We start from the raw sequence: 72089 nt of genomic DNA, 5'->3' as shown, positions 1-72089 counted from the left end.
GTCAGCGCTACAGGGCGGTAATCATTGAGACATGTCGCTGCTGACTTCTTCGGCACCGGAATGATGATGGTCTTTTTGAAGCTCGCAGGGACCACAGCCTGGCTCAGGGAAATGTTATAGATGTCTGTAAGAACACCTGTTAGCTGGTCAGCACAGTCCCTGAGCACTCTTCCTGGTATGTTATCCGGACCTGCGGCTTTGCGTGGGTCGACTCTGGACAGTGTCCTCCTCACGTCAGCTGGGTCCAGATGCAGCGCCTGCTCTTCAGGGGTGGGTATGGACTTGTGTGCCTGCATGCTGTTCATGGCTTCAAATCGTGCATAGAAGTTGTTTAACTTATCTGGAAAGTGGGCGTCATTGTTGTTGACCTGTGTTGTGACTTTGTAGTCTGTTAGGGCCTGGATACCCTGCCACATACGTCTGGAGTCCTTAGCGTCACAGAAGTGGTTGTGTATCTTCTGCGCATACATACGTTTCGCTTTCCTGATGGCCTTGGAGAGCTGAGCCCTTGCTGATCGGAGGAGCCTTCCATCTCCTGACCTGAAGGCAGCATCTCTTGCCCTAAGTAGGGCACGGGTCTCTGCTGTCAGCCACGGCTTCTGATTGGCGCGTGTAGTTACAGTCTTTTCAACAGTGACATCCTCGATACACTTCTCAATGTACCCAGTCACAGAGTCTGTGTATTCGTCCAAGCATGTTTGCTGATCGTAGGTGGCTGCTTCCTTAAACACGTCCCAATCTGTGCACTCGAAGCAGTCCTGCAGTGCTGCAACGGCTCCTTCCGGCCAGACTCTGATGGTCTTTTGTTCTGGTCTGGAGCGTTTCAGCACTGGCCTGTACGCTGGAACGAGCAGTACACAGAGATGGTCTGAGTATCCTAGATGGGGGCGAGGGCTGGCTTTGTATGAGTCTCGGATGTTGGTGTAACATAAGTCCAGCATGTTTTTACCTCTCGTGGCAAAGTTCACATGTTGATAAAACTTTGGGGCTACAGTTTTCAGGTTGGCATGATTGAAATCCCCAGCAACAATAAAAAAAACGTCGGGGTGGGCCGTTTGTTGCCCACTGATGGTGTCATATAGCTCACGCAGCGCCTCATTAACATTCGCACTGGGAGGGATATACACCGCCACTACCATAATAGCAGTGAATTCCCTTGGTAAATAAAACGGCCGGCATTTCACCACTAAAAACTCTAGCTGTGGTGAGCAGTGGGTAGCGACTACAGAGGCATTTACACACCAGTCGTTATTAATATAAACACAGAGCCCACCACCGCGGGTCTTACCGGAGGTCCCAGTGTTCCTGTCTGCACGGAACGATGTTCGCCCCTGTAGCTGGATAGCTGTGTCGGAAACGTTGCTATGCAGCCACGTTTCTGTGAAGATAAACACACTGCAGTTCCTTGTTTCAGGCTGAGTAATCAGTCGCAGTCTGAGATAATCCAGTTTATTGTCCAGAGAGCATACATTAGCCAGTAGCACTGACGGGAGGGCTGGACGGCTAGGGTTAGCTTTTAGCCTCCAGTGAACACCCGACCGCTTGCCTCGCTTCCGGGTCCTCTCGCACCGCTTCCGGTGCCTCACCTCCCGGACAGCTGAGTCAGGCAACGCCGTGGTGGGCCTGGTGGACCTTTGACTGCGTAGTAGTCCTAGCTCCTGTAGCTTCACTGTTAATAGTTCCGAAACTGGTGTTCCGTAGTTGCTATTTGAGCTCAAAGTCATAAGGGCTTTACGGCTATACTTAAAACAGTCACTACAACATACATTAACACAAACATTAACACCCTCTATCGGAGCTGTAGAGGCCGCTGCGACCGTGCGCGCCGCCATTTCGCCATGTTTCCATGTTTGCCTCTTTCATACATTTATATAGGTGGGTAAATGCATTTTTGTCTCAGTGCATGCATTGTTTTAGTTTGACAGGGTCTGCGCTAGCTTAGCTTAGCACAATGAATGGAATCCTTTGTTGCCAGCTAGCATGTCCTGAGTGAAAGTGATAAAAAAAAAAACCCACGTAATTACTGATTTACCAATCTAGCACAAATCGTATTGCTTGTGATAATCGGTCCATACTTATTATAACAGTCACTGTCGCTCACAAGTGAGATCATCTCCTCCTGCAGTATGCCAGTGGCATTGACACCTGTGACACAGATCAGAGGACACATTTTATGGCTTTTAAAAAACACTTCTAAGTAAATTGTTGAGGTTTACAGTATTGTTTGTTTTCAGTTAACTGGCAAGCTTCACATTTGTTCACTCACCAGTGCCCCATCCAGTGCCCCAGCTCTCTGTACCTATAGAAAATACACTACCAGCCGCCGCCAGACAGACAGGCTTAATGTAATCAGAGAAAGTCACAGAAGAGGAGAGCTGGACCAGTGCTATGTCGTTGGCAACTAAGGAAAAGTTATAGTTGGGATGGCTGATGATTTGACTCGCTGTCCTGGATGTCTCATAAGGGTTTGAGCCGAACTGGCTCAGACGCCCGAAGTACATCACAATGTAAGATTCATTCAATCTGTAAACAGAGAAAGAATGCTTTAATCCCACTATTATCAATCTACAAATGTATCTTAAGTGTTAAACCTCATACTGTACCCCAGGAAGCATTGAGCTGCAGATAAAACCCAGTCTTTGGTGATTAGAGTCCCGCCACAGTGATGGCCCATGCCGATGATATGAATGCTGACTTGCCACGGCCAAGCCCCCGCCGTCGCATTCTCTCCTCCGACAACCCTGTTATTGAGTGGGGCTCGACCACATACTGTAGAGAGAGAGCAAGAAATGAGACTTCCTTGTTAAAATGCTTCACAGACATAGAAGACACATCCTGTGAGTTTTATGGTCATTATTACAACTTACCATCTAACTGGCAGAGGGAACCTGTGTGGGTAGACAAAGACAAAGTAAGTACCATTGGACAGAGCTGAGAAACTGGTTTGTGTAGCCCACAATATCTGTTTCTGTTAAGGAAACAATGGTATCCAAAAGCAAATGCAATCAATGAGAGTCATAAAAGTACTAAATAAACTCAGAAACACTGCAGAGAGACGGTCAGATGTTGGGACTGCTGGCGGTAGCTGACGGGCTTTGGCAGCGAGGAACGGACTGCAGTGGACAAGTGGCTCAAACTGCTGATCGGTAATTCCAGCAGGTGATCCAACATGAACCAGAGACAAAACTGGAACAGGAACTACACACACGACAGCAAGAGCCAAACAACGACCTGACAAAGACTGACGGCAACACACAGCAACACAATGAGTGTCAGGTGAGGTTGGCCTGATTAATTCTTCAGCGTAATGAGTTGCCCAGCAACGCTGATCGACAATCAGACCAGAGACAGAAACACAAGATGAACACACAGACCCATGAACCGTGACGGTTTTGCCTTTTACATCAGCACTGACACATATTGCCACGAAAACAAGATCAAATATTTCACCTGAATAAGGGCGTTTATAGCCTGACTACGTCAGACTTCTTACTTCCGCTCAATTTCATTTCGCTTCTGTACTCAGTCTGAGACAGTGTAATAGCTTTCCGTTTTCCTCCGGCTTGAAAACAGCCGGGCCAATCAATGAACAGAGGGCGGGCTGAGAGCCATGACGTAGATGCTGATTGTACCGTGGATGCGTAGATTTTTACTTCACATAATCTGCAAAAGTCGTTCACAGCCATGTTCACTCCGGTATTTCGCTCGATGGTTTAGTTTTTGCATCATACATGTGTTTACAGTGGAAGTTAGATGCGGCTGAGCATGCGCATAACACACGCCATAACCAAACGTCATGTGATTGGCTTACGGGTAACCAATGATTTTAAACTTCAGACAAGCGACCCCCCGCGAGAGAGAAAACACTTCTCTATTATGCCATTCCAGACTCTGTCTACGAAGCAAAGCGAAGTAGCAGAGTTTGGTATTACCAGGCTAGGGCGTTTATGGATTTAAACCCAAAAAACTGTATATTAATTTCATGACTATGAAATAATTTAAGTAATTAACCTAAAGTTGTTCAGTTTCAAAAGCAGTGCAGATGTGAATTAGACACTTGTGGCTTTCTGTAGGGTTATTTCTGAGTTTTTAAAATGGCCATATTATTACTTGGTAAAAGCGGATTAGAGAATGGATGGAACAGGACCCAAACCCCAAAATGTAGCTATATTTAAACAACCTAAATCATCTGTATTTATCATCTGTAGTTACTGAATATAAAATAACTGTGTGCCTATCTTCTTATGCGTTTTCAAAAAATGCACGAGTAGTTTATGCTGTATATTACAAATATTACAGTATACTTACAATATTTTTACAGTATATTTACTGTATTTTACCGTATATATCAAATAAATGTGCTTCATAAAAGTTTGGACACTATTAATTCTTTATTATTTTCCACATTTTAGTGAATTAAACCAGAATAATTTCAAAGTAACCAAATCTATAAATAACATAATAGTATGGAATTTATGTAGAGAACACAATATGAAACAAATCAAAACTATCTTTTAGCTTCTTCAAAGTCACCCAACTGCATCCTAATTCTTGTGACCCTTGAATTTACGTGAAATAAACCCATTTATTAAAATACATAAATTATGCATTTGTAAAGAAATTCATATTAAAGGAATCTGTGTTTATCTACAGAACCAATTTCAAGCATTCAACCCTAAGTCTTCAAATCCAAAGGTTTTTACAATCATGAGAAACATAAATTGGCAAGTGAGATTACAAATGTTCTCAGGAATTAAATGGCTTGTTGTCAGTTATTAAACAATTGAAACAAACATTATTAAATTTACATCTAATTTTGTCATGTTATAGACTTTTTTGTAAGATCTTACCTGCTATGCAGAGAAGTATGATACCAGCAACACTCAACGCTGTGTTAAACTTCATATTTCTGTTCTGGTCTGTTATCTGACTGCTGTTTCCTCGACTGTCAGCTTTCTAGTGGAATGCAAAGCAAGTACCGCCACATTTATAGGAAGAGTTCTCTGCCCCACCCCATCTCTGACTCATATTTTGTCAATAAAAAAAAAAACTTTCCATGTGGGTGAAACATGAAGGTAATTGAAGAACAGTTAATCATCTTTAAATATTCTTCTGTTGACAGTATTTCAGGCAGGAGATATGCAGAGCCATAAGCGACACTGAACTACTACATTATACGATTACGATAACTACATTATGACCCTTTAAAAAAATATGACGTATGAAACTGGAATTATTAAGTGGATGCTCGCTGGTTTCTGCACAGTCACACGACAGGTAAAACCAGACGACCTTCTGCAGAAACAGCAGTTTACTGTTAGTCACATTATGAATTATACCATGATGTTCTATCAATATACAAACTATGAGGATATTTGAGTCTAGAAAAGCTCCACTCTTCCCACAGCGCTATCTAAGTGTAATTGAAATGGTTCTAAATACCAAGATAATTGAACATTAAATGCACTCAAGACTCATCTAGCCCCAAATCACATACCTGTAAAATAATACTCAATTTCAACATATTTCCCCATTAAGTCCAATGCAAAGCACAATGGCAACTACAATTTTTATAAAGTCAAGAGCAAAAAAAAATTTAAAAAAAAATGTCAAGTGCTGTTTAACAGACTTAATTAGTTCATATTCACCCTATATAATTTAATCTAGTAGCTACACTGTAAATATTAGATGTAAGTTTTGAAGAGAAACAGTTCTGTTGTGTAGATGACAAATAATGTGAGTAAATCAGACAATATGTGTTTTCCTTTTATTTAATTTATTTCCAGTGTGCATTTATGAAATGCAGATTATACATTTATAAGGTAAAGTTCACCCCGGTATAATGTGACATACTGGAAACTTCTGTTGTTGTATAAATCTGTTTGTGTGACTGTCATTCACTTTCAAATTACTATTTCATTCTTCAAATTCTCTCAAAGTGTCATAACTATTTAGATGACTCCACACACCTTAGGGCCCAGAAACTGGTTAGCCATGTCAGCACAGGATTCCAAACGTTTACCATTTATGAAAGAAACATTCAAAGACCATCAACTGAAGTCACATGTTTAGACTGCAAAAGGAAAAATCAAGCTGACCATAAACTACAATAACACGCTTAAATTGCAAATTAACAGTGAAATACTGGCAGCAGAGGTGACAGCCATTTAATGTTAATTTTACGTTCTCTTATTGTAATATATTTAACAGTATGGTACACTAGTAATACTGTGAATGTATTTCATTGGAGTCCACTAATAAAGAATATTGATTCATATAAAAATAAACTACAAAACCATAATCAAATAAAAATCAACTTAACTTTTTATCTCAAGCTAACCATTAGTAATAGCACACATACAGGATTGAATCACCGCATTGGCTAATACACTGATATTGTCATGAAACCACAAAACCTATTTGGAGATGTGAACAGATATGTACGTTACCAGCAAGTTACCAGCAAGTGGAAATCATACTAAATTAATTTCTTTTGAACTGAACTGAAAAAAAGCGAGCTGGTATCGCCGCCGATACCGTCGACCCCAGGGGGTTAATCCGGAGGTACGGCCTAGCATGTCCCGTGATACCAACTCTAGCAGTCAGTGTCATCTTCAAACCACACTGGAGCAAACACTGAGACTCAAATTGTGGATCAAGGAATGAAGGGAGTGGAAGGATTGTGCATGTTTTTCCTCACTTTCTGACTGAACTGTGTTGCTCAGAACTTAGTTGCGGAAGAAGGATCTCATGCAAGCAGCATTAAACTGGAAGATAGATAGATAGGTAGATAGGTAGATAGATAGATAGATAGATAGATAGATAGATAGATAGATATACACTCACCTAAAGGATTATGAGGAACACCTGTTAAATGTATCATTAATGCAATTATCTAATCAACCAATCACATGGCAGTTGCTTCAATGCATTTAGGGGTGTGGTCCTGGTAAAGACAATCTCCTGAACTCCAAACTGAATGTCAGAATGGGAAAGAAAGGTGATTTAAGCAATTTTGAGTGTGGCATGGTTGTTGGTGCCAGATGGGCCGGTCTGAGTATTTCACAATCTGCTCAGTTACTGGGATTTTCAAACACTACCATTTCTAGGGTTTACAAAGAATGGTGTGAAAAGGGTAAAACATCCAGTATGCGGCAGTCCTGTGGGCGAAAATGCCTTGTTGATGCTAGAGGTCAGAGGAGAACGGGCCGACTGATTCAAGCTGATAGAAGAGCAACTTTGACTGAAATAACCACTCGTTACAACCGAGGTATGCAGCAAAGCATTTGTGAAGCCACAACACGCACAACCTTGAGGCGGATGGGCTACAACAGCAGAAGACCCCACCGGGTACCACTCATCTCCACTACAAATAGGAAAAAGAGGCAACAATTTGCACGAGCTCACCAAAATTGGACAGTTGAAGACTGGAAAAATGTTGCCTGGTCTAATGAGTCTCGATTTCTGTTGAGACATTCAGATGGTAGAGTCAGAATTTGGCGTAAACAGAATGAGAACATGGATCCATCATGCCTTGTTACCACTGTGCAGGCTGGTGGTGGTGGTGTAATGGTGTGGGGGATGTTTTCTTGGCACACTTTAGGCCCCTTAGTGCCAATTGGGCATCGTTTAAATGCCACGGCCTACCTGAGCATTGTTTCTGAGCATGTCCATCCCTTTATGACCACCATGTACCCATCCTCTGATGGCTACTTCCAGCAGGATAATGCACCAAGTCACAAATCATTTCAAATTGGTTTCTTGAACATGACAATGAGTTCATTGTACTAAAATGGCCCCCACAGTCACCAGATCTTAACCCAATAGAGCATCTTTGGGATGTGGTGGAACGGGAGCTTCGTGCCCTGGATGTGCATCCCACAAACCTCCATCAACTGCAAGACGATATCCTATCAATATGGGCCAACATTTCTAAAGAATGCTTTCAGCACCTTGTTGAATCAATGCCACGTAGAATTAAGGCAGTTCTGAAGGCGAAAGGTGGTCAAACACAGTATTAGAATGGTGTTCCTAATAATCCTTTAGGTGAGTGTATGTATGTATGTATACATACATACATACATGCATGTATGTATTTTTTTCCTGGTACCAGAAAAAAAAAATATATATATATAATTTATTTTTTATTTTTCTGGAGAACTTGAATAAAAAGGGTTGTCATTTGGAAGTATTCTCTACATCAAATAAGCCAATTAGAAACAATGTGAATAAATAAGTAAAAATAAATTGTATACACATTAAGAGAGTAAGGGTCAATTAACTTTATTTGGTCTAAATAGGTCACAAAAAAGAGAGAAACAATTAATAATAGTTAATAACTAAATAGGAAATAACGCAGCCAGTGTTGTCACCATTTTCTTCTCCCCTTGTTGTTGACACCGTCTCTTGAGCGAGTCGAATCTTCGGGTTACTGGTCCAAATCTAGAAACGGTGCGGTCCCGTCACGCTCATTTGTGTATTTCACTGTTTGAGAGTGAGGGTTGTGCTCGCGACACGCGTTATGAATAACCATAACAATAATGCAAAAAAATCTTAATCTCTTATAATGTCAATAATAGAGTTTAAGAATAGTACGTTTTTAAAAAGATAAAGACTAAATTATAAAAATAACAATACAACTGCTCTTTTCTCATATTTAAGAGAGTATGTACAGCACAAATGTCCACTTCATCAAAGAGCCCTGATAATTATTCTTCATACAATATTTAGGAAGCGAGATAGACGGAGAATGTGAAAGGAATGATGGAGAATGTGAGAGAAAGGGAAAATAAGAGGAGGTTGAGTACGCTTCTGAAGTTGGAGTTGGATGTTAGCTTTTCAACGTTGAATTCGACAAATCCAGGTGGGTTGCTGCCCATGTAAGACTTGATCCAGTCCTGGTACTGAGAAACTCGGATGTATATACCAGGATATTTGGGGTCACATCCTCTACTTTGACTCACAATGCCGAACTCAATCCACAGGGAGCCGTTCCTACTGACCATTGGACCTCCAGAGTCGGTCTGTATTGACAAACATTCAGCATTTATATCTCTGACAGTATATAGTGAACAACTGTTACAGACACAAGTATGCAATAGTGTAGCCTGCATACAGAGAGGCCTTAAAACTTCTAGAGCTGCTTATTTTTCAACCCTATTAGAAGAAAATAAACAGAACCCTAGGTATTTGTTAGAAACAGTGTCTAAACTAACGAAGGCAATGCAAGGCAAGTAACGAAAAATAAAGCTTCAAGCCCAGAAGTTTCCAAGCAGCACATCAGTAATGACTTAATGAACATCTTCACTTACAAGATTGATAATATTAGAGAGAAAATTAGAACTATGCAATCATCAACTACAGTATCGCATCAGATGTTGTATTCTCCCTGAGGAAAATTTCCATTCATTCATTGCTATAAGAGAGGAAGAATTGTCTAAACTCGTTAAATCATCTAAATCAACAACATGTATGTTAGACCCTATACCGACTAAGCTACTGAAAGAGATGCCTCCAGAGGTCACAGATCCTCTTCTGAACCCCCTGGCTCGGTGGGCGCGCTTTTTTTCTTATCAGTGTTGATTCTGATCTTGCATATAAGTGTTATACATCATTCAAAACTGTTAAATGTCGTCTTTAATTTGTGTATGCTCATAATAAAATTTTTTTTTTTCATAAAATAAAAGAAATAAACATGGTGCACGATCTGCCGTCTCTCTCAATGTGAAGTTCATTCTGAAACGCGACAGAAAATGATCTGTAACTCAGCGAATGCTTGTCACACAGACTTTAGACATATGTCTTTACAAAGCTTGTGGAGTCTATATTTTTAAATGATGAAGTTTACGAGTTCATGATCAGTGGCGTGAACTGGGCTTAATTAAGCAACTAGGTTAACAGGTAAAGTTTGCAGATGACCAAAAATGGGTGAGTAGTGTTTTGTAAATTGCTTTGGAATAAAAAAGGTTGAAATGAATGACTAGTATCTTACCGAACATATTCTTTCCGCACCCTGATTTACCAGTCCAGCACAAATCGTATTGCTTGTGATAACCGGTCCATACTTATTATAACAGTCACTGTCGCTCACAAGTGAGATCATCTCCTCCTGCAGTATATCATAAAACTGGCCTGTGACACAGATCAGAGGACACATTTGTATGGCTTTTAAAAACCAATTCTAGGTAAATTGTTGAGGTTTACAGTATTGTTTGTTTTCAGTTAACTGGCAAGCTTCACATTTGTTCACTCACCGCCGGTGCCCCATCCAGTGCCCCAGCTCTCTGTACCTATAGAAAATACACTACCAGCCGCCGCCAGACAGACAGGCTTAATGTAATCAGAGAAAGTCACTGAAGAGGAGAGCTGGACCAGTGCTATGTTGCTGTCAACTATGGAAAAGTTATAGTTAGGATGTATGATGATTCGACTCGCTGTCCTGTGTGTCTCATAAGGGTTTGAGCCAAACTGGCTCAGACGCCCGAAGTACATCACAATTTGAGATTCACTCAATCTGTAAATAGATAAAGAATGCTTTAATACTAGTGTTGTCAAAAGTACCGACTTCGATACCAAGTCGGCACTGAAATTTAAAAAATGTGACGCTTTGAGCGCTGTTGAGCCTCATAAACACTTCTGATTGGCTATTGTGTTCACGAGTTTATCTGATATGTCTGTGATTGGCTACAATGATCAACGCACAGGAGCGGTTGAAAGTGTTTTGAAAGCAGGAGCGTTTGAAAGCCAAGCAGCGTTGATCCGCTGATAAGACGCCTGCTTTCAAACGCTCACGTGTGTGTGTGTGTGTGTGTGTGTGTGTGTGTGTGTAAGCGCTCGCTGAAGAGCATCATTGATGTATATTTACAACATGTTTTTTAAGCGCTGATCATTGTAGCCAAACAAAGACATATTCAATGAGCATGTGAACACAATGGCCAATCAGAGGTGTTTATGATTCCGCTCAACAGCGCTCAAAGCCTCACGTGTAATATTTCAGTATCGACGTGGTACAGAAGTCGGTACTTTTGACAACACTATTTAATACCAATATTAAAGGGTCATTTCACCCATTTGAACATTGTTTTTTATTTAAAGTGGGTCATATATGTAGTCGAAATGTAAAATAATTTTTGAATTTGGTGCCTTCGTGACCGAGAAAAGACAAAAAATAACTTCAGGACGCATTTGTATGAAAGACAACAACTCCCACAATGCACCACATTGCACAGCTCCGCAAGCCACTCCCACTAATCCAGAAAGCGCATATCTGCCTATAAGAGAAATCACTCTTCCGTCTACAAGGCTAGCTACCACCAGAGCTTGAAATTCATTTCACATTCACACAAAATGTCTAGTTAGTTGGCGAACTCATATAGTGCATTACTCCTCGTTTGTATTTCTTTCGAAAAGGTGAATTATTGCATGGTACCTGGATGTTCAGTCAGAACATATGCGGTGTGAAACTAGGATAGTTCTCAACACAAACGTCCGTGTCCTCGTCTGATTCAGAGATTTCGTCAAGGAGAAATTGTCATTGTTGAAATTCTTTGCCGCAGACGGACTCTATCTCTGTGTTCGTAGCGGTTCGTAGTTGCATAGTGAGATCACCGGCGCCACCGGTCCGCCCTAACTCGAGCCAGTCCGGGCTCCTCGTCCGCGGCAGGCAGGTCTTCTGCCTCGGCTGCTCTTCGCTATAATGCGGCTTGTAAAGGTAGCCACAAACACCTGATTCAAGCATCAGACTTCCGAAATCCTCTTCCTCTATATCATATTGAGCACTCTCCTCCGCTATTGTCATAACTGTACATCTGTCTCCACAGCGCCTGTTAGCTTAGCTTCAAACAAGATGGAGGATATTGCTTTCAGTTTCAGAGAGTAAAGTCCCACCCACTGATCTGTAATAGGTCTGTAGCGTGAGCGCGTCCCGCCCCCTGGGAAAGATGAGGAATTTGCTTGTAGTCTTAACAGAAATCCCCCCTTCTTACACTTCCTCCTACAATGACGCAAAATGACGATTTTTGCGTCATTGTAGGAGGAAGTGTAAGAGGTAAATAACGGATTTCTCCCGTCTCAGGGGAAAATGAGAGAGTGTTACACGACCATTCAATAGTATGACTGGGTTTCTAACAATGCAAAGCTTAATGCAAATGGGTGAAGTGTCCCTTTAACGATTTATACGTGTATCTAAAGTGTTAAACCTCATACCTCAGGAAGCAACGAGCTGCAGATAAAACCCAGTCTTTGGTGATTAGAGTCCCGCCACAGATATGGCGAAGGCCTAAGTTATGAATGCTGACTTGCCACGGCCAAGCCCCCGCCGTCGCATTCTCTCCTCCAACAACCCCGTTATTGAGGGGGGCTCTCCCACATACTGTAGAGAGAGAGCAAGAAATGAGACTTCCTTGTTAAAATGATTCACAGACATAGAAGACACATTCTGTGAGTTTTATGGTCATTATTACAACTTACCATCTAACTGGCAGAGGGAACCTGTGTGGGTAGACAAACACAAAGACAAAGTAAGTAGAGAACCATTTGGATAGAGGTGATAAACTGGTTTGTGTATCCCACAATATCTGTTTCTGTCAAGGAAACAATGGGATCCAAAAGCAAATGCAATCAATGAGAGTATTAAAAGTACAAAATAAACTCAGAAACACTGCAGAGAGACGGTCAGATGTTGGGACTGCTGGCGGTAGCTGACGGGCTTTGGCAGCGAGGAACGGACTGCAGTGGACAAGTGGCTCAAACTGCTGATCGGTAATTCCAGCAGGTGATCCAACATGAACCAGAGACAAAACTGGAACTGGAACTACACACACGACAGCAAGAGCCAAACAACGACCTGACAAAGACTGACGGCAACACAAGGGTACACTGTAAACAAATTCTAACCTCTCCAAGTCAAAATTTTCTAGTGACTGGTCACATCTAAATTTTTTAATTGGCCCAAGTGCAATTCTTGTTGCAATAGTCTGTTAACATTGGCTCAATGAGAAATAATACGTCAGACTAATTGAAAAATTTAGATGTGACCAGTCACTAGAAATTTTTGACTTGGGGATGTAATTTTTTTTACAGTGTAGATATAGCGAGAGATAATGAGTGTCAGGTGAGGTTGGCCTTAATTCTTCAGCTTAATGAGTTGCCCAGCAACGCTGATCAACAATCAGACCATAGACAGAAACACAAGATGAACACACAGACCCATGAACCGTGACGGTTTCGCCTTTTACATCAGCGTTGGCACATATTGCCACGGAAACAAGATCAAATATTTCACCTGAATAAGGGCGTTTATGGATTTAAGCCCCCAAAAAACTGTATATTAATTTCATGATTATGAAATCATTTAAGTAATTAACCTAAATTAGTTGAGTTTCAGAAGCAGTGCAGATGTGAATTAGACACTTGTGGGTTTCTGTAGGGTTATTTCTGAGTTTTTAAAATGGCCATATTATTACTTGGTAAAAGCGGATTAGAGAATCCTGGAACAGGACCCAAACCCCAAAATGTAGCTATATTTAAACAACTTAAATCATCTGTATGTATCATCTGTAGTTACTGAATATAAAATAACTGTGTGCCTGTCTTCTTATGCGTTTTCAAACAATGCGCGGGTAGTTTACAGCATATTACAAATATTACAGGATACTTAAAATATTTTACAGCATATTTACTGTATTTTACAGTATATATCAAATAAGTGTGCTTCATAAACGTTTGGACTATTCATTCTTTATTATTTTCCACATTTTAGTGAATTAAACCAGAATAATATCAAAGTAATAATAGTACGGAATTTATGCAGAGAACTAAATATGAAACAAATTGCTGCAACTGCATCCTAATTCTTGTGACCCTTGAATTTACGTGAATTAAACCCATCTATTAAAATACATAAATTATGCATTTGTAAAGAAATTCATATAAATGCAGAATTTGTGTTTATCTACAGAACCAATTTCAAGCATTCAACCCTAAGTCTTCAGATCCAAAGGTTTTTACAATCATGAGAAACATAAATTGGCAAGAGTGTTAACAAATGTTCTCAGGAATTAAATGCCTTGTTGTCAGTTATTAAATAATTGAAAAAAAAAAAATTCAATTTACATCTAATTTTGTCATGTTATAGACTTTTTTGTAAGATCCTACCTGCTATGTAGAGAAGTATGATTCCAGCAACACTCAACGCTGTGTTAAACTTCATACTTCTGCTCTGGTCTGTGATCTGACTGCTGTTTCCACGACTGTCAGCTTTCTAGTGGAATGTAAAGCACCCCACCCCACCTCTGTTCTCTGCCACCCCACCTCTGTTCTCTGCCCCACCCCACCTCTGACTCTTATTGTTTCAGAAAAAAGGTTCTTCTAAGCTTTTCATAGGCAGCTTTGGCAGCTTTGGGTTAAACATGAAGGTAATAGAAGAACAGTCAATCATCTTTAAATATTCTTCTGTTGACAGGATTTCAGGCTGGAGGTATGCAGAGCCATAACTTGAATTTGTACACACAACAGGAAAAACCAGACGGCCTTCTACAGAAACAGCAGTTTCCAGGGGAATTATACCATGATGTTAAATCAATATAACAACAATGAGGATATTCAAGTCTGTAAAAGCTCCACTCTTCCCACAGTGTTATCTAAGTGTAATTGAAATGGTTCTAAATACCAAGATAATTGAACATTAAATGCACTCAAGACTCATCTAGCCCCAAATCACATACCTGTAAAATACATATTTGAACATTTTATACTCTCCCCATTAAGTCCAATGCAAAGCACAATGGCAACTACAATTTCAATAAAGTCAAGAGCAAACAAAAAACATTTTCAACTGATGTTTAACAGACTTTATTAGTTCATATTCACCCTATATAATTTAATCTAGTAGACACCCTGTAAATTTTAGATTTACTGTAAATAAAAAGGAAATAAATTAACTTTTAAAGAGAAACACAGTTCTGTTGTGTAGCTGACAAATAATGTGAGTAAATCAGACAATCTGTGTTTTCCCTTTTATTTAATATATTTTCAGTGTGCATTTATGAAGAGCAGATTATACGTTTATAAGGTAAAGTTCACCCCGGTATAATGTGACATACTGGAAACTTCTGTTATTGTATAAAGCAGTCTCTGTTTGTGTGACTGTCATTCACTTTCAAATGCCCATTTCATTCTTCAAATTCTCTCAAAGGGTCATAACTATTTAGATGACTCTACACACCTTCGGGCCCAGAAACCATGTCAGCACAGGATTCCAAACGTTTATGTCACAGGTCGGGATGGGCCAAGCCAGACTGCGCCCACCCCTGAACCAGGACCACCTCGAGGCGCGTGTCAGAGGGAGGAGTCGGAGACAGAGAATAAATTCAACAAGTTTTATTTTGAAGTAAAAGTAATTTGAAAATCCTAATCTAAAATCTTCTTCCTTGTTGCCCTCAGGAATCGAAGGTGAACGGTGCAACAGCCAGGGTCTCTCCCGCCCTCTTCCTCAGCGCGGACCCTGCAGTGAATGGCGGCGAACAGGTGAGTGGTCAGGTAGGTCTTTCACAGGTGAGGATGCAGTTAACAAGCGAGCGGTCTGATAAGTCTCCTCTGGTAAGTAGATAATTCCAACCTTCCTTCCTTCTTTCACAGGTGCGGGACTTGAGGCAGACGAGTATCAGTCAGGTACGTATGCAGCCGGTACACGGTCTTGTGGTGGGGTGGCTGGGGAGTCCTCCTTGGGTAAGTAAGAGATTCCAACCTTCCTTCACAGGTACGAGATCTTCCTTCCTTCACAGGTACGGAATCGGGAGCAGATGGATATTCCAGACAGAGTATGCCAACCTCACGTTCGCGACAGGGGGGCAGGGCCACTTCTCCCAGCACAGGTGGCTACAAGGATGCGGCAGACTCGAGGTCGACAGACTGCACGGGACTCCTACTGAGACAGACAGAATGGATGCTACAGACAGGTCACATACGCTACAAGGGACGAACACTTTTCACAATGCAGATGAATCGCAGGGATACAGCAGACTCAGAGTCGACAGGCTGAACAGGGCTTCTTCTAACATAGAAGTGGATATTGCAGAGAGAGCGGGTCAACCTTACGTTCGTGGCAGAGGGACGGTCACTTCTCCCAGCACAGGAGGGCTACAAGGATACCACAGACTCGGAGTCGACAGGCTGCACAGGGCTGTTACTAGGACAGACAGAGGAAATACTTCAAACCAAGCATACAGTTCCCATGCATTGAAGAGGCGAACACTTCTCACGATACAGATGGTTTGCAGGAATACAGCAGACTCAAAGTCGACGGGCCGAACAGGACCTCTTCTGACATAGGCAGAGTGGATATTTCAGACAGGGCGGGTCAGCCTCACGTTCGTGGCAGAGGGACAGTCACTTCTCCCAACACAGGTGGGCTACAAGGATACCGCAGACTCGAAGTCAACAGGCTGCACAGGGCTTCTACTGAGACAGACAGAAGGAATACTTCAGACAAAACATACAGTTCACATGCGTTGGAGGGGCGAACACTTCTCACGATACAGATGGGTTGCAGGAATACAGCAGACTCGAAGTCAACGGGCTGAACGGGGCTTCTACTGAGACAGACAGAATGGATATTTCAGGCAGAGCATGCCAGCCTTACGTTCGTGACGGAGGAACAGTCACTTCTCCCAACACAGATGGGCTACAAGAATACAGCGGGCTCGAAGTCGACAGGCTGCACGAGGCTTTTACGGAGACAGACAGTGAACATTGCAACAGGGCATCTCCTCTCCTAGTAGCGCAAACAGAGGGGTTAATTCAAATCCCAGATGATAATTCTTCAACCTCCAAACAGTTAGAACAGATCAATGTCACAGAACTCTCACTATTGACAGTAGACCAGCGTAACACAGGGAGAGTGCATGGCAAAGGGAATGTATCTTACACACACACAGCAATTCCACTTCTAGCATATAATGTGAGGGAAACGTCAATCTTAGGCACTGCAAACTCACTTCACAAAGTGCAATTTAAAGCCAGCACTCACCCTTGGGTCTCTGTGCGAGGGGGGGGGGGGCGTGATCATCAATACTGCTGAGGATGCTTTGGGATATTTCTTCACATACACAAGCAGAGTTCACATCACCATTTTTAATGGAGAGAGAGATAAAAGACCAGTAATGAATCAATACAATCCACTCAGTGAGATTTATGATCGTGATCCAAACACTCCCAGCCACATCCAATTCAGTGTCAAACATGCAATTACGAGACTCAGTTCTCAGTTACTTAGCTCTTCTCCAATGCAAACGGGGAATTTCACTCTCCTTCTGTTGTCCTCAAGTCTCTCATCAAGCTCACACTCTCCTCTTCGTTCACCCGTACTCCAATAACTGCAACTGCCCAACAAAAACGACTTCTCACGGGGGAGAAAGAACCAACATCAACCACCTCTCTCTCCTGCTTTTTATCCTCTCAAATGCTGACGGGGCTTCATCCAGACTCTCTGGGTAAATTCCCCACACCTGTTGCCAATCTGTTCAGGTTCTCATGGCGACAGACGCACACACAGGCCTGTGGACGGAGTTTCACCCACAAGTGTCCCACCGGAAACACTGCCTCAGCGAAAATAGGTTCCATACGTTTTTTTTTTTTGGTCACATCGTGACATACCCCCCCGCCAAACCGTTCTAGTCCCGAGAACGGTCTCCAGACACCCAGTCTCCATACCTGGCTGGAGGCTGACCTCGATTCTCTCGCTGGGACCGTCGAGGTGGGGAAATGGGTGCTTCAGGTCGTGGCCCTAGGCCTAGGCCTCTTGGAATCACCGCCCATCCTACCAACGGGGGCATCCCGGACATCTCGACCGGTGGATTCTCTACAACACATTTTGGATAGTTTGGGCAAGGGCGGATCAAATTACGGTGTAACACCCGTTCGGGGCCTGCCTTTCCTTCTGGCCGCAATGCATATACGGGTTGGTCTGGGTGTGGCTGACGCTGGACGACAAACGGCTGAGCCTCCCACCGGTCACTCAATTTTCCCTTCCCTTGTCGGCGATTATCCCGCACCAGCACCCTCTCCCCGGGCAGTAGCGGTGCTTCTCGAGCCGTCCGGTCATAAAACCTCTTGTTCTTTAATGCTGCTCGGTTAATCTGGTCAGAGACTCGTTCGTACGCCGACTGGAGGCGTTGGTGGTGTCCCGTCACCCAATCTGTGAAACTACTTCCCTCTTCCCCTGCAGTGGTCTCCAGCAGCATATCCATCGGGAGTCTCACATGTCTACCGAACATCAGGTAAGTGGGGGCGTAACCGGTGGTACTGTGCACACTGTTGTTATAGGCCTGCACCATCGCCGGGAGCCTGTCAACCCAATGACCTTGCTGTTCCTCCTCTAAGGTTCCTAACAAACTCAGTAGGGTCTGATTAAACCTTTCACACCCCCCGTTCCCTTGGGGGTGGTAGGGAGTCGTATGGGTCTTTTTGCATCCATACAGTTGGCACAGCTCATGGATCACCCTGTACTCAAAGTTGGTTCCTTGGTCGGAGTGAAAAATTTCCGGGCATCCGAATGGTTGGATCACATACCTCCAGAGGGCGTTGGCAGTCGTGATGGCGGTTTGGTCCACAGTTGGGATGGCCCAAGCATACTTGGTAAACAAGTCGGTTACCACGAGGATGTTCTGGATCCGGTCCATTGGCCGTCCCAAAGTCAGATAATCCATGGCCATCATATGCAGTGGTGCCTTGGCCTGAATCGGAACCAGCGGTGCCCGTGCCTCCTTCTTGGTTTTAAACAACGTGCAGCGTGGGCACGCAAGTATGCAAGTATGCGTTTCCCCCAGTGAGGGGGAAACGCATACTCGCAGAGCATGCCAGCCTTACGTTCGTGACGGAGGAACAGTCACTTCTCCCAACACAGATGGGCTACAAGAATACAGCAGGCTCGAAGTCGACAGGCTGCACGAGGCTTTTACGGAGACAGACAGTGAACATTGCAACAGGACATCTCCTCTCCTAGTAGCGCAAACAGAGGGGTTAATTCAAATCCCAGATGATAATTCTTCAACCTCCAAACAGTTAGAACAGATCAATGGTCACAGAACTCTCACTATTGACAGTAGACCAGCGTAACACAGGGAGAGTGCATGGCAAAGGGAATGTATCTTCCACACACACAGCAATTCCACTTCTAGCATATAATGTGAGGGAAACGTTAATCTTAGGCACTGCAAACTCACTTCACAAAGTGATCATCAATACTGCTGAGGATACTTTGGGATATTTTTCTTCACATACACAAGCAGAGTTCACATCACCATTTTTAATGGAGAGAGAGATAAAAGACCGATAATGAATCAATACAATCCACTCAGTGATATTTATGATCGTGATCCAAACACTCCCAGCCACATCCAATTCAGTGTCAAACATGCAATTACGAGACTCAGTTCTCAGTTACTTAGCTCTTCTCCAATGCAAACGGGGAATTTCACTGTCCCTCTGTTGTCCTCAAGTCTCTCATCAAGCCCACACTCTCCTCTTCGTCCACCCGTACTCCAATAACTGCAACTGCCCAACAAAAACGACTTCTCACAGAGAGAAAGAACCAACCTCAAACACCTCTCTCTCCTGCTTTTTATCCTCTCAAATGCTGACGGGGCTTCATCCAGACTCTCTGGGTAAATTCCCCACACCTGTTGCCAATCTGTTCAGGTTGTCATGGCGACAGACGCACACACAGGCCTGTGGACGGAGTTTCACCCACAAGTGTCCCAACGGAAACACTGCTTCAGCGAAAATAGGTTCCTTTTTTTTTCTTTTTTTTTTTTGGTCACATCGTGACATTTACCATTTATGAAAGAAACATTCAAAGACCATCACATGTTTAAACATTCAAAGAGCTGAAGTCACATGTTTAGACTGCAACCGGAAAAAGGCAAGCTGACTATAAACTACAATAACACGCTTAAATTGCAAATTAACAGCGAAATACTGGCAGCAGAGGTGACTGCCATTTAATGTTAATTTTACATTTCTCTTATTGTAATATATATTTAACAGTATGGTACACTAGTAATACTGTGAATGTCTTTCATTGGAGTCCACTAATAAAGAATATTGATTAATATAAAATTAAACTACAAAACCATAATCAAATAAAATCAACTTAACTTTAATACCACAAGCTAACCATTAGCAATAGCACACATACATGAACGAATCACTGCACTGGCTAATACACTGATATTGTCATGAAACCACAAAACCTATTTGGAGATGTGAACAGATATGTACGTTACCAGCAATTTACGTTACCAGAGAAATTTTGTTCTTCTGCGTTGAAAATCAAAGTCGAAGAGTGTTTAATAAGTTAAATGAGTTTAACAACGCTCACCACATAGGAAAATACAGTTCATATACGGACCAGAGCGAGCGTGTTTCAAGTTTTTAATGGACATATTTAATATACTGTACTGCTCTAAACATGGACCAGCACCGTGTGTGGCTCGTCTTCTTAAAATTAAATATATGTGCAAATAAGGACACGGATACAGCCGTACATCTGATCATGAACGCAATGTCACAATGAATTATTCTGATACACAATGATGTAGATCGACATCAAAGACAATGATGTAGATCGACAATTCAAAGAACAATGGATGAAAAGCAACTATGCCTTTGTTCTGTCTGTGTCTTTTGTGCAGACACTGTAGTGATCGTTAATGTACTATTATTAGACCTTTTAAATGTTCGTTCATGTTTCTCCCCCATTCTTGGGAATTTGTCAGATAGCCCGTTTCAGCTAGCGCTGTTCTCGTTGTCTTTTGTCTTCCGGTTTGTATTTTCACTGCGATCTTGCATATTTATGAATGAACGGCTCATTTAAATCTTCCCGGTCTACTGATATTTGTTAAGACATCTGCTTTAAATATTACAATGCTCATGATAACTTACATTAACTCTACAAAAAGTAAATCCACTTCACCAGCTAATTACTCCTCGACAGCGATGCCATATAAATATACAGAGCTACCGCTAAAGTGGAAGATCAAAGACAATATTCTAAAGACGCTGTGCGCTTGTCTCTCTGCCTCATAAGGTCTATAGGGTTAGATTTTTAAAAGCCATCAAGGCGCCCTCATTGACTGCTGATTTCATATTCATGTGTCTGTAAAATTAGTGTTTCAGGTCTGTGTTTTATTGTTTGTTTTCTCCCCTCTTCCATCCTTGACTTTTTATTAGTTTTTCTTTAGTTTATTTATTTATTTATTTATTTATTTATTTATTTATTTATTTTTTAGTTTTTTAGAAGACCTAGCCTCCTCAGGGGGAGGTCAGGGGGTTAGCAGAGGTTTTGCAAATAGCCTCTTCAGACGTAAAATATAACCCACCATCGTGAAACACCATTATGTTAAAAATCTAGCTGTTACACGACACTGAAAACAAAGCAAAAGGAGATGTATTGGTGGGAGCGCTGACAGGGGATCACTGGACTTCAGTTAGCAATCACAGTTACCTTGTGGTTACGGCAAACATCATTGAATGTGAGTGGAAACTTCAGTCATTTGCATTAGCAATGCTAAAAACGGACACCAGACATGTAATTAGGCATTATTGCTGATTATTCATTGATTCATTTGAATTTAAATATTTAAAATACTTTCACAGCAAAAAGTATGTATGTGATTAATTTAGATAAATTAATCACAGACTATTTTTTTATTTGATTGACAGCCCTAATTTATATCCCCACCACTGTGATTTACAGCAAAAGAACAAGCAGTGCCACACAATCAGTTATGAAGGATTTCTAAACTCATCTTTCACAATCCAATTCACAATTGAGGTGAGAACACAGGAGGAAAACGGCTCTAAGCATAGGCTATCAAACCTATACGTTGGGTGTCACCCAGCCCGCAGCTCTACAGATATCTGTTAGTGAGGAACCATGTGCCAGCGCCCAGTGAGCCAACATCTGCTTGGAGACAGCCTTTCCCTGAAACGGGACAGAGAACAGCCAGGGCTGGGTCTGCCTCCTCCAGGGGCAGCGCTTGCAGGTTCACCACCTGGTTCCTGAAGGGACTGGTAGGAACCTTGGGCACATAGCCAGGCCGGGGTCTTAGGATAATGTGGCTGTCACCTGTCCTGAACTCTAGGCACGATTCGTCGACCGAAAATGCCTGCAGGTCCCCTACCTTCTTGATGGAGGCCAATGCAACAAAAGTACACAAACCAGCAACAAAGTCTTCATAACCAGAAGCTTTACGTATACTGACTGCAGAGGCTTGAAGGGAGCGTCCTGAAGTGCTCGTAGCATCAGGGAAAGGTCCCAAGAGGTTTAGAGGGGAGTCGAGGAGGATTTAATCGCCCCACTAAGGAACCTGACGGCCAGGTCATGCTTCCCAACTGACTTGCCTCCTATGTGGTCGTGATAAGCTGAAACAGAGGCAGCATGTACTTTGAGGGTGGAGGGAGACAGCCTTTGCTCCAACCCTTGCTGCAGGAAGGAAAGCATGGAGCCTATCGAACAACTTCGGGAGTCCTCTCGGTGAGAGGAGCACCACTTCAAGGCTTACGCACGTCTCGTAGACAGTGCCTGAAGCGCTGGTGTTAGTACCTCTGGGGGTAAGTCACCAAGAACCTCCACACATGGAGTTTCCAGAGGTCTGGACGCGGGTGCCATATGGGTGCCCCACCTCTGAGAAAGAACAAGGTCCTTCCTCAGAGGAATGCGCCAGGGAGGGTCTGTCACGAGTATATTAAATATGACATATATAATATACTCCTAATATACACAGATTTTGTGGCTCAGATAAGGTCCAGTTCTGGTTTATTTCTTTGCTCTTGGCTGACATGTGGCATTTAGGGCCCTATAATTTCCACGATCACAGAATCACAGACGGAATCGCGTAATTGGCAAATTAACGTGGAATCTGGTGTTAACGTGGAATTTCGCGTAATTTTACATATTTGGAATGAAATTCTGTTTTTGTGTGGGAGAAGAACGTATGTTTGGGGAAAATGCAGACTGGAGGAAGCAAATCTGGGCGACACAGCCCCTCCCGTCATTTCAGCTCCCCCTTCAGAACAATGAAGGCATGGCGAAGCGGCTCTCCACGTCTCTGCTTTCGTCGGCAAAAAAGTTAATGAACTCTACGGTAAGCCCGCAGTACCGAGCCGAGGAGTTCCCACATGACTTTTATGTGGCAGGTGAACTCTTGTTTTGTGTGTTTTGTCAACATTGACGTTGACTGGAAGCACAAAAATACAAGCGCTGACCACCTGTTATCCAAAAGACATGTGAAGAACAAGGATAAGTACAATGATAACGCTAGTGCATTACTGCTGCTGCATTCAACTTGGCTGTTACAAAAGTCAACTTTAATTTCTTAACTCAGGGAGTACTTGCTGTATTTTGCCTTGTTTTTGATGCACTTTAATGTACTGTATGGAAAGGATGACTCTTATAAGTAGGCTACTTTATGTATAACTCTGGATTTGATCTATTTATTTATTTTTGGTCCTATTTTTTTACTTGAAAGAAAAAGCTAATGGAACACTTTTATTTTAAAGTTATATAAACTAATATAATTTATTTTACAGGACAGTTTAAAGCTCATGACCATTAATATTTTGTTGTTACTTGAAGTACTTAGAGTGCAGTGTTATGTTGCATCATGCAGTATTTGTCCTGAAAAGTACTGAGTAAATGTGATGTTTGTTACCTCAATAAATTTAAGGTCATTCCTATTTTATTTGTGTACATTTTAATCATTAACATTAAAAGCACACTCTTTTTACGACTAAAATAACAGTAAAGTGTAAAAAAAAACTGAATTTCCACAAATTAAAATGAAAAAAAAAAAGGAATTTGCAAAAATTAAAATGGATAAAATGGAATTTGGGAAAAAATAAAACAAATTTTATAAGGCCCTAGGCATTGCTATGACCTGCTTGTGGCCCAGATCTTGCTAACAGATTGACAATATTATAATTTATTATAATAACAATATTGTTATTATATTTATTTGTATAATATTTCAATATAATATTTAAATATTTATAACATTTTATTTATTGTTATTTAATAATATTATAACATTATAAGGTAACACTTTATTTCGATAGTCCACTTTAGACATTCTACTAACTATAAGTAACTTTGCAACTACATGTCAACTATCTGTCATTAGAGTATTAGTAGACTGTCTGCTTAATATTTGCTAACACTCTGTTTTGTTGGTCCCCTAACAGACATTCTACTGACTATAAGTTACTTGGCAACTACAAGTCAACTTATTCTCCTAACCTGAATCCTAACATCTAAACTTAACCTACCAGTCTATTGACTGTCTACTACAGCCTACTAATACTCTAATGAGAGTTAGTTGACATGTAGTTGAAAAGTTATTTATAGTTAGTAGAATGTCTAAAGTGGACTATCGAAATTAAGTGTAACCCATTAGGGTATTAATTATTTATTAAACAGGAGCGATCTGCCCAAGGATTTGGGCCGACACAATGTTCCTATCTGGGGTAGGTGACAGTCAGTAACCTTTTTTTTTTATTTTTTTTATTATTATTATTATTATTATTATTATTTTTACAGTGTAGGGCTGATTAAAAAAAAAACACACAAAGAGTGTTGTGTTTACCCCAAATTTCAGCACAATTGCAAATGTAAGGTAAAACATTTTTTTTACTGTTAAATGTTCTGTCTTTCACACAAAATTACTGTTTTGTTCATTTAAGAATTGTCTGGTGACCCCTTGTGGAGACAAAAGTAATACCGGGTGTTGGGTGTCGCCCAGCCCGCAGCTCTACAGATATCTGTTATGAGGAACCGCGTGCCTCGTGTGGATATCTCACTTTCTGCCGAAATGTCTTTTATTTTAATTTGTATGTATCGTAAACCTTCAGAAAAGTTGGATTTTTATGACAAATTGAAAAAACTTCTTAACCACTGTGATTTGAAAAAGGAAGTTATTATCATGAGAGATTTTAATATTAATTGGAATGAAAGGAAGGAAAGAAAAAACTTAGATTTTTGACTATTTTAACTTTACTCAGCTGATAGAACAGCCTACTAACCGCTCATTCTTAAACTAGAATAGATCTATTGTTTACAAACAAACCTGAAAGAATTTTAAAGCATCTGATCATAATGTCATTTTTTTTTTCCAGAAAACTAACAAAGCAACATTTTTTTTTTAAACCACTGCTTATCGTCCCTAAAAATCAGCAACACAATCTTGAAATAGCTTTAAAAGAGATTGATTGGAGTGAAGTCCTGCAGAGTGAAAACATAGAGAGAGACTCAGTACTTTTTGGGAAAAGTTAAAGAAGTGTTTGAGTTGTTTACTAGAAGGGGGCGGTTAACAAAAATAAAAGGGAACACGTTGCCCTGGGTTAACAATGAATGTAGGAAATTGAAGGATAGAGATCAGCTCCTTAAAAAAAAAAAAAAAATAACTGAATTCTGGTCTTTTAACTGATCGATATAAATACACTTCTATGAGGAATAAAGTAATACAGACTTTACGAAAGGCTAAAGCCAGTTTTTTTATGAACATTATTGAGGGGTCAAAAGGGGATGGAAAAAAAAATCTGGCAAACCATTAATAAATTAGCAGGAAACCAAAAGAACATTGATAAAAGTTTTGAACTAACTTAAAATTAACAACATTTTAGTAAATGATTCTTTAAGTATAGCCACTAATTTTAATGCACATTTTATGAGTTCAGTTGATGTATTAACCCAGCTTTGTACCATAAAAAGACGTTACTTATAGACCTATTCAATTTGATCAACCAACTTTTTGAATAGATGAAATAACTGAGTTAGAAGTAGCACATATTATTGATGCTTTAAAAAGACGCCTATGGCCTTGATCCAACATTTTTAAAATCAAATAAAGATTCTTTAGTATGCCCAATAACACACATGGTAAACTTCAGGTGGCTACAGTTTACAAATCTGGAGATAAATCAAATTTGAAAAATTATAGGCCAATTAGTATCCTTCCGATTATATCTAAGGTACCAGAAAAATGGGTAGCTAATCTTTTGACTAATCATCTAAACAAGGGTTTTACTTCTTTATATCCAATGTAATTTGGTTTTCACAGTAATTATTCAACAGATTCAGCAAACTGTTTGTTTGTATCTAATAAGCATTTCACTTTCTCAGCAAACAAACAGTTTTGTTTACTGAGAAAGTGAAATGCTTATTAGATAAGAATGTGTGTGTTGGTGCTGTCTTTTTAGATCTAAAGAATGCATTTGCCACTGTTGACCATCAGGTGCTTTCATATAAACTAACAAATTTACATTTTTCAGAGGAAGCAATACTTTGGATAAAATCTTATCTTTTAAATAGGAAACAATGTGTATGTATTGATGGTATAAAATCTTCTTATATTGCTTGCCCCAAGGGGGTTCCACAAGGTTCTACTTTAGGACCAATTCTATTTTCACTTTATATCAGTGATTTACCTGGAGTATGTAAAGATGTAAATGTTCAGATGTATGCAGATGATGTAGTCATTTTTACCCATGCTAAGAATCTTGAAAAAGCCTCGATTACTTTGACTTCTGCTATGACCAATATACAGGATTGGCTTACCAGGACAGGTCTAGTACTGAACACAAATAAAACTGTGTATGATGTTTTCAAAACAGTTAGTAGAGATGACAGATTCAAATGTATTTCTGAGAGGGGAGGAGCTTGAAGTTGTTAAAGAGTTTACGTATCTTCGGGTTACCTTGGATTACTCTTACTTTTAAAAGCCATGTAAAAAAGTTGTCTAATATTGTAAAATTTAATTGTGAAGAATTTGAAGTACATTCGGCCATTCTTGACAGTTGGTGCTGCAAGGTTGTATTTATATTCAATGATTTTTCTCCACATATCCAGTATTGTTTCAATAGTTGGTCCTTCACAGGTGACACAACTCTAAAGTTTATAGAAACACTGTATGAGAAGGCGATAAAAGTGTTGGATAAAAACCCCCTCTCATTTCATCACTGTAAAATAAAAATAAAAACATAATTGAGTTTTGAAAATTTCACTGCGGACGTAATTAGCAATGTTGCTATAATTCGGCTTGTTTACATTGTGTATTTTGTGCAAATGTTCATTAACATGCTTTGTCCCTATCAAATAAAAACAAACTGAACTGAATAAGTGGGCCATTTGCCCTTTCACCTGTGAAACCACCGAGGCGTTAGACATACAACAGTTTAATATTGGCAGTTTTCTGTATTTTGTTGACAGAATAATTCTAAACAAAGCCACAGCAGAACTGTTTTGTGTCTCCTTTTGAACAAACTTAAATGAATGATTCAATTACTCATTTACATTTAATCATTTAGCAGGAACTTTTGATGCGAAGCAACTTACAACTGAGCAGAGCAATCAAATTAATCAAACCAACAATAAGGCAACAATATGCAAGTACTGTGTTCATACCAACTAATGCATTAACTAACAGATGAGGCGCTATTGCAAAGTGTGAGTGAAAATGTAATGATTCACTGTCAATTTAATGATTCATAAAGCACTAAAATCATTAAAATGTTCCTCATCAGAACCAGATCCACAATAATCTGTAAAACGGATCTCAAACCTACAAATCCAGTTCAATCCTGTTGCACTGAATCTTTACCATGATAACCATTCAAACACCATAGTACAGTTACTGATACTCAAGTAAAACTGCATCCAGCATCATCCAACATTAAATAATGAAAAGACAAAGATTCTGAAGTTTGGATTTAATGTAGTAAAACAAATAATAATAATAACAAAAGAGTTATGAAGGTTAATACAGGTCAGGGGCGTTTCTCGGTTTTAAAAACATCAGGGGCTGAGCCCGAAACATCAGGGACTGGGGTGGGTAATAAGATTTTAAAAAATCAGCCCTGGCAATGTAGCCACACCAGCCCATATTACCACAAAGACAAACGCATTCAAATGTGAGGTAGTTAGGGGGGTTCGGGGGCATGCACCCCCAAGAAAATTTGGATTTCTCGGACCTCCATATGTGCATTTTAAGGTGTTTGAAGGCCAACATTTTTTGATAACAATAGCTTTAAAAGCATGTCAGTGGGCAGTATTAACATATTCCAAACAGGAATGGCCTTAAATGGGAAATCTTTCAAGGGCTATTTTGCATAGATGTAAACTTTGTGTGTCCAGAGGCAAATTAGCAATTTATATTAGCATTAAAGATTGGTTTCAGCAACTTGTTTCTTTCTTGAGTTAATCAATGTTTTTGGCACTATTAAATCAGTTCAATTAAATTTCAATTGTTCACTCATAAAGACAGTCACTTGTCGCCACCTACTGGCTTAATGATGCAAGTTGCGCAAACACAGACAAGCGGAGTGATACAAATGGTGAAAAGGCTGATGCTGGTGAAATATTCCAACACATTCGAGGACCTTATATAGGCTACATATCAGAGTTAAATAGGAATACATTGTAATAATGTTAATTAAGCAGACTAAATCACACGACTGTCCAGCAATATTTAAGCTCATTATACAAAGGAAATAATATTACAGATCTAGACAAATTGAGTTGCTTATAGTTAAAAGAATGTCATGAACGATTATTTAGGCTAGATGTAGGCCAATTTTTCACATTTTGGTCACAAAATATATATATATTTTTTTATGACACGAGTCAGTTTTGATGACTTTGCAATATTAATAATGAAAAATGAGTAGGGCTACGCCAAAATGCGTAACATTTATGTAGCCTACAAAGGAATACAAAAGCCCCGACATAGAGTTTTGACGCAGCTTCGCCACATTTGCACGTGATTGAAGAGTGTGCGCCGCGAGCAAACGGCAGACACGACAGGAAGTTAGTTTTTCGACAGAAGACTGTGCGGCGGTGCTGATTGCGTTATTTATTTTTTTAATTGCTGTAAGAATGTTTGCTGTTGCGCACAAATCCTGGAGATGAACTTGGATAGGCTTAAATCACTCACGTGGTGCGTCTCTGTGAGAGAGACAGATTTCAACAATCACCAGTCAGAGACAGCAGCAAAGCTATAGCACAATGAAATTAGGCAACTTATGATTTCGGGGGTTTACATAGGCTATTGTCCAGTTTCATATTTGTCAGTCAACTTTTCAAAATACATTCGGGGCTGAAGCCCCGGGAAAATCGTCTGACGCCGCCTCTGATACAGGTCAGGTACAAATCCAGTTTGAACAGTTTTTACTTCTGTGAAAATAATACAAATAAAAAAAAAACATGCAAACATGAGCAATCCTCCAACACTTAAAACGAATAAATAAAGAAACCCTTGGGTTTCAAGGTTTGGATCCAGCAGAATGTGCATTTACCAGAATGATCAGAACTAAATCTGAATATAAAGTTGCATATAAAACACCAAGAGCCTCTTTTATAAGACGTTTGTGCACAGATTTGACCTTAAGGTGAGCGTACGCTAAAATCCGCGCCAACGATCATATTTATAAAAAAAATGGATGTCTTTGACATGGAAAAGTTCTCAGCTTCACGTCAGGGTTCAATCAGACGTATGCACTTTTCCCTGAGGCAGAGAGTCTGCAGGTGTGTGGAAATCTAAGTCATTCTAGGCGCTCGTCATTCATGTGTTCGCAGTGAGTGGTGTGTGTGTGTGTGTGTGTGTGGCCCTCAGTATCTGTACACGTGGTATGTGCTGATCCATGAGGACGTGAACACCCAGGCTGGGAATCTCTTCAGGAACGAGTCCAGCTGCTCGGAGCGCTGGTCTGAACCGGAGAAGTAATGAGCTGAGATGGCCAGAGAGATCAAGCCCTCGTCAGGAGACCCGTCTGAGGACTCGGGCGGCTGAAGACGAGAAACACACATCAACACACACAATAAACACCTCCACGCTCCTCATGTTAAATCTGTGGTTCTTTAGCTCAAGTCCACCTCAATCTCAAACCAGAGGTTCCAGACAGGAGCGTCGAGGCCGTGAGAGTACTCGATGAAGTCTACTCCTCTGGGGTTGTAGAGACGCGTCCCGTCGCCCAATTCCCAGGACATCAGAGACGCGCCGGCGCTGGGCTCTATGCGCAGAGACATGTGACTCGGACCTGAGCGAGAACAACAGGAGACGCTGAACATGTGGACATTCTTCATCATTAATAAACACATAGATTATTCATCATTAATAAACTCAGAGAGTGAACTAAACCAGTCAAACACACTCACTGGATTATTGAACGCTGCTGATTATTTCATTGTATTCTCTAAAAATCAAGGCAAATATTTGTATGGATGGATGGATAAAAAGTTTAATAAATAGCTAATACAAATGTATATATGCATGTATTTTATAAAATAAGGATTTTTTTTTAAATTAAAGAAATGCAACAAATTAAAGAAATATGCTATATATACAGACATGCATTATATATTTTAGACAGCAGCTTAAATGATTAAAAAACAGTTTTTGAAGAATAGTCATCAACAGTCATTATTCTTTTTGATATTTATTTATACATGTGTTTTTTTATATATTATCTTGTGATTATTTATTATTTTTAATATAGTTCTTAAATTTATTATTTGCATATAATTATACAACTTGTTAAAATGTTAATACTTTATCAACATAAAATTGCAACTAGTAATAAATCTAAATATTAGTAATTTGTATTTGTTGTACTAGATAACAAATGGGAAAATTTGTAATATATTAATTTAAACTAAAAGCAGATTTAATAATTAAAAAACTGCTTTTGAAAAACAGTCATCTGTAACTAACGATGATTTTGGTAATCGAGTAATCGGACAATTATTTCAACGACTAATCGGTAATTCATTTTTATGGGTGGTTAGAAAAATGGACCTATGCAAACAATAGCCTTTTACATTACTTAAAATACATAATTACAATAACAAGGAAATACTAATTGGTTTAAATAAAGTATCAAAAGCAAGTAATAATATCTCTTTAAAAATAGATAATGTAACACACACAGAAAAAAAATGTACTTATGTACATTATAAATCTGGCAGACATCACTCCCATTTGGTTCCTGATGAAATGAGGCTGAAGTCTCACCTTTGACTTCAAAGGTCATTTTAACGGTTCCCCATTTAGTGTCCTGTCTGGATACGAGCTGGAAGTCCAGCGGAGCGTCAGGAGAGACTTCAGGAGCTGGAAGATACCAGTTCTCCCTGAAGCAATGAGAGAAAGACGTCACGAGGTTCATGAACTACATCCCCCAATCCTCCGACACCACACACTCACGTGATGGAGAACCATGGGAAGGGGCAGTAGTGATCCTGACAGTGTGTGTGGACGCTGTCGTTGATCTCCGGGATATGAGGAGTGATGTGCTGCATGCCGGTGTAATCCAGACTGTTGATCCAGAATCCCGAGTCTGAGTTCTGCAGAGATCCGTCCAGCGCGTGGAAACTGCGTGTAATGTGCTGCACACACACACACACACACACACACACACACACACACACACACACACACACACACACACACACACACACACACACACACACACACACACACACACACACACACACACACACACACACACACACACACACACACACACACACACACACACACACACACACACACACACACATCATTGAACTTAGACACATTTTACTGAAGAATTAATCTTTTAATTTTAAAGATTAATATCTGTACACAGCAAAAACTCCAGTGTAAAATTTACTCTTCCAGGATTATATGTTTATATACCACACTCAAAAGTGTTAAAGTTAAAACATGAGTGTTAAATGAACATGGAAGCTGTGTTTAAGTTAATGAGATAATTGAGTGACGGTTGACCATTATTGATGAACACCTGCTGTTAACAAGCAGAATCACTGAAGGAGAAAATCACAAACTGTAAGTCACCATTATGATGATCAGTGTGTGATTGAGAAAAAGAAGAAAGCACATAAACATTTGAAATGGGCCGTTATTGTGACAACAATATGATACAATTTTAAAATATGTAGGCTATTTACAACATTAAAAATACAACCAAGCAGCTTTATGTTACCTCATGTAAATAAGACGCTGCATTATCTTGTTTCCACTAATTTCCATATTTTTAAAATTACATCCTTTTCAGATAAAAAAAGAGAATTAAATAATAAATAGAACATTATTTTCCTATTAAATCAATTATTATTGCATGTATATGACATTTTATTTACAGCAATCATGCGAATGACCACATGATCCACGTCCGCAGGTTCATATGATCACAAAACTCGCAATAAATCACCATCCGAATGCATGAGTTTTATCACTGAGGTGCCATGCAGATGTATTATTACAGACGTCCACATGAGAAACAGCTACTGTTTATTTGAACACTTTAACACTCTTAAATGTGGTCTCACAGGTTTTGCTGTGTAGTTCTTGACTCTTGCTTGACTCAGTTCATTACTGCAAACACTATTTAAACAGGGATTTATCCTGGATTATTCCTCTGAACCAGTGATGTGTTTTTTTATGATTGAGACACTATTACACAGGCCCGGGGTGGGTAATCGGGAGAATTCCCGGTGGGCCGTTTCCTTTTTGGGTCGAGGATTGTTTTTTTTTTTTTTTTTCACACGTTCCGCATTCTGACACCGCAGCGCGCAGCCTCTGAATGGGTTGTACCATGTGAGGGAGTTCTGCCTAGGGCTGTCAAACGATTAATCGCGATTAATCGCATCCAAAATAAAAGTTTGTGTTTACATCATTTATGTCAGTGTACGGAGTATAATTATTTTCTATATATAAATACACACACATGCATATCTATATTTAAGAAAATGTGTTATTTATATATAAAATATTTATATATAATATAAATTATATATAATATAAATATATATACACAGTATATACATGCAAATATTTCTTAAATATATACATGCATGTGTGTGTATTTATATATAGAAAATAATTACACACCGTACACACACATGTATTATGTAAAAACAAACTTTTATTTTGGATGCGATTAATCGTGATTAATCGTTTGAAAGCCCTAGTTCTGCCCTCCCCTCCTATAGAGTTGGTTGGGTCCATAGCCCGTCTTTTCCAAAACGTTTTCTCAGGGAGGCTACCGCGGCACCGCCGGCACCTACCGATAGCTGAGTCGGCCCTACCGTAACGGTACGCGTCATGGAGGATGGATGGGAGGAAGAGGCCAGGAGGTATGGAAGCTTTGTTTCCGCCACAGAATAAAACATTTTAAAAGATAATTGCGACTTTTTATTTTGCGAGTTTACATCTCGCAATTCTGACTTTATTTCTCAGAATTGTGAGATATAAAGTCAGAATTGCGTGAAATAAAGTCACAATTGCGTGAAATAAAGTCAGAATTACAAGATATAAAGTAAGAACTGCAAGATATAAAGTCAGGATTGTGTGAAATAAAGTTGCAATTGCTTCTAAAGTCTAAGTGAATTATTATTTAACCTTTCCATTATTTGTTAATCCATGGTATTAACACAAACTACACAATAGTAAGAGCTGAACTGTTGCTTCATTTATCCAATTTGGAAAAAGTGCTAATTTGGAATTCCACCATGGAAAAAGTGGGCCGGTCTTTTTATGGTAGTTAACATGAACTAACAATGATAAATACTTCTACAACATTTTTTAATCTTAACCATAACCTCAACATTTACTAATACATAATTAAGATCAAAAGTGGCATCTCTTAACATTAATGCATTGTAAATTAACATGAACATTTTTATTAACATTGAAAAAGATTAATAAATGCTGTAAAATTACATTGCTCATTGTTAGTTCATGTTAGTTAATGTATAACTAATATTAGCTAATACCTTATTGTAAAGCAATACCATTTTTATAAATGTTTTAAACTAAATTAAATTAAAATATATATAAAAACAAACTTACTTCCAGCTAATGCTGATTTTATTTCCCGACAGGACAGTATGTAGTGGTTTGAGTTTGAGTGAACTCTAATAATGGTACCTGAACAAAGACTCGTTTGGGTCGCGGGCTGGACGGGTCACCAGAATACGGGAAGAACAGACCAGAGCAGACCAGAACAAACATCAGCGTGAACACTGACCCCAGAACAGCCAACACACACTTCGTGCTGCGCCACAGATAGATGAAATGCATCTGGAGAGAGAGAGAGAGAGAGAGAGAGAGAGAGAGAGAGAGAGAGAGAGAGAGAGAGAGAGAGAGAGAGAGAGAGAGAGAGAGAGAGAGAGAAAGAGAAAGAGAAAGAGAAAGAGAGAGAGAGAGAGAGAGAGAGAGAGAGATTTAATTACATTTATTTTGTAATATTGATTTATTTGTGTAAATAAATAGTTTTTTTTTTTTTTTTTTGGTGAGATGTGAGTTCATTTCTTTTGTTTTTTGATCACCCTTGCTCGAAGGGACAGTTACCATGGTTGCACATCTTTATAAACCAATATTAAAAATTAATTAATGTTGAAAAAATATCAATTTGCAATTTTTCTTCTGTAAATTCTTTAGTAAATTCCAGTCCCAACATGATGACAGGCGAGATTGCTCCCCTCTTGTTCCCGTTAAAAGTCAACCCATTCTCCGATACTTGTCCGAGAGAAATGATGTTCCTATACTGACGACAAGAACGCGGGACATTCAAAAACACTTAATGTGGCTTAATGTTCTAAGACAGTGATATTGGAGGACCAAATTCAGTATTCACCTTATTACCGTAATAAAGCATATGTAGCTTCTTAAGCAAACGAGCCCATAATATGAATGCAATCAATTATCCTACGTTAAGCATTTTCTTTATAACGGCTTTCCATAGGGAGAAAACTATGTCTTTCCACTTTGTTTACAGTGCTGTTATCTTACTGTAGATGCTGTTGATGACAAGAACATGTGCGAGAAAATAGTTTCCCCCAGTTGTTGTTTTAGTACATTAACACACGTAAAGCGCTTTAGAATTTAGTAATGCGTCCGTAACATATTGCTTTCAGTGAGAACTGAGAGACATTTCATGTCAAACCTCCACTGAGGCAAAGCGCATGGGAATTTTCATTACAATAATATATTGGGATATAATTTTGTCATCTATTTGCAATTTGAACACTTGGCTACATCTAGCGTAGCCTATAATCAACCTTTACAATTTCTCTACAAAAAAACAATATAAAACATCTAACAGCCAGACAAAAGAGTCACAGTAATTTAAGTCGTTTTGGCCTCTATCTATCTATCTATCTATCTATCTATCTATCTATCTATCTATCTATCTATCTATCTATCTATCTATCTATCTACCTATCTACCTATCTATCTATCTATCTATCTATCTATCTATCTATCTATCTATCTATCTATCTATCTATCTATATAAAACAGAGTGAAAAGCAAAGGGATTTGATCGAGACCACAAGCTCAATAACATGGAGGGCTAAACAGGAAGCATATTAAAAAACAAGATGTATATCATTTATATTATTTTTCATAAAAAATAATCTCGTATAAGGAAAATACGCTTGTATCTGCTGATTCTATTAATCAGTGTTAAAATAAAATAAAAAAACAAGAAACTGCATCTTCCATATTTCATTTCTGGTTTAAAAAAGGAAAAAAGAATGGACGCAAAAGTACATGAAACCTAAGATGATTTAATCTCTGGTTGTCATACTTTGAATGTTTGAATTTAAAGGTTTGAATTTAAAGGTTTGAATTTAAAGGTTTGAATTTTGAATGTTTACATTTACTGTGTTACAGTTAGTCTGTATGACTCACAAAATAGGAAGACAGAATCACGGTTGCCAGGGTAACAATTGACCCCATGAAGAAGTCGGGTCGGATTCCCCTGGTTCCATTGCGGCCCTGGATGGGTGTAAACATCTCGCAAACCGCCCAGATGATGAACATGATGTGCACGTACGGTAAGGCAAGACCCACCAGGTACAGGACGGTGTACAACAGAGATGCTCCTGCACACACACACACACACACACACACACACACACACACACACACACGTTACTAGATCATGAATGACCTCATTTAAACATCAGAGCCCTGATTTCTGCCCTTTGACCCCATTCTGAGCTAAACTACTGCAGACCTGAAACACCATAAAAGGAAGGCAGAATAAAAGTCCAGTTTTAAAACACATATTCTAAAGTAATTTTGACCAGTTCTACTAAACAATTTAAAAACTAATTTTGTGCATTTTTAATACAAATATTAAAAAAAAAATTGCTAAAATTATTTTAAGTCTGTTTTATATTTGCATACACCATTATATATTACACAAAAAACAATCCAGAATCAAGTAATTGCCTTTTGTGTTGACATTGTACTGAAGCCAAAGCAAATGACTGGAATTTAACTTTGTATCATGGTGATTGTCACTTTCAGTTTCATGTATTTTATTTTGTTATTCTCAGAGTCATGTTTCCTGGTTCCTTATCATGTTTCCCATGTTTATGTGTCACTTTCTGATTGGTTCATTGTTTGATTGTTCACAGGTGTTTTTTGTTGTCATTCAAGAAATATGCGAGATCAAATATGCGGTTCAAGTCAAACAAGCCTAGTAACATGGCAAATATGAGGGCTTGAATACACAAAGACTAATGACAACAAGAACAAGTCGAACAAGCCTACTTTGTTGTGTATTGAAGTTTGAGTGCTGGTCCAGGGTTATGGTTTCTAATCAAGTATCTAGGTCATGTTTATTTTGTGTTTCATGCTTAACTCATGGTTTATGTTTCACATTTGTTGGATAATCACCATTATAATAAACCGTATTTGGGTCCTGTGCATCATGATTTTCATCTGCTTCCATGTCAGCATTGTTACAGTGAGAGCATATTAGTATTAATCTGTATACCGAACAAACACATTTTCACTTATTTAAAAATATATTTTTATAGCACTTAAAAAAGCAACAACAAAAAAATCATAATATCTTAAACAACCACGACAGCTGTAAAAAGAAATATGCTTCAAATACACCAAAATAAGCTAAATCTCAGAGGAATAATGTAGACACACAATGTTTTACTGTACTGATAACAGTCCACTAGTGGAGACGGGGCGAGTGAATGTGAATCAGGTGTGTGTGTGGCGTGACCTCTGACCTTTGGTTCTGATGAGCATTCTGAGAAGCACTTTACTGACGAGCGGAAACACCACCATCATCATAGGCACGTATGCCGAACACAAGCCATGCACAGTGAGGAAGAGCAGCAAACAACACCACAACAGCAGACTGACGTCGAAGAAGAGCTCGGCCAGATCCACGCGACTCACGCTCCGAACACACTAACAGAGAGAGAGAGAGAGAGAGAGAGAGAGAGAGAGAGAGAGAGAGAGAGAGAGAGAGAGAGAGAGAGAGAGAGAGAGAGAGAGAGAGAGAGAGAGAGAGAGAGAGAGAGAGAGAGAGAGAGAGAGAGAGAGAGAGAGAGAGAGAGAGAGAGAGAGAGAGAGAGAGAGATCAGCTGATTTGCTTGTATTACTAAACATACTGTGACATCAGATAGCAATTAAAAAAGTTCTTCTAACTCAGTCAGGTAATAAGTAGAAAGGAAGACAGACATGAAGGCGTGTTTGAACTCATCCCAGTTGCTTATCTTTAACTTTCCAGGAGTTTTTCTCCTGGACCTTTTAGCACTGCATTGATTGTGGCTAGCGGCTCCACATCCATGAGTGGTCTGAGCAACAGGAAGTTTTCACACTTTTCAATGTACTCCAAAACATCTGAGCTTTAAACAACTACATTCTCGCCCGAAAACTACATTTCGTGAATACAATACAATGAATACAGTCGTATTTTTGGTCCCATTTTATATTAAGTGGCTTTAAGTACTATGTACTTACATTGAAATGAATAATTTGATAAAATGTACTCATTGTGTAACTACATGCTTTTACATTGTACTTACATTTTAAAAAATCCTGCATGTAATTACAGCTGTAATTCATTTATGTAATTACATTTGTAATTACACAGTTGACCCTTCCCTTACCCTTAAACCACACCTGTCCCTAACCTTACCCGTATCACACCTCAATAGCAGCAAAAGTGTTTTACAATACAACATTAACACAATAAGTACATTGTACTTATTTTTTGATGTAATTACATAGTACTTAAAGCCACTTAATATAAAGTGGGACCGTATTTTTAAATGACACGGGAGATGCATTCTGGGATACCTGGCTGTTCAAGAACACATTGGGGATTTGAACTGTATTGGTATATGTTTTGTCCCCTCACTCACCCTGTAGTACAGGCTCTTGGCCAGCGTGTGTATCAGCAGGATCATGCCGGCGGCGGCGGATCCGTACAGAGAGACGGCAGCGTAGAAGTGTGTGTACCAGAACATGGAGCGACCCATGAGTGTGACGAGCAGAGCCACGAGCAGAACCGTCAGCAGAGCCATGACCCAGCTCAGGAGCACCACACACACCGCACACACCAGATCACGGGTGTACCGACAGCCTGCAGCAATACACACACGCGCCAGATCACGCGTGCACCGAAAGCCTGCAGCAAAACACACACACACGTTACATCAGTGCTTTATAGAGGCTAACATCCAATACATCAGTATGAAGCTTCACTCATTCATGTCTTATACTCCCCTTTAGATGATGCTCGACACACAACTGAACAGATTCATGATATCACACAGCTTATCAGTTATCAGCAATAACATCATTTATTAAAAAATAAAAAAACTCATAGCAGAAATTAAAATACTCATAAAAACACAGAAACTTCAATAAATATAGACAACAATATTTTCCAAAATATAATATATACAATAAAATATTCTATAATATTTAAGTATAATGCATATTATCAGCATTTTAGAAATATAGCAATTATATAAGCCTTCTGATGTTCGATAAAAAATACAGGTAGTTCTTCTTTTAAAAAATGCCCATTAATGTCATTTCTGAATAAAACCATTCAGCGATATCATAAAATAAACACAACTGGTGTCTGGTCATGTGACCATCACGTACCCACAGCGCTGCTCAACATGCACTTCCAGCCCAGGTAGATCACCGTGGCGACGGCAAACACGCAGTTGATGATGGTGCCGGCGCGAGCGGAATACGCCACCATCGTCAATCCCAGCAGGTCGAAGAACACCATGTTACCATGGCGATGCTCAGAGGAATCCGCCAGCTCATCCGACATCACCAGGTGCTTGAGCACAGACAGGATGTTGTCGCCTAGTGACAGAGAGAAACAGGAAGTCCATCATTCTCAAAACAACTGACAGGTAAAGCAAGGCATCCATAGGCAGCAAAACACACATTCACACCAGTTCAAACTATCATATCATTAAATAGAGTGAAGGTTATGTGTATTTGACGTGTTGTCTGAAAGGGAAATTTATTATCTGAACGTGCTCCTCCCAAACTTTATTAATAAAACATAATTTAGTGTCTACAATTCACTCATCTTTATGGATTGTGAGGGAAACCAGATCCGGATCCAAACCCAGATATAAGATACAGATACTTGTAGAATAATATATATATATATATACAGTATATCTGATATCTGTTAATATTGTTTAGTGCCACATATAAACAGATCTCCTATCATTATTATCAAGAGACCCTGCATTTGGTGCAACAAATTGTTTTAGGACATGATGGTTTTCATCAGTTGCTTCCTGACTGTTCTTCTTCATTACGACTCTGAGGATATGGATAACTCATCTGTCTCTGTCCTGCAGCGTTGATGCTTTCTTCCACACCACTACCCTCAGCCCTGATCAATCAATGGCTAGTTTAATATTAGAGACCCGGGTCATATGGGAAATCAAGCCTGTCAAATCGGCACTCTGACATTGTGAAATGTATGACTTTAATATCTAAATTGAATGTGTAATGCAAAATGTAAATGTATTCATTAACATCAGACACAGATTAACTGAAGAAACATGAGTGCTAATGCTTTTTCTAAGACAGTTTGTTGGAATTCTACCCAAATATCAACTGTTGTTTTAAGGCATTTCTTCTCGAATTTATTTTATGACAAATTTGCAAAAAATAAATATCAAATTCTTTCTAAAATTATGAAATAATTAAATGTATATGTGTATATATATATTGCACTTATTTGTATTGGTAAAAAAAAAAAACGTGTGTGTGTGTGTGTGTGTGTGTGTGTGTGTGTGTGTGTGTGTGTGATCTTCTCTCCCTCAGCATCTGGAGTGTCTTGAGCAGAATGTTTTATTCCTCAGGTCCTCATATGAGCCTGTGGATCAGGAATCATGAGTCTCACCTGCTCTCCGGATGGAGTCGATGTGGATTCGCTCCGGAGTGTCATATTTAGTGTGATAGAGGTAACCGTTCTCTATGAACGCAAGATCAATCCCTGTAGAAGGAGATGAAGAAGAAGAAGAAGAGGAAGAAGAAGTCTTTAACATGATGGGAATCTCACAGTCTCGATAAAAACTCTAAATACTGTAAATTTTAGTTTAATCTCTAACTTGTTAATAGTGTATTGTTGTATGTCAAAGTTCTGCCAATCAGAGCTGCTGTTTTTTATTTTGTTTTGTTTTTTACCATAACTTCCACAGATGTTTTACAGTGTGCATTCCATACCAGGAATATTCCCGAAGATCCTGAAGATGCGGAAGTCTGTGTCTGAGGGAATTAATCCGCTCTGGAAAAGCTCCTGACCGATGACTGAGGCGAACGGGTGAACAGCGGCTTGCACATACGCCTGGACCAGCCACGGGTTCTGTGGACCTGACACACACACACACACACACACACACACACACACACACACACACACACACACACACACACACACACACACACACACACACACACACACACACACACACACACACACACACACACACACACACACACACACACACACACACACACACGCACACGCACACACACAGGCTCATTCTTCACCATTTAGTCACACTCATGTTCAGATGTTTGACAGAATGATCACGCTGCTTTTTTCCATATCATAGAAGTGAATGTGAACAGAACATTTGTGTTGCACAGAGAAAAACAGCTGCGTTTACATGGGCACTTAATCAGATTGACGGCTCAATCGGACTAAAAAACCTTCATGTAAACACCTTAATCGATCTGATTGAGCTCGATGATTTGCTCTTATCATCCAATCGTGGTTGTATCTCTCTATTAGTGTTACTCGATCTTAGTGCTGCATTTGACACCATTGACCACAACGTTCTTTTAAATAGACTCGAAAATGATGTTGGCATTAGTGGAATTGCACTAGCATGGTTTAAATAGCTATATCATACTTATCTGACCAATATTAGTTTGTAGCAGTAAATTAAGAGATGTATTATCGATCTAGTATCTGTAAAACCGCATTTTTCATCTTAAAAATATATCTAAATTATGTCATATGCTCTCAATGAAAAATGCAGAACAATTAGTTCATGCATTCATGACATCAATGCTAGATTATTGTAACGCTCTACTGGGTGGTTGCCCTGCACGCTTGTTACGTCCTATGTTGTTATTTGTTTGGAGTTGTTTTTCCCCCCTCCCTTTTCTCTCTGTACTTTCACTTTTAGCAGGACGAAGCGGCTATCTGATTGGTTGATCCATCTGTCAATCGTCAAAATGCGGGTGACGATACAACGCGGCTTCTCCAATGAGGGCGCGTCATGTGCCTATAAAGAGCGCGCCTGCGTGGGAAGAGGAGATGATTTGCACGCTAGAGCATTTGATCCTTTTGTGATGCATGTTTGCCTGACCTGTACTGTTCTAGTGTTTTGAGAAATGTGTTCTTTGAGAACTTGGTACCTGAGGCTCATTTGGGTTGTCTTTTCTCTGTGAGTATTTCGCCGTTTATTTTGTTCTGGCGGTTTGATCTGTTATTAAACGGGGAAGAGAAAAGAACAGCTGAGATATCACGTGATAAACATGTGCTACACTGAGTTATCAATCGTGTCTAGAACACTAGTTTAGCGACCTGTGCCATTCTTTGTATTTTTCGTTTTGTTAGTGAGGGTAGTTTATTTAGGGCGTCTTTGACGCTGAAGATCTTTTGTTTTTGTCCTTGCTGAATGTTAATTTAGTCAGATTATATATTGTTTTGTTTTAGGATTGGTTTTGGTTTTACTTATTTCTTTGATTTGGCACGGTCTAGTTCTTTTCTCTTTACCTTTTTCCTTTTTGTGAACCTTTTCTTTGGTTTGTATAAATTGTTTATATAATCAATTACTTTAAAGTGTCCTTGTCATATTGATTCTCATTGTAATAAATTATCACTTGTCTTACACTAGATTGGTTTGTGTGTGAGATGTTTTCCAGTACGTTCAATATTTTAATGTTGCACGCCTTATTCCCTCTAGACTAACGCCTTATTCAAATCTAGACTAAAAACACATCTCTTTGGCCTAGCATACATATAACACATTATAGACTTCTAGAATAAAATTTAGGCTGCATAGATTAGGTCATGGTTTTTCAAGACCATGTGAATCCTGGGGTGAATTAAAACAAGAAACATCTTGATTTTTAGCTGATTGTCATGCTTGCCCTGTGTTCTCGAGGCCGAGAACCGCTGGTTTAGCACGGCACGAGTGTGAGTACATAATGACAGAAGATGAGGTGAATCTCTTTAACACTGGCACTTGTTCCACAGTGCAGATTCTCCTGCTGCAGGCGTTCAGCTCTGATACACACAGGTGTGTGTGTGGAGTGTTTACCTGTCTGAAACACCAACTCTTTCCCTCCCACTCCTGCTGCCTCCAGGTTCACAAACGCTCGCACCTGCTGAGCCCAGGGATGCTTGGTAATGAAGCCGTGACTCCCCTGAGAGAGAGACAGATGTTAACAGAGATAAAACTACACCTTAACATGGATGAGTGTGTGTGTGTGTGTGTGTGGCAAACACACAGTGAGACCATGAATGATGAAAGTGATGTGAGCGATTCACGTCAAACCGCCTGAACACATTTCACTAAGATAATCACATGCTCGCTGAGGTCATCGTGCTTGGACAACTTCTGCCCCCTGTCATCCAGGCCAGCCCGCGTCACCCCCTCTGTCTGCTGGCTATCTGATGTTCTCCGCCAACTTCACTCTAAACTCAGGACCGCAGAGAGGAAGTGGTGCAAATCAAAAGATTCTACTAACCTTGGTATTTATCAATCCCTCCTCTCTTCCTTCTCTGCTAATGTCTCTACTGCTAAAATGACTTACTATCACAACAAAATTAACAATTCTTCTGACTCTCACAAAACATTCTCCTCTCTTCTCAACCCTCCTCCTCCTCCATCAAGTCAAGTCACCTTTATTTATATAGTGCTTTTTACAATACAGATTGTATCAAAGCAGCTTCACAGTGATAACATGAAAATAATACAACAAAGTTTGTTTCTAGAAGAAAATTGCATCATCGTCCACCTTAAGTAAGGCAGATCAATAATATTGTTGAATATTAAATGTCTCCAACTAAGCAAGCCAAAGCAACACCGGCAAGGAACTAAAACTCCATCAGTGACAGAATGGAGAAATAAACCTTGGGAGAACCCAGGCTCAGTTGGGGGCCAGTTCTCCTCTGGCCAACGAGCGGACAGTGTATGATTATGATTCAGGCAGCATTACAGGTCAGAAGTCAGATTGGATCAGAACATTCAGAGTATTTATCCATTTCCATCTGGTTGGAGGTCGGAGTCATCACGCTATAACAGCTGACGATTTTGACACATTCTTCATAAATAAAACAACCACCATCAGCGGCCAATTTGTCACACCACAAACTGACACACACATCTTAACAGCTAACACACACAATTCTCCCCTCTTTCTCTCTGCTCTCAGAGGCAGAAGTCTCCAAACTCATCATCTCCAATCACACTATACTAACTGTCCGCTTGATCCTATTCCCACTCTTCTACTTCAAGCCATTTCTTCCTCAGTTGTACCTGTACTCACTCACTCATATCATATCATCAACACTTCTCTTTACACTGGTATCTTTCCCACAGCTTTTAAACAGGCTCGGGTAACCCAACTGCTTAAGAAACCCACTCTAAATAAGAACAACCGCCTGAACAACAATCAATCTGGTTTCAAAAGCGACACTCTACTGAGACGGCCCTGCTCTCAGTTATTGAAGCTCTTAGACTGGCAAGAGCAGCTTCCAGATCCTCAGTTCTCATCCTGCTGGATCTGTCTGCTGCCTTTGACACCGTTAACCACCAGATCCTCCTGTCAATCCTAGAGATGAAGGGCATCTCGGGAACCGCACTCCAATGGTTCAAGTCTTACCTCTCAGGTAGGTCCTTTAGGGTGCCGTGGAGGGAGTAGAGTAGTGGAGTAGAGTAGAGGAAGACCCAACATCTAGCTACTGGAGTGCCTCAGGGCTCAGTGCTTGGACCACTTCTCTTCTCTATATACATGACATCACATGATGAGGATCTGTCATTCAGAAACATGGTTTATCACTGCTATGCTGACAACACACAACTCTACCGACGATCCGACGGGAGATTCTCGTATCTCAGCCTGCCTGACAGACATTTCTGGCTGGATGAAGGACCACCACCTTCAACTAAACCTTGCGAAGACAGAGCTACTTGTGGTCCCGTCCAACCCAACACTTCATCACTACTTCTCCATTCAGCCAGACTCGTCATCTATAACTCAAGGTCAGCCAGGAACTTTGGAGTTGTAATTGATGATCAACTGAACTTCACAGACACATTTCTAGAATTCTAGAATTTCTAAACTCATTACTCTAGACTTACGTGCCATCCAGAAACTTGTGTTCTGCAACTTGATCCATTAATACTAACACTTTCTTTTCTCTTCTCTTCTACTTTATATCTATAAAAAATTAAAAAATAAACTTCAACTGCATCAGAGTAAACTGAGAAGATTCAGAGCACTTACATATTGTTGTCCTATTGTTAGTTTAACTGCTTCTATTGCTCTCCTCATTTGTCGCTTTGTCAAGTCACTTTGGATAAAAGCGTCTGCTAAATAATTAAATGTAAATGTCAAAGGTCAGTCGTGCCGTGACCTCTCACCAGCAGCCCGCTCTCCTCTGCCCCGTTGAACAGGAAGATGACGCCGTGCTTGAGTGGTGTGGAGAGATTAGCTAGTGAACGTAAAACCTCCAACATCACTGAACAGCTTACGGCGTCATCACTGGCTCCTGAAACACACACACACACACACACACACACACACACACACACACATTTTTGTTATTGATCAAACAGTACCTGCAATTATTACTGATACACTAGAGTAAAGCATGCAAACAAATCTAGAAACATGATTCAAAGAAACAAATAAAACATGCTATGGATACAAATGCATAAAACCGTTAATTATAAGCAAGATGCTGATAATGCAGTTACAAAAATACAATTTAATCCTGTCAATCAAATGCATTCAAATCATAACTGACTGGGATTTAACATAAATCCAAATATGAAAGAACAACAACACTGTTGTGAAACTCAAACAAAATCACATTCTGACTAAAACCACAACACCTATAAAGGTTATGCGTGTGACGTCACCATTGGCCGGAGTCACTGCAGTCACGCCCACTGAGTGGCAGAAACACTGAGTGGCAGGAAGACTGAGTGGCAGAAAGACTGAGTGGCAGAAAGACTGAACAACATTTGTTTTCAGCGTGAATGCCGCGAAAAACACATCTAAAATGGGAAAGAGCTTTGCGATTGACTGTATAAAGAGAATATAATAATTCGGATAGATGTTGATAAATAATAAAACAAACTAAAAGAGAACAAATTAGAGCAAACAACTTCTGCAGAGAACTACGTTCCACCAGAAGTACCAATGCCCTACTCTCCACCCATAAATTAATCAACTAACAGTGATGTCTACAGCCAATCACATTCTGAGGTCGTACCTGTGGAAGACAGGGCGTAACAATATATATAACATTGATATAAGTGATCACCTGGATTTAGACCTACCAATATTATACTGTATGTATATAAAGCGTTCACAGGCAGATTTGCTTCTCCGGCATCGAAATCAGGCACATATAAATGTCAGGAAACACGATTCCTGCTGCATGTCAATATTTTAGAAAGTTCAATCAAAACTTCAGTTTAAACTGATAATCGTTCGGTTTACTTGCGTTTTCGCAGTTTCCCCTATTAAATCCAGTCAGGCAGCAGCTCTTCTGCCACTCAGTCCGGCTGAAGGGGGAGTGATCCGGCGGGAAAGTGACGTCAGTGCATAACCTCTATTAAGCACTCATGCATATGCATCTTTTGCATGCAGACATCAGCAAATCTGATCACTGAGACTCACACACACACTTGATGTTCCTGCTTTTCACTTTCACTTCCTGGTTTTCTAAGGATCAGAATTTCACAACACAGATGATCATGTCAGAGTGTGATAGGAAATAACACACTGTATGTGTAACAGAGGCCAGCTAGTGCGTGTAAACCTCACTCCCCTGATCTCAAGAGAGGGGCTCGAGTGACTGCGGTCTTCAGCCTCCCACGCCGGAGACCCGAGTTTGATTCACACACAGAGCAGGGGGAGTAGGACCTGACGTGTTACATATGCATAAATAATGCACACAATGTAACATGCCTGTCCATATACACCCAACATCAGACACAAAACACAGTGAAAAATAAGAAAGTCATGAGATCGGACTCAAAGATCACTGACTCCAAGCACAATGAAACCTTAAACTGCTCGATCTGATCACTGTCACTGCAAACTAAACAATCTAAACTGAGATAAAGGTCATGCAAGATTAATAAATACAGAGCATTATCTGTTCATGAAATCATGTCACAATTCATACATAATTTCTCATGAGTCAAACAACAGCCTGTCCTTTAGATTCCCAATCACAAATGAGATCTTTAACATCTCAGTTATTTCTCCCATGCAGCGATGAGATTAAACTGAAGTCTCATGTTTCTCCTCAAGCTTCTGAGAAAAAGACAAAGAAATTTTGTCAGTGTCTTAAACTGCTCAGATTTGCAATAAAAAGTTAGAGATCTCAATATAAAATCATTTCCAATCTCCAAATTAATTTTACAGCTCCAGACTTTCACCGGATCATGACGAGAGACTCATTTGAGACATTTTTCTCCCACTTAAGGAGAAACAAATATAAATACTTAATGTGACTCACAATTATGTTTCATTTCAAGTCTCAAGTGAGCAACTTCTGAGCAATAACTTTTATTAACTCTTTCACCAAATGAAGCTTCATAATACTCACTGCAAGAAACTAGTAGCAACATATTGATACTTAAAAAGTAGATATTCTATCAAAGTTGAAACTTAAATGAGACGTAATTGAGATCTCCATTAATTCTCACAAACCCTAAAGGAGGAATTAAGGAAGAAGCATAACTTAATTAAAGCACATAAACTCAAAGATGTGCGTTGATGTGTGAAGCGTTGTAGAAACACACCCGGGCTGTCGGCCACCGTGTCGAAGTGGCAGTTAGCGAGCATGAAGTGCTGTGCGCCGCTCTTGGGCTCGAGCTTGACGGCGATGTTGGTCAGGCGGTCGTAGCGGCTGATGGAGCTGTAGTATTCGATGGAGCCGCTGGGCCGCTGGACGTCCACTGTGATGGAGTGAGAGCCAGCTTCACTCTCAGACCGGATCTGCTCGATCTGATCCTGAAGGTAGTTCACCGTGATCTCGATCTCTGGGCTTCCCATAGTCCGCGGCCCGACGCTGGTGATCCGATCCAAATGCATCCTGATGCACATCATAACACATAACTTTACACACGTGAGCACAACTCTGCTGCTCTCTTTTTATTTTACTGTTATTATTATAGTTTTGTTCCTATCGAGTTATTGCAGTGAAGCCAAGTTTTATTGCACCTGTGTATAATGACAATAAAGACTATTCGTTTTTCTACTCTAGCCTACTCTATCATATCATACTGTATTCTGCTCAATTGTATTCTAGTCTGTTCTATCCTACTCTATTCTATTCTATTCTATTCTATTATGTATGGATGTATGAAACATTTACAATAAGATGAAAAACATTCATTTAGAAACATGAATTTTCAATTAATGCCAACTTTAAGCATCATTAGAGATATCTGCAGTATGATACAGATAATACTGTATGTTGAGGGTGGTTTTGGATTGTCCAATAGGGGGCGGTGACGCACCGTGTTTGTGGGCTGTAGCACTGTTAAAAGCAGAGAAGAACATGCCATGTGGGGTGTGCTTGTGTGTATTGCTGGCTACAGAGATGAGTCCTAATAAAGGGAGACCATTCTGATGTTCCCGTTGTTTATGAGTTTTCCCTTGGAATCTACGATACAACAAATACTGCAAATGTCCTCTTATTTTAATGTTCATAAACTGTTAATAGTTTAACATTACAGCATGTGTTAATATCTCCCCCTGTCTAATCTAGGGATGCATTGAATCCAGATTTGTTGGGGTTCGGCCGAATACCGAATCCACCGGTTAAGATTCCGAATACCGAATCCTACATCCTCAGTCCATTAATACGAACACATTAATGAAGTAAACAACGTCCACAGCAGTGTAGCCTATTTTTTATTTTATTTAATTTTAACTGTGAAAAAAAAAAAAACATAATGGTCGTCTGGTTAACACAGGTTTTTAGCTGTGAACCCTCCTTTGTCTGTGGATTCCTTCATGCACAACTCTTATCTCGGTTTCATACGCAAATGTTTTAACAGTGGCGATGTTGTGTATTGTTTAGGGTCATTCCTTGCCACCACGAGACAAATCGGCATTGCAAATTGAACATGTAGCTCGACTTGAATCACCTTCTTTTGACTGAAAGCACTGCCAAAACAACACTTTTTTCTACTCACGATCGAGTTCCACTTTCACTTTCACTTTCACTGCATTTGAACGGTCCACATACGTAATCAACGGCAGCGTGACGTCGACCAGCGTAGCGCGCGTAGTGAAGCCTAGGTTTCGGTTCGGTGGAAAGAAAATTGTAAGGTTCGATAGAAACCGAACCCCGTCAAAAAAGCCCAATATTCGGCCGAATCCGAATCCTGGATTCGGTGCATCCCCAGGCCTACCGATGTTTTAAACCTCATGTTATTAAGTTACAATGTAATAATCACTTATATTATTTTACCAATGCTTGGAAGATATATTTTTTTCCTTATACAAGGCATTGAATTAGATACTATATATATATATATATATATATATATATATATATATATATATATATATATATATATATATATATATATATATATATATATAGCCTATATTTTATAAAAGTCATGCTTAAAACAAAAAAGAAAGTATGAATATGGTAATCATGCAATACTATAGTAAGGCACCTGGTAGCCTGGATGTAGCCTAGCTACTATGGTAAAGTGTACCTGGCCCGGGTGGCGTTGAAGTGTCCTGGACTTCTGCTGCTGATGATGAGCTGCTGGACTGAGATCAGAACCAGAACCCACATCAGACTCAGGAACCCGAGCAGCAGAACCACAGCGCAACTCTCGCGCAGAAACTCTCTCTTCACTGCCGGCTTGTGTTCGCGGCTCCGGGGGCCGTTCAGCGCGGCCGACTCATCGCCACCGTCCGGCTCCTGGCTCTCCTGGGTCTGGTTCTGGTTCTGCTGGGTTCTGATTCTGCGGACAGTAGAGTCTCTCTCGCTCATCTGCATAATGTCTGGATTGCTCATTACGTTCTAAGGTCTGCTCTGTTCAGAAACAAACGTAGCCTATCATAAATCCTTCTTGAAAGCTTGTTTCTTCATTCTCCACTGATCGCTGATTCTTTATTTCTTTTGTTTGGACACAAAGAGTCAGATTGACAGAAAAGAGGAATAACGAGTGTTTTCCTGGTTACTGTAGTAAGAGGGTGGAGTTAATGCTATACTTCCCACAAGTGATCATTACAGATGATTAAAGGACAAGTTCGGTATTTTACACTTAAAGCCCTGTTTACAGATCGTTTCTGATGAAATAGAACGGTTAAGATTAAAATTTGGACACATGCTGCTGTCCCGAGAATTTTAGGTTTCTTTCGCTTCTCCCCCCCACCTACAGAATGGCTGCCTATGGGCACTGGAACAATCCTTCCTAAAACGCATTAAACTTTCGTTTACAAAGAGGTGAAACTCACCGAGTGGTCAGGGGTGTCCACTGATATGCTCACACTAAAATTGCTGCAAAAGATGCTTTCCAACAGGTTTTATCGTAGTTTTTGTCCAAGTTTGTGTGTGTGTGTGTGTGTGTGTGTGTGTGTGTGTGTGTGTTTGACAAAAACTACGATAAAACCTGTTGGAAAGCATCTTTTGCAGCGATTTTTGTGTGAGCATACCAGTGAACACCCCTGATCGCTATATAGTGAAACTATAAAGGGAGTTTCTCCACCTCAACCAATAAAACCATACATGACATCATGTACTGTATGACAAATCTATAAATGGTCATTATCCGGCTAAATGTCCCTCTAAGCCTATAGGGGTCCAGTAAGGCTATAATGCATACAATAGAGGGATTTCACCAGCCGAACACTGGAGTCCACATTAATGGATAACAGATGTGCATTACATACATACAAAGGAATCTATGCATACATGAGCTTTCTATGGACTAAGCTGAGATTTCAGATAGTGAAAACTATAGGCTATAACTTCTGACAAGTAATATATTTTGTTTCCTTAAAATAGCAGTTACTGCCAAACATATTCCTGTTTTCTGTAATATTGACCAAGACATAGTCCTGTTCTGAATCGTCTGTTTCCACATTGTCTGGTTCAGAGTCATCCTGATAGAAATCACTCTCCGACAAAAAGATATGTAGGCTACCTTTAAGGCGGCAACCTTCCGGTCTCTCTTGTGAAGCCGATACAGAAGTAACTTAAACTGCAGTTCATCGACTGGCCACTAGAGACAGGCTGCAAAAGAGAGTCAATTCCACATTGAGGAAGTGTCTAGAGACTACATGGGCTGCGTTCAGCCCCGACAAAACGCTGCACAACGTTTTTTAAACAGAAACGGTGATACGTTGAATACACTGTTCTGATGACGCAAGATGTAACAGACTTTGCTTTGATAAATATTCTAATTAGTTTTTGAACACAATTTTTATATTTCTGTGAGTTTAAATGGGTTTAAGAAATGCATTATCTGTCTTACTAAGGAGGGACTTTTATTTTGACGGGTATTGTAGTCTACGGGGAAGGAAAGGGAGAGCACGCAATAGAGAGCCTAAGTCCCTCCCCTTCCGGTCGACCACCATGGGACCTTATTTCGGAAAAATATTGTATGGTAGTCAATGGCGAGAGACAACAAATATTTTGATCTCGTTTGAATTGTGCCCTGATTTACACATATGATGTTTGTCAATTTAAAAGATACATTTTAAAGTCAAGAAAGTCGCAGCTTGATGTAAAACTGCTGAGGTATAAGACTGTGAAAATACGTAATTACAAAGACTACAAACCCAGAAGGCGCACATGCGACGTCATACCTTTTCTCTCAATGAATGAAGCTAACTTTACTGAAGCTAACGTCTGTCATTTTATTCTATAGTCTTACATTATAATCGTAACGTTACGCCGTCATGCCTGAGTGTTTTGAGCCAGAATACACACATACGAGCAACGGATCTTGTGACGTACATAGTGCGAGACGAGAGATGTAGTTCATTGAGCGATTTTCACATAAAACTAAACGTTACTCTTCTGTCTTATGACAAACTGCGACTTTCTTGACTTTCATAATTACCTTTTAAATTGACAAACATCATATGTGTAGTTCAGGGCACAGTTCAGACGGAATAAAAAGATAAGTTATCTCTCGCCATTGACTTCCATACATATTTTTTCCGAAGTAAGGTCCCATGAGCCGGAAGCGGAGGGGCGGGACTTAGGCTCTCTATAGCGTACCGCACGATATACGTCACCTTTTCTCATTAATATTCATTAAGCTAGCGACGGTTGCTAGGGGGGTCAAACTCGCGCGTGTCACTCATGCTAGACGCATGTAAATAGTTCACGGACGAGATGTCTACTGAGCTAAACCTGCTAACTCTGTCCGAGAATGATGTCCCCGGTGCCAAATTCACGTGTATAGAAGTAGAAGAACATACAAATATTCAATTGAAGAGATGGCTTGAGTGTAGAGGGCTGAAAAAGACGGGAAAAAGAGCCGACCTGATCCAGAGGTAGATTGTTATCGACAGAATTTCTCCCCCAAAAAACATCGCCTTACGCCACTGACAGTAACATTTTGCAGTTTCAACAAGCTATCTTTTACCACCCTATGTCCTGTCTGTCATACTATGTCCTCTGGTTGTCTTACGTCTGACAGTTGTTGGGGGTAATTTATATTATTATTATTAATGTATTTATTTTTTGTTTAGCGATCGCTAATGCTACTTGGTCACAACCAACAACACTTAATTTTTAATTAATATCAAATCTAAATTCTCTCAATTATTTTACCCTTCCCCCTAAGGCTGTTTCCTTACTAAAGAAAAAGTAAATCTGTCAGATCTAGGGCCTACCTGTAGCATGACCAGGCTTGCTAGAAAAAGGCAGAGGCTGAACATGTCTTACATATTTAAATAAGAGTATTTTAAGAAAGTAGGCCTACATATGACTTTTATGATAAATGTCATTTAAGGCAGTAGTAGCACCTACAAGTAACTATATATATACATACATACATACATACATACATACATACATACATATACATATACATATACATATATAGAGAGAGAGAGAGAGAGAGAGAGAGAGTCATTCATTCAAAATAATGTCTAGGGCGTAGACCCATCGTTCACATTTATCCCTCTAGGTTTTTGGCTTCGGGAAACGAATAAAGAATACATCCTTCATATGTGGACGGTCATAGTGTCTGCAGTCGTTTCTGCAAGTTCCATAGCAGCAGTGTTTACTCGGCATGTTCTTATTTGAGGGATAACCGGCAGAAAACAAGCAGTACTAGCATGAATCATAAGCGAGCGCGCTTCTATGTTGACCCCCTTCCGGTTTACGTTGCTGACGTCACACGGCCTTGCGGTCTAAAAATAGCACTCGTGCGGCACGCTATTCAAGTTCATCAGTGTTGTTTCGCAGCTATAACGTTTGCAACTTTGTTAAGCACCCCCCGAAAAGGCATAAGGTATGTATATATTTGATAACTGTTTGTTGTAATCAGGGCCCTGCTGGAAAAACCAGCACAGACCAGCATAGCTGGTCATACCAGCTAGACCAGCATATGTTGTGTTTTGGTGCTGGTATGCTGGTGACCAGCATGGGATGCTGGTATGCTGGTGACCAGCATGGGATGCTGGTATGCTGGTGACCATCATGGGATGCTGGTATGCTGGTGACCATCATGGGATGCTGGTATGCTGGTGACCATCATGGGATGCTGGTATGCTGGTGACCAGCATGGGATGCTGGTATGCTGGTGTGCTGCTATGCTTGCTGTATGCATTTATTAAATGCATCCCATGCTAGTCACACCAGCACCAACATTGGATGCTGGTTACACACATTGGAAACTATGCTGGACAACAGTAATAGATATTAAGGATGGTAGCCTGTTCACCAGGGTGGAATCCTGGACAGCTACATTGAATTTTGGTATGATGAAAATCATGACAATGCAAGCTTACATTAATATATGTAACAAGTTCATTTAATAATAACAATTAAACATTAATACAATAATAACAATTATTTAACAAAAAACAACACATCTGGCTCAAAAAGCAAATTACAATAAAACACATTAACAACAATTGATCTTAATTAAGTGCTCACTATGGGGTTCTATTTGTGCCAAAAATGAGTCGACTGCTTTGTGCTTTGTACTACACATTTGTCCTTGTCAACAGTAACCTGCTAACAGTTGCCTACTTTTTCAGATAAATTAGTATATGTTGATGTGTATGCTCTCTGTTTATGTCGTTTTGTTCTGTCATCCTTACTGTATTGATCCTAATTTTTCAGGTAAATTACTAAATGTTGATGTGTATGTTCTTTGTTTATGTCGTCTTGTTCTGTCATCTTAACTGTTGTCTCTTTTCTGTTGTCTCTTTCTGTCGTCTTGTTCTGTCGTCTCTTTCTGTCGTCTCTTTCTGTCGTCTTGTTCTGTCGTCTCGTTCTGTCGTCTTAACTGTTGTCTCTTTCTGTCATCTTAACTGTTGTCTCTTTCTGTCATCTTAACTGTTGTCTCTTTCTGTCGTCTCTTTCTGTCGTCTCGTTCTGTCGTCTCCTTCTGTCGTCTCGTTCTGTCGTCTTGTTCTGTCGTCTCTTTCTGTCGTCTCTTTCTGTCGTCTTAACTGTTGTCTCTTTCTGTCATCTTAACTGTTGTCTCTTTCTGTCATCTTAACTGTTGTCTCTTTCTGTCATCTTAACTGTTGTCTCTTTCTGTCGTCTCGTTCTGTCGTCTCGTTCTGTCGTCTTGTTCTGTCGTCTCGTTCTGTCGTCTTAACTGTTGTCTCTTTCTGTCATCTTAACTGTTGTCTCTTTCTGTTGTCTCTTTCTGTCATCTTGTTCTGTCGTCTTGTTCTGTCGTCTCTTTCTGTCATCTTAACTGGTGTCTCTTTCTGTCGTCTCTTTCTGTCGTCTCGTTCTGTCGTCTCGTTCTGTCGTCTCGTTCTGTCGTCTCGTTCTGTCGTCTCGTTCTGTCGTCTCTTTCTGTCGTCTCTTTCTGTCGTCTTAACTGTTGTCTCTTTCTGTCATCTTAACTGTTGTCTCTTTCTGTCATCTTAACTGTTGTCTCTTTCTGTCGTCTCGTTCTGTCGTCTCGTTCTGTCGTCTTGTTCTGTCGTCTCGTTCTGTCGTCTTAACTGTTGTCTCTTTCTGTCATCTTAACTGTTGTCTCTTTCTGTTGTCTCTTTCTGTCGTCTTGTTCTGTCGTCTCTTTCTGTCATCTTAACTGTCGTCTTGTTCTGTCGTCGAACAAGACGACAGAAAGAGACGACAGTTACAGGGTTCCTGCAGGTTTCAGTTAGTCAAATTTAAGACCTTTTTAAGACATTTTAAGACCATAAAGATTGAAATTTAAGACCTACATGACGCATTGCCAAAAAATATTCAAATCAAAGAATTCATTTTATTTCAATGAATTCAGTAATTGAAAAAGCATTAACTTAATTTACAGATAAAGCAATCACATTAGTAACCTTCCAGACCCAACAACGCGTGTCAGAGAAAAGAACAGAATCAGATATAATTTTTTTTATAAAAATTGTACTTTGCATATAGGCCTACTGTAAAAAACACAATTAGTTGATTTTAGTTGATCATAACTAGAGATGAAATGGCATGAACTTTTCATTTAATTATTATAGTGCCAAAAATTATCACTGTTATCACAGAATCCTGTTCAAAAAGTACAAATACTAGACAATGAAATCAATTCACCAAGTTTTATGTGGAAAAAAAGCAAATAACAAATAAAATTAGCATCAATACGCACTAACATAAACATTAAAATAATATGATTAAAAATGATAGCCAGATTTTAAAAGTGTCTTGCAACATGTTATATACTAACATGTACAAGTTCAAAGTTGAAAAAAAAGGTTTTTATAAAAAGATAAACCTCACATATTTCAGACTTTAATTTATCTTTTTTGACTCATTCTTTTTATAAAAAAATTATTTAGTGACATTTACAATACACTTTAGCTTATCTTTTATTATTAATAGTAAAATTCGGTCTGATTTTCCCGTGGCGTCTGTCGTTGCTATGCAACTCCACAATGACAAAAAAGTTTTAGTGGCTAATGGATTTCCACCGCCGAAAAACGCTTGCTGTAGCTCTGCACCCGCATCCTTCATGTCTTTTTTCATGTCGCTGCGCCTGGGAAAAAAACGAGCGCATCGCTTCAAGCGAGCTTACCGCGTTCATTCATTCATTTGAATGAACTTGAGCGCGAAAAAGACGCGATATGTGAACTGCCTCTTGGTGAGCGACTTCGATATTTTTTTGCCACTTTGTAATAACTTTATGCGGCTCTCGTTTCTGAAAATGAACGAGAGTAAAATCTTTTTTTAAGACCTGACTAAATGCAATTTAAGACCGCGGATGAAAATCTGGCTGTTTTTAAGACGTTTTAAGGCCTTAAATTTAAAGTTCAGAATTTAAGACATTTTAAGACTTTTTAAGACCCCGCGGGAACCCTGAGTTAAGATGACAGAAAGAGACGACAGAACAAGACGACAGAAAGAGACGACAGAACAAGACGACAGAAAGAGACAACAGAACAAGACGACATAAACAAAGAACATACACATCAACATTTAGTAATTTACCTGAAAAATTAGGATCAATACAGTAAGGATGACAGAACAAAACGACAAAAACAGAGAGCATACACATCAACATATACTAATTTATCTGAAAAAGTAGGCAACTGTTAGCAGGTTACTGTTGAGAAGGACAAATGTGTAGTACAAAGCACAAAGCAGTCGACTCATTTTTGGCACAAATGGAATCCCATACTCACATTTTAAAGTTTTTTTTTTAGTCTGTTAATGTCCATTATTTTTTCTGTGATGAACCGTCCGGCCTTTACCCATCTGGCCTGCAACTCTGTCTCCTCCACATTCTTTTTGTAAAGCCACTCCTTGAAACAGACTGAAAAGAAATTAACATAAATGGTGATATAGAGATAAAAATGTATTACTCCATAACCCAGTACTTGGCATCCCACAAAGACCTTGTGGCTACTGCTACCTTTTAATGTCTGAAGTTTCTGGGGGGTTAAAGGCTGCCTGCTGGTTTTGGTTGTGGGGCATTCCTTCCCTGAGAGACTTCTTTCCCCCAGAGTCTTAGTGCCCCAGATTGCCACTGCCAACTCCTTCACAAATAAGGAATCCCGCGTGCTGTTTTGAATCCTTGACCAGGCCTCTCTGCGCACTCTAACATCTCCCCCCAAGTGAATCTGACAAAATTAAAAACAAAAATAATCAAGGTACTAGATTGTACAAATGCATACAAAATTAATTAAAACTTTAAGTGTACTGTAGTTGGGGGTTCTTATATTAATCCATGCACACAGATGACGACCCTTACGAAAAATAAGTTTATTCAAGTGTTCCATTAGTATAATTCTTTTAAATTAAAAATAAGAAAGTATACTTTCAGTCTACTTTTTATATACTTCTCAAAAATATACTTAAACATTACTTAAGTATACTTTATAAAAATGAACTTGAAGTATACTTCTTTTTCGTAAGGGGAGGGCAATGCTGTACCTCATCTCCTTTTGAAGATACAGGTGGCTCCACCTCATTCAAACAGCCAGACTCTGCAACTATATACAAAATAATGTCAATGTACTCAATATACATATTTACCCTCTTGCATCATGGCCTATAGTTTGGTAATATGGACCATGATAGATTTCAGATATCTGTGACTGTGAGTAATATATTTTTTATACTGTATATACACATGTATATCCTTACTTTGTAAGGTCTCCTTTGGGCTTGGGGCTCCAGGATCTTTGACAGTTAGAAAGAAAACAAACACATCACAAATATGACAGATGATGGAAAACATGACAACAAAGAATATACTTTATAAACCCTCAAAGATCACAGCTGAAGTACTCCAATAACTTATTGTCTTTCCCAATCCCAATGCTATTCCTTTAATTTGCATCTTATTAGCTGGTTTAATTGGGAGGGGATGGGGGGGGGGGATGTCCTCCTTACCACTGCACTTTGCTGTTGATGAGGATTTCAGTGCCTTCAGCAATTGTTGCTGCAATTGCATGTTTAGAGAACATAGTTCTTTATTCTCTGCCTCAATTTCTGCTCTGAGTTTCTCCTGCTCCTCTAACCTATAATAGACGGACATACTGTATGTCATGATTAGCTGACATTATAAGAAAAAAATAAATAAATAAATAAATAAATATATAAATATATAAATATATAAATATATATATATATATATATATATATATATATATATTAGGGCTGTCCCCGACTATGGATTTTCATAGTCGAATCAGAATCGTCATGTCTTGCCTATAGTCGACTAATAGTCGAATCATGTGTATGGGGGCGGGGCTTTAACGTTTCAAAGCCGCGATGTACAGAAAATCACACAAAGATATAGAAGAAAATGTATAAAAACATTTTGGATCAATAAAACTAAGAAATAACAGAAATAACTTTAGAAAGGCCAGAGACAGGATTTGCATTTCACATACAAATCAAATTAAATCGGCTAAATTACCTGTGCCAGCAGGCTCTATACACCACAACATCGATAAACGGAAAAAAATAAACAATTAATTTACTAAATTAAATTAGAACAGAATATACCTTTCTAATAAATAAAAATACAAAACAAAATAAATCAGAATCAAGTCACAAGATGAGCAAATGTGTGCAAAATGCCTAAAGTGCAGAGGAATATATATTCAAAACACAAGCCACAAATAGTTAGATTAGATAACCCTGACAGATCAATAAATACAATTAAAATAAAGAAATTATTAAAATAACGATAGAAGCTAGAATTTTCAACTTTGTCTTTTTAACTGCACAAACAACAATAAATGCTAAACTGGAGAGGCAGTCTTTTTAGCTAAAAATGTTCACAGCATCCAAAAATCAAATTAGAACCGGCTGAAAAGTTTTGAAATCACTTGGACCCTACCTGGTCGAGAGAACAAATCCAGTCTTTCACTCTGTCTGTGTCCGTTGGAGTCTTTTAAAATTGTGCGCGCGGATAAAATAGCCTACATTCTAACGTATGGGCGTAATTACGCGGGGGACGTGTCCCCCCCACTTTTTATAAAATGTAAATTCGTCCCCCGCACTTTTTCAAAGGGCAAGTATGTCCACGGCAAGCTGAGGTTTTCGCGGGTGTGTATAGCCTACATCGAGATTTAAAATCCAAAGAGTCAAGGATAGTCTATCTACATACGTGACTTTCTCGTTTCCATGGTAATCAGTCACTCGCGCATCACGACACGCCCATGCTCGCACCCGCGCCCAGTCCATTTTTTTCATAGAGGTCGTCGCAATGAGTTCAAAACGGCAAAAAAAACTCTTCACTCCTTTTTCACGAAAAAGTCAAGCACTGTAAGTAAGTTGTCATGTGGTATCCAAATTGTGTTGCACAATGATGAATAACTCTGTCTACTTCTCTTGTTGAATAATTAACAAGTTTTGTTGTAAATTGAAAATATTCACTACCCGCACAAACGTGCTCTTATTTTCAACCTTTTTTTTATTTGTAATGTCTTTTATTTTCACAGATGTTATCAAAGCTCTTCAAATTAGAATAAACATGGTGATTGTTAATGCTGAATTTGTATTTTCATGCATTATTAACAGCCTGCTTGAATCAGGCAGTGTTGTAACATGTGTAGCCTACATGATGACAAACTTTAAGTTCTCTTGAAAAAGCCTAACCAAAAGGTTTGAAGTAGTTTTAAAAGCTTGAAGTTTGAAGGTTTTCAATTGGAAAGTTTTAGTTTAGTAAGACAGACAGACAGACAGATAGATAATAATAAATAGTATTATATTAATAATATTAATAATAAATAGGGAATCATAGATAATGCAAGGATGATTCTGATTTCATTTAATTTAATGTTAAATGGTGATTGATTGCCTGTAGTTGATAATACACTGACGGTAACAAAGTTTCGCTGTTTCAGTTAGAAATGAAAGATGGAGCATAGGCTACATTTAATAAAATTAAGGGAAAAATGCCCTTTATAAAGGTAAAAAAATGTATTCTGATAAGAGTGTTTTCCAACAGTGATGTAATGAAACATTGACAATTTAAGTTTGAAGGGAGCCTCTGTTTAGTCTATAGGAAATGTAATTTTGCCAAAAGAAGAACTTTTATTTTAAGTAAATGTTATTTTTAAAGCAGCCTACTTCAGTGTGACATTTTACCATATTATCATGCTTAACACTGAGAATTTGAATAATTGTAATTGTGATGATCAAATATCATATAGGTTTGGGCGGTTTGCGGGTCGATTATTTAGTTTTAACAGCAGATTCGGGTGACTCAAAGTGCACCAGATTAATGAATTTATCTTTAAAATGTAAAAACTTTCTTCCGGGGGGGCATGCCCCCGGACCCCCCTAGAGGTACAGAGCTCCACCCACAAACACAGTAGGCTATATGATGGTCTACGAAAAATACAAATTTAATAATCTTATTAAAATACATGATCTGGATTTTACCACCTCCGCCTAGTTTTGAGCCAGGAAAAACCCTGCATGTGCAATATAAAGTACTTTCTTTCTTTTTGTTTTATTGCTTTAAAAATAAATAGCATATTAAGCCAATTAAGCAAAAACCTGTCAACAAAGGTCTGAAAAAAAACTGGTATTACACTTGACATTCTGTCCCCCTCACATTTGAAATGATGGCTACGCCCCTGTTCTAACGTGAAACCCAGTCTATGCGCGAAACGTGTTAACGTTGGCCGGCAGAAGTGCGATCATGGTTTTCCTGATGCTAAATCCAGCCTTGGAGAATATCCTTTCTGATGGTGTACATCCATACTTTAGATTTTCTTATCCCAGACATTGTTAAAGATTTAAATCCTTGCCGCGAAGACGCTCCTCTGTCGGTTACGAATTGAAAGTGAAACTTAAATCTGTCACAGGGTGTTTGGATTTATTCACGCACGTTAAAAATATTTATTAAAAGCTTCTTTCTTTGCACATTTTTATATACAGCATTATCATAATAGGCTGAATATTAATGTATTGACATAAAAGCTAGTTCTATGTGAAATCAGACATTGAGCGCCCTCATACAGCCAAAGTGGCATGATCCTCGTTCCATAACACCTCTGCGAAGATTCGACCGGGAGATCGGTAGTCGAATCAGGCTCCTCCTATCGAAGCATCGAATCTTCGACTATTCGGGGTCACCCCTAATATATATATAGATTAAATAAATATATTAGGTGTTATCTAGCTACTTATAGTATATCCACCTAGTTCTCTGGTGCTCTGACAAGCAGGTTAAATCAAACATTGGGCTAAAGATCAATTCTCGTGTCAGAACACATTAACCCTTGTGCATCCTTGAGGACATTTTTGGCTTTTTCAGTTTTGTTTTTTTTGATCACTTTGCCTGTGTTAATGCTAACTGCATAAAATTTGGCACGGGTGTGTATTTTTATTGGAATTTTACTATTTCATCATCATTTTCTTTAAAAAATCTATTTTGCTCTAGTTACACAAAATACTTCCTCTCAGGACCTTAAGGACAAAAATGTCCCCATTGAAACCCATTAAAACTGCATTTTTTAATCCCTGTGCCGTTTAACTATAAAATGATGCAATCTTTTTTAATAGGCTTTCATTCTGTTGGCAAGGCTTCAAAATTGACATTTTTTTAACAAAAAAATCAAATGGTGCCATTTTTTCAGGTTAGGCCTATAAAACAAATACTCGCTTTATTCCTGTTTTCTGCTTCGGCATATTATAGAGCCAATTGGATAAACTATGCAACGATAATTGTGTGGATTTGTTGGTATGGATGTCTAAGTGTGGTTTGTATGTGTGTAATAAAATAAAAAGGTTGTTTGTGTGCTTGTACTATTTGAGAGAGAAAAACTCAACTGCAAATCGAAAATCCAATCACTGTGTTCACCAGTGGAGTTTTGCTGGCATCCAATGGGGAAAGTCTGGTACTGCGCCCAAACAAAATCTTACTGAAAGCTTATTTTTTGAGATATCGTCCTCAAATTCGGAACACAGCCTGTTTAGATTTATGGCTTTGAATTTATATCAGTTTTAGAGTTCCAAATGTTTCATAAAATATATATTTTAGATAAAATATTGATTATAATGTTCATAAATATTTTTCATAAACTTAAATTTCTATAACTTTTTTTGGTTGCACTTTTTTTAAATTTTTCACTTCAACAACAATCTGCAAAAGGGTCTTCTTTAAAATGAGACCAAACTTAAGTATTTGCTCCAAAGCATAACATTTTTATGAGAGTTTTTTGACTTGGACATTTTTGTCCACTTTGGACCTATGTGTAAGTTTTTTTTTTAGTTTTTTTATGTTAACTGCATGAATTTTGGCACAGGTGTGTATTTTTATTGTAATTTTACTTTTTCACCCCCATTTCATTTGAAAAAAAAAATTTGCACTAGTTAGACAAAATACTTATTTATATTTTATATAAAATATTGATCAGGCATGTGATTGGCTAAGGACAAAAAAGCAGGAAAATATACTGCTTTTAATAATATTTCAGTGAGCAAAACTATGAAAATATGAAACGCTTCAAAACAGAGCACACAAAGCGCGTATGCGCATCGCGGGCGCAGAATGATGTGCTCAAAGCAACATGGAGTCACAGTGTGCAGCGCTGCACTGCACAAGTGTGCATTTAAAAGTTCTCGGCACAAAGCGAAGAAATCATGTCGAGCGCACAAATCCTAGTGTATATCTGTCCAGCAGTTTATTGATCATTTGTTTCTTCACAGTTTTAAATTCCAGTTATTGTGCGTTTGATGCCGCTTTAGTCCTTGTGATGTGTGATCTAACAGGCACACGGTAGCGAGTCATTTAAAAACAGCAACAAACTCCAACAAAATAAAGTCATTTTATGCAAATCCACAGCCTTTTCTATACAGATCAAGCATTATAATGTGAATATCATATTGGAGAGAGTTTTACCGTGCTTGTATGCTGCTGTAACCGGACGAGGCGCGAGCGCTGTTTGAATACTGAATGGAGAATGATTGACAGCCGCAGAGGAGGGAAAACGAGTTTTCGTAAACTTTAATGATGTAAATAGACTTCTGTCCCTCACATTAAGCTATGAAATAGGCTTCAGATGAATTTGTCACCCAAAATGACGTGAAAAAGAGGGAGGCGCCGAAAAGCGTGCAAAAATCTGCATGATTCACGTAGGTCACATTTTCAGGTCGGAAAATCCGGAATTCCGGATTAATCCGGAAAAATCACATCCCTGATTGATTATAATGTTCATAAATATTTTTCGAATCGGCTTTGGCCGCGACTCTGGAGGACTTGGAGTTAAGTTTTTCTTTGAGAAAAGAGCAAAGAACGGCACTTAAGTCATTCTTAAAAAAAGGAAGATGTGTTCGTCGGTTTGCCGGCCAGATATGGCAAAAGTTGAATCTATCAACTAAGCTCCGCTGTTGGGAAAACGCTCTGGTTGGTTTAAGCGCTGTCCTATTGCGTGCAGAGGGAATTTGAAAGACAGCCGTTTATCCCGCCCCTCGGGATTAAACCGCGTCTATGGTGAGTTTCCAGACCAAACATCTTGATGTAGGTCTGGCTTGCCAGGCTAACCTACCCTACCTTTAAATCTAACTTATCAGGTACAGAAATTGATTTATCAAAATGTAAAATAAGTCTTCAGTGTAAAAATAAAATAACTATCAAATTAATGCATCTTTGTAGCCTGGATGCCAGCCGAACTTAGCCCCGCCCACAAAATGTTTTGTTCGGGAAGTTCGGTCTGGACTCATTCCGTTGAGGAGCTATTATGCCCGAACAAAAATTGTTCGGGCCAATCAAATTGTCAGGGCGGGCTTTATACGATGATGGACAGATGAGCAACGGTAACGTAATCATCGACGTCATCAACGAGCACTTGGGTTGAATTCAAATGACTGCCGCTGAAGAATTGAGATTTCACGAGTTCACGCTTACAAATAAGTCAGAATAAATGCATATTTGGCGTGCTGTCCGAGGAGAGGCTTCGGGCTCGGTATTCGGCCCGAACCCAAAGTACTCCCCCATATTCCTGGCTGTGGAAGAACAAGCTGAGAGTGAGTGGAGGGATGCTGAAAACTGTCAAGGAATGTTAGGTGAGAGTTGACAGTGAATAAATATACGTTTACTCTCATGCTGATAGTGTAGACCGTAGACGGTTGATTGGATTGATTATTTGAACGTGCTCCTCCTGAACTTTGTTTATAAAACATTGTGTAGATTCCGCCATCGCGTCTGTTATAGAAGATGTCGACAGCGCATTAATTTTAAAGGAGGAACAGAGAACCGCGATGGGAAACATGAATGAAAAACATACGTCACTTACTCCGTTGCTCTGATTGGTTGTAGGTCTATCCAATTGAGTGCAGAGGCATTTTTTTTCCTGGTTCGGTTGAAACACACCCCATAATGAAAGCTCAATGGAGCAGTATCAGACTCACATTCTGACCAGAATCTGAGTATGACGACGTCAGGCTAGTATCTTTGCTAAAGCTACAAGTCATTTTCTCTTTTGATGTTTGATCACCATTGGCGACACAAACAGCTGCGGGTACATTAGGCTGCTGTCCCTTTAAGACGAATGCGCAGACCTAATATAAATGACACGTATTCGTTTTCTTTCTGTTTAAAACACAAGACTGTTTATGAGGAAACTCGTCAAGATGGGCATTTTGACTTCATTTTGCGTGCACGTGTCCGTTTAAGCTTAAAAAAAGGGAAAGAGAACTGAATTCGGCTAAACTCACCTTCTTCATCTACTGACTGTGGATGGCACCAAGGTCTTGTCCTGAAGAATACAGGGCCAAACAATAGGGATTATAACGCATCTGTTAACAAAAGAGGTATATCACTCTAATGATATATTTACCCCCTGATATTGCATTGGGGATATCAATTCAAACATTTTTAAAGGCTAAGAGCATGAGCCACTGCTGCCCAAGATATCTGTGAAAAATAACTGCCTAAAGTTGTCGACCCCCTGAACCACATTCAGCATTTAAAAGTACAAAGAATTTCAATATTGATCAATAAAAAAAAAACATACAAATACATAAATACCTTTGTGTTGGACAGCATGGTGTCAGTCTCATTGGCCAACATAATTCAAAACAGACCTAAAGAAATAAAATAAAATGTTATCATAATAGTTAAATTAATTATTATTATAACTATGACCATTATAATATTGTTTTAGTCGCCTATTATTTAGCTGATTATTTAGCCTACAGGCTTCTCAAGGACAATCTCACAGAAAAAAATTATATTAAAAGCATAAATCTTACAGACCCCAAAACTTTGAACAGTAGTGCACAGTATGTTTGAGGTGGTTTTGCTTACTAGTCATATGGTTCATAGCCGTGGAGATTTTCTTGGACGGGGTGCAGCAGGCCATCACAGCATGATGATCTAGGAAGGAACATAATGCTATTTGTCACAGAGCCAACAATATTACATGGGATTGGTTTATTACAAGGAACCAAGCTAGAACAGAGGTGAAATGCAGAAAAGATAAATGTATACAAATCTTAAGATAATATATTGTGAAATAAATGCATATGGAATTATCATCATGATTAAACAATAACTCACCCCTTGTTGTAGAGTTTTATTTTTTCTCTCGTTATTCTGAAATAACATTTTAGCAATATTGGTGACGTCTCTGATTAATACAGTACATTCTTTTAGGTTTAAATAAATTAGTTTACTTTCCATAGACAAATTACCAGCAAAACTATCAAAAACTGTTATCTACACTAAATACGTGTTTAAAAACCCAAACTTTCATAAATGAGACCTTAACTTAACGTAACTTAACGTTAGGCCTAACGTTCTCTTCTGAAAACGGTTAACGTTAGCTGCTAGCGTAGATGCTAACGGACATTTTCAAAGACACAAAACCATTTCTTTAAAGTAAATATTCACCAGAAGCGTGTCAATTATACGTAAGAAATGTGTCAGGGACGTTTGTGTGTATTATTTGTGAGATTTTGTTGACTAAACTTACCTGAAAGCAGTGAAACCAACAGCGAGACGGGAGTTTTGTTTGTCAGTTGTCGATGACGTTTCCATCTGCACATTCTGCAGACGGCGCAGCGGCAGCGCACGTCTTGGAGTGCTCCGTTGTTTGATCACGCGCATGCGCATTAAAACACTTCAAAGTCACGCAACATTTAAATAAACATATAGAATTAAAATATATAACATAATTTAAAATATCATTTATAAAAATTGCGAATAGATCTGAACGTTGTTGGTTTTCTTATAACCTTAGGGGACCGTACTGACGACGTTGTCAGTTGGTAATCTGCCTGTTAATAGTAGTGATATTAAAATAATAACCTGCAGAGAACGTTCTCAGAACGTTCTCTTTAGGTTATAAAAATTTAGGTTTATAAAAATAAAACCTAAAAATAACCTGCAAGGAAACGTTCTGGGAAGGTTCTCTTTAGGATAAAAATTAAACCTAAAAATAACCTGCAGGAAACGTTTCTGGGAAGGTTATCTTTAGGTTATTAAATAACAACCTGCAGGGAACCTTCCCAGAACGTTCTCTTAAGGTTATAAAAATAAAAATAACCTGCAGGGAACGTTCTGGGAAGGTAATCTTTTAGGTTATAAAAATTAAACCTAAAAATAACCTGCAGGAAACGTTCTGGGAAGGTTATCTTTAGGTTATAAAAATTAAACCTAAAAATAACATGCAGGAAACGTTCTGGGAAGGTTCTCTTTAGGTTATTAAATAACAACCTGCAGGGAACGTTCCCAGAACGTTCTATTTAGGTTATAAAAATTAAACCTAAAAATAACCTACAGAGAACGTTTCTAGAACGTTCTTATTTGGTTCCCAAAAAATAACCAAATGGGAACCAAATGGGAACGTTAGGGGAACGTTCTGTGTTTGCTGGGATGCACTGTTGCCTTGGTTACAGACTACAGTCATATACTGTATAGTGTGTCTTAGCTCCATGCTTAGCTCCCATAAATGATAAAGCTAAAGGGTTTATTAAACACGTCTGTATAACACAACACAGTTCCACAATGATTATAATGTTGAATCAACAAGCAGTTTCAACAAGCAGTATAAAGCAGTCTTATAATCTTCATGGAGGAGGATTTATTATAGAATTGTTGAATTGATGCTGCATCAGTTGTACAAAATAATCTGGCAAAGTGTGTCACACTTTTTAGTGCAATAATCCATCTAGTTAGCAAATTGCTGGTAAACTAAATAGTTCAATTAATACAGACAGTCAAAGGATTAGAAAACAACAATGTTACCTGATCAATGTGATTTATTAATACCCTTATTTTATTTAAGGGTTGTATGAGGCATAGAATTTATTAACGTAATTACTTTGTAAATTCAACATCCTATTCATGAATATGTCTGTTAATTATTATGTCCCTTTTTAATTGTATTTGAGTCTGATACTTCATTGACATTTCTGTTTGATTATCTTATATCTGAGTCTGATACTGCTTCGACATTTCTGTGCGACTATTTTATCTTTGAGTCTGATACTGCTTCTACATTTCTGTTCGACTATTTTATATGTGGGGCCATGTTTTTTTTTTTCATCTTTTATCTGGTTGTTCAACCAAAGCACTGTAAAGCACTTTGGTCAGCCGAGTGGCTGTTGTAAACGTGCTATATAAATAAAGTGACCTTGACCAAGCCCTGAAAAAAAAAAAACAGAAAAAAAAAACAGAAAAGAAAAAACAGACAAAGCTTGTCAAAACACTATCAAAACACCCCCCAGGAGGTCTTTCAAGGGTCATTATTTCTCCTACAAACTGGCTTATAAAGTTACTGCAATGTAATTTTTGATTAAACATCCTCCACGATACATTGACACTGGATGCTTGTAGGAACATTGTTAATGTAATCTCTTATATTGGTGTATTGCTTGTTAACTGACTGTTTTTTAAACTTAAAAAAAAAAACTTTTAAACTAAAAATTCCCAGAGTTCTCCATTAAGCATTATAATTTATTAATGTGAATACTGAATGCACTGTATATAATGTCTTGGTAGTAATGGTATAAATGGTATCAAGTAATTCCTATAAATGTGAATGTGAATGTAACATGTATATTCTGTTGCAATAATAAACTTATTTCGAACAGATGTTAATGTTCAAGAATCTTTAGTTTATTTATTGTAATGAATTTGTATGAGAAAAATTGTGTTATGTGTTGGCCAAGTATTTATGCACTTATGTACTGCCCTTAAAGAACTTCTTGACATTGCTTGCCTAATTTCTATTTAACTGTCTTCTTTATCAGTAATTTAAACAAGTAACTTATTAAATGGGCCGTGTAAGTACTGGCTGCATAAATGTGTACAAAATAATGAGCTAAAGTAAATCACACAAGACCATGCTGGTAGACCAGCATCATGAATGAGACCTTGCTGGTAGACCAGCATCATTAATGAGACCTTGCTGGTAGACCAGCATCACCAGCAAGACCATGCTGGTAGACCAGCAAAACCATGCTGCTAGACCAGCATTGTCTTGCTGGTCCACCAGCTAAACCAGCACCAAACCAGCATAGACCAGCATAAACCAGCATAGACCAGCATGGAAATGATGCTGGTCTATGCTGGTTTTTACAGCAGGGGGTGCGATTTGCCGGGGGGGATGCGTGGGATTTCCCCCTTTCTGGTCAATGTATCCCTGCCTCTGCTTAATTATTTTTATCCCCAGTGGGGATAAATTTATCCCCCCCTCAAAGTGATCAGTGCTACTACACTAGTGGCGAGGCGGATCACAAAACTTATCACGGATCCGTGGTTTGATTAAAGTCCATTTTATTTTAAAATGCGCTACTTTGACTGGCTCCGCGCAGCCTCTATCACCACTCTGAAGACTTGCTCAATTTCCCGCCCACGGCGCTATATGATTGGTTACACCTCACGAGTAATAGCCTATCAACACTTGCGAGACGGCTGCAGGTCTTTTTTTACGCCGTATATTCAGCATATTACTGAAGCGGGAATAAAAATCACAATCTGATTATCTGTTTCTATGATGACAAGCAGGGTTAGTGTCCCAGTCACACCACTGAGAATGGCCGAAGTTACACATACGGTGTTTTAATCAATTGAGACTAAACGCAAAGGTTTTTTGATTACTCACTCACTCTTGAGTTTCTGGCGCGAGTGATTTCAATGTAAAGACGCGTTTACGCGCGTCTAGAGGTCCTGCGGCGCGGTAGACGCGAAGCCCGAATGAGGCGAATTGACTTTGTCGGCCCTGCCCGACACGTTAACTGTAATCATGAGCCCGAGCCCGATTTATACCCGTCCAGAGAGAGAAGTTTTACACACATTTTTTTTAATACGTGGGCCGTTATAACCAGGTGGCGCCAGGGAAGTTGAGATGAAGCAAAGATGAAGTTGACGATCGCCATCTTCGTAGTGAATGCACATTTATGGAGAAATGCATGAATTACATCAGAGTGTTGCCTATTTCTTTTCGTTTTAAATTGTTTCGTTTAAAGACATTTCAAGCTTTCTTTAGATATATTTCTTAATATTCTCTGTGTGAGGCATACACTGAGTTTCGATTAATTTATGATGAGATGCGCAGTGCAAGTGACCAGGGCGCGCGGGCGCCTCCATGATTAGCCTATAGCCTATGTCTGCTATATTTGCTTCTTAAATACATGCAATTCGTTGATGAAAAATGTATTAAAATTAAGATACAATTTATACAAAACGAAATTCACTTTAAAGAAAGGCTTTCTACAAAACAAAACTTAATGAAGTGGTCAAAATCATGTCTGACCCACTCCAAGTCTCCCGATATTCTGCACATCCTATCTTCGTGCTGTTCACTTTTCATAATCAACATAGATGAAAAAAAAAAAAAACATTATAATATTTTAACAAATATGCAACTAAATTTATTTAGTTATTTATTTATTAAATTTATTATTTAATGGCTAGGCTACAACACATAGTAGGCCTACAGAATCTCTACAAATTTCTGCACATTCATTTACTGCTTCTGAATTTTACACACAAGTTGAAAGGCATTTGTTTGTGCATAGTAAAACATATCTGCAACATTTATCAAGTTCACGGATAATTGTGCGTGCATTTATTAATTATTATCTTAATTAATAATGCAACAAGGACAAATCATGGTAACTGTCTTGTTTGTTTATTCAGAATGAAATGGATCGCAAATGGATCCGAATGAAGAAATGTAAAAAAAAAAAAAAAAAAAAAACGTGGACAATGATGAACACAGAAAATAAACATGAATGAACTTTGGATGAACTTTGGATGGCCTAGGAGGAGTAGGCCTAGTAGGCTACAACTCTAATTCAACAAGGTTTTAGAATATAGAATATTTTTTAAACAAAATAAATATTTTTAAAGTTTATTATCCCGGGCCCGGTGTGATGCGTGCGAGTGGAGGAGACGCTGAACATGACACGTGACGTGTTGCATTTTGTAACACAAGTGCTTGATCAAGGGCCCGGCCCGGGTCGGGTCAAGTTCAGCTCGGGCAGAGAATCTAAGCTCTGATTTATCTGATCCTGTCCATTAGCTTTGATCCATGTACGGCTTTTCAGAATGTCACCAAGTAGCCTAAATATTTATGTAGCCTAATTTTTCAGCGCGAAAACTCTAGCTAGCTAGCTGGGAACAATGAAAAGGGTCCAGAGCAGCAAATGCAGTGAATGAAGTTCATGTTCTCATGGTTTATTTTTATGAATAAAAATGTTTCAAAACATCCCCCCCTCTGTTTTTTTCACAAATCGCACCCTGGTTGTAATGACTGTTTTGTGTAATTCGCTGTATGTTAATGATAGAGTTTTGAACTAGTCGGTAATTCGCGCTTCTTGTACTTTGTTTGTTTAGCTCTTACGGTGATTTTTGGAGTCTTATGGTGATTTATGGAGTGAAAACGGACTCAATAAACTTCATTAACATCAGTAAAGTTTTGGCCATCATTCGGGCGGGGTCCGCTACACAAGAGTTGCAACTATGGCAGCTGAGAAGGCCATTCTTTGTGTTCTTTGTGAAGAATTTTCGGAGCCTGATGAAGTCGGTATAAATATGTGTTTAATATTACAAAATATGCCCGATGTTACAGTTACTGCACTTGCCGCCCAGAACAAAAGAGAACATCCCAATCGAGTGAAGGGATTTGTGGAAACTGAAATGGAAGCACACATCTTACCTAATTCAGACTAAAACACATCTATTTAGACTCACATACTGACTTTATTTGGAGCGCTCGCGGAGTTCAGCCAACGGGGTTGAGAGCGTAGGCTGGCCGACCGGTACTGAATCTGCGGCGCTGCTCTTTGAGGGCCTGCGGCTTCGGCCTAGAGCTGCTGGAGAAGCCCGTTCTTTCGCGTGAAGAGGGCGGCATTGCCCGAAACGCGAGCGTGGTGCTTTGCAGGCCTTATGACCATTCTCCATGGCAGGAAAAAACGTTACTTAATTGATCTGGTTTAGAAAAAATGCGGAAGAAGATCGCTGGTATCTCGCCTGGTGGCAAGGACCCGTTTATTTGGCTTGACGCCCGCAATATAACACCCGAGGATTCTGGCAAATATTCCAAAAGGACGGAAAATTCCTTCATCGGATGGGAGAGTTTGGTTCGGGAAGATAGGGCGCAGCCAAATGCTTACAAACTTTCAATGAACAGAGATAGGTCTGCTGTGAATTTATACTCTGTCATTGAGTTGATTACTGATTAATCTCCAGCTGTGCATAATTTGGTTAATTATCTGAACCTGCTCCTCCCGAACTTTGTTAATAAAACATCATTTAGTGATGTTATCATTCAGAAGCTCCTGGGTCAGTTTTTTTTTTTTTTTTTTTTTTTTATTGAAAAAAAGTAATATTTTTTTTTCTTCAAATAGTTTTGTAGTTACTGCTAAACATACAGGTTTTAAAATAGAGGAAAGCACACAAAATTTTACCAGTCAGATGTTTTAACTACTTTAAAATGGCTTTTTTGGTCACTTATATCTGAATATTTATAGAAACGACACAGACATCAAGACAATATAAATATAAGTTCACTCAGCTAGTCCTATCACTTGAAGCAGAAAATCCATCCTTCTGTCCTTTTAAATGTCCGTGTTAAAAGAGCACTTTCAGTCGTTTAGTGAAGCTGATTGCTGTAGCTTATATCCAGGGGTGGATTAAGGATCAACCCAGAATGGCCTGCTGGTTCGAAAATATGTGGAATAAGGGCTGCCTCTGACTAAAGTTTTTTTTTTTTCTAGTTGACTAGTAGTTGTTCATTTAAGCCGTTCGTGGACAAATCGCCCCTTTATATTAATTTAATTACTTAGTCTATATACAGGATAATGAGCGTTTACGTAATATAACCGCACTC

The 72089-nt window shown here is 39.2% G+C and overlaps 1 protein-coding gene across 1 annotated transcript; it reads right to left on the bottom strand.

Moving 5' to 3' along the window:
- Positions 1 to 27746: 27746 nt before the first annotated feature.
- Positions 27747 to 49838, bottom strand: LOC308700664 (endoplasmic reticulum metallopeptidase 1-like). Its single transcript, XM_081382391.1, has 15 exons — positions 49358 to 49838; positions 47423 to 47715; positions 45023 to 45150; positions 42695 to 42800; positions 40584 to 40730; positions 40261 to 40353; positions 38985 to 39197; positions 38234 to 38499; positions 37091 to 37274; positions 35745 to 35938; positions 33978 to 34130; positions 31251 to 31432; positions 31062 to 31177; positions 29924 to 30087; positions 27747 to 29836 (listed from the first exon to the last, which is right to left on the bottom strand). Exons 1-15 carry the CDS (start codon positions 49663 to 49665, stop codon positions 29660 to 29662), a joined length of 2724 nt encoding a protein of 907 aa, XP_081238517.1. The 5' UTR covers positions 49666 to 49838; the 3' UTR covers positions 27747 to 29659.
- Positions 49839 to 72089: the final 22251 nt, after the last annotated feature.

Source organism: Scardinius erythrophthalmus (assembly GCF_964197995.2).
Source record: "Scardinius erythrophthalmus genome assembly, chromosome: 1".
Taxonomy (NCBI): domain Eukaryota; kingdom Metazoa; phylum Chordata; class Actinopteri; order Cypriniformes; family Leuciscidae; genus Scardinius; species Scardinius erythrophthalmus.
The sequence above is the reverse complement of the archived record's forward strand: the minus strand, read 5'-3'. Positions and strand labels throughout refer to the sequence as shown.

What these genes read in the sequence shown, in the direction of transcription:
- LOC308700664 (XM_081382391.1), bottom strand. Translation starts at nt 49,665, where the DNA reads ATGAGCAATCCAGACATTATGCAGATGAGCGAGAGAGACTCTACTGTC. An exon ending in CAGAGGAGAGCGGGCTGCTG is followed by an intron (nt 42,801 to 45,022) that starts GTGAGAGGTCAC and finishes TCTCTCTCTCAG; the next exon opens with GGGAGTCACGGCTTCATTAC. An exon ending in GATCTTCGGGAATATTCCTG is followed by an intron (nt 40,354 to 40,583) that starts GTATGGAATGCA and finishes CTCCTTCTACAG; the next exon opens with GGATTGATCTTGCGTTCATA.